This window comes from Leopardus geoffroyi, chromosome X (assembly GCF_018350155.1).
Source record: "Leopardus geoffroyi isolate Oge1 chromosome X, O.geoffroyi_Oge1_pat1.0, whole genome shotgun sequence".
In the NCBI taxonomy this organism is placed as follows: Eukaryota; Metazoa; Chordata; class Mammalia; order Carnivora; family Felidae; genus Leopardus; species Leopardus geoffroyi.
In genome coordinates, this window is record NC_059343.1 from 81916376 (window position 1) to 81988464 (window position 72089).

At 39.7% G+C, this 72089-nt stretch overlaps 1 protein-coding gene across 1 annotated transcript; it reads left to right on the plus strand.

Annotated features, from left to right (window-relative positions):
* Positions 1–30532: 30532 nt before the first annotated feature.
* Positions 30533–40563, plus strand: ARL13A (ADP ribosylation factor like GTPase 13A). Its single transcript, XM_045471171.1, has 7 exons — positions 30533–30661; positions 32354–32459; positions 32677–32749; positions 33131–33201; positions 38600–38849; positions 39726–39831; positions 40369–40563. Exons 3-7 carry the CDS (start codon positions 32691–32693, stop codon positions 40561–40563), a joined length of 681 nt encoding a protein of 226 aa, XP_045327127.1. The 5' UTR covers positions 30533–30661; positions 32354–32459; positions 32677–32690.
* The last annotated feature ends 31526 nt before the right edge of the window (positions 40564–72089 follow it).

Genomic DNA, 72089 nt, shown 5'->3' on the forward strand with positions numbered 1-72089 from the left:
TATATATAATGTAATAATTAGAACAACCACTAAAATAATCTACACAAAAATACATAGATTAACCAAAATGGAATTCTTAAAAAAGGTTCAAGTACCACAAAGCAAGACAGGAAAAATGAAGAGAGGGAACACAAAACAGAGAGAACAAACAGAAAACAAAAAATAAAACAGCAAACTTAAGCTTTAACGTATCAACAATCACATGAAATATAAATGGCCTAAGCAAACCAGTTAAAAAACAAGATTGGCAGAATGCTTTTTTTACATTTATTTCTTTATTTTGAGAGAGACCGACACAGTGTGAGTGGGGGAGGGGCAGAGAGAGGGAGAGAGAGAATACCAAACAGGCTCCATACTGCCAACACAGAGCTCAATGCGGGGTTCAAACTCATGAACCACGAGATCATGACTCAAGCTGAAACCAAGAGTCAGATGCTTAACCGAATGAGCCACCCAGGTGCCCTGACTGGCAGAATGCTTTAAAAAACATGACCCAAATATACTGTCTATGAGATATCCACTTGAAACATAATGATATAGATAGATTGAAAATAAGAGAATGTAAAAAGATGTATCATATAAAAAGAGTGAAAGGATAAGGTAGACTTATCTAAAGAAAATTATCAGAGACAGAGGAAGACATGACATGGTGATTAAAGAGTCAATTCCACAAGAAGACATAGCAAATCTAAATGTGTAGGCACCAAACAACACAGCTGCAAAATACATTAAGCTAAAACTAATAGAAATGAAAAGACAAACAAATCCACAATTATACTTAGAAACTTCAACATCCCTTTCTCAACAATTGCTAGAACTATTAGAAAATCATCAAGGATAGGGGTCAAGAGTTGGATGCTTGAGCCAACCAGGCACCTTGGTTACAGAACAGTTCTAAGTCTTTATTATGATGGTAGTTGTGTGAATCTATGCATATGTTAAAACTGCACAGAATTTTGGGACAACTGCATATCCACCTGCAAACAAATACAGTTGGAACCCTATCTCATACCATAATATAAAAATTAATTTAGGGGTGTCTGGCTGGCCCAGTTGGTAGAGCATGCAACTCTTGATCTTGGGGTCATAAGTTCAAGCCCCATGTTGGGTATAGAGTTTACTTAAATAAAAACAAAACAAAAAATAATTTAAAATGGATGAAAGACCTAAGTATAAGGGAAAAAGTTTAAAATTCTTAGAAGAAAACAGGCATAAATCTTTATGAACTTAGATTAGGCAGTGGTTTCTTAGATGTGATACCAAAAGCCCAAGCAACAAAAGGAAAAACAGATAAATTGGACTTCATTACATTTTTTTTCATTTTTTATTAAATATAATTTATTGTCAAATTAGTTTCCATACAACACCCAGTGCTCATCCCAACAGGTGCCCTCCTCAATGCCCATCACCCACTTTCCCCTCTCCTCCACCCCCCATCCACCCTCAGTTTGTTCTCAGTATTTAAGAGTCTCTTATGGTTTGCCTCCCTCCCTCTCTGTAACTTTTTTTTTCCCCTTCCCCTCCCTCATGGTCTTCTGCTAAGTTTCTCAGGATCCGTGTGACTTCATCACATTTAAAATTTGTGCTATAAAGAACATCATTAAGAAAGTGAAGAGGTAATTACTCAGCCATAATAAAGAATGAAATCTTGCCATTTGCAAGGACATGGATGGAACTAGAGAGTATTCTGCTAAGCGAAATAAATCAGGCAGAGAAAGACAGATACCATATGACTTCACTCATATGTGGAATTTAAGAAACAAAACAAATGAATAGTGGAAAAAGAGAGAGACAGAGAAACAAGCCAAGAAACTGACCCTTAGCTATAGAATAATAAACTGATGGTTACCAGAGGCAAGGTGGGTGGAAAAATAGGTTCAAAATGTGATGGGGATTAAGGAGTGCACTTGCTGTGATGAGCACTGGGTGATATATGGAAGTTTTGGGTTGCTGTGTTGTACACCTGAAACTAATATTACATGCATGTTAACTAACCGGGATTTAAATAAAGACTTAAAAAAAGTGAAAATGCAACCCATATGACAGGAGAAATTTTTTGTAAATCATATATCTAATAAAAGACTTGAATCCAGAATATATAAGTAACTCTTACAACCAAATAATAAAAAGACCAATAACCAATTTTCTTTAATGGACAAAAGATGTGAATAGATACTCTCCAAAGAAGATACACAAATGGCAAAAAAGCACATGAAAAGATCCCCAACATCATTAGACATCAGGGAAATGCAAATCAAAATCACAATGAGATACCTTTTCACACCTACTAGAATGGCTATAATCAGAAGGACATAAAAAACGGTTGGCAAGGATGTGGCAAAATTGGAACCTCCCTCCACTGATGGTAGGATGGTAGGGTTGGAAACTGTGGCTGCTTAAAAAACAATCTGGAAGTTCCTCAAAAAGTTGAGCATGGGGTTGCCATATGACTCAGTTACCATAGGAGTTACCATATGATCCAAACCTAGGTACATAATCAAGAGAAATAAAAAGATATGCCCCCACACAAATTTGTACATAATGTCCATCACAGCATTATTCTTAATATCCAAAAAATAAAAACCATCCGAATGTCCATCAACTGGTGAAAGGATAAACAAACTGTGGTGTATCCAATAAATTGAAATACTATTTAGCACTAAAAAATAAAGTACGGAAAGGGGAAAGTGGGTGGTGGGCATTGAGGAGGGCACCTGTTGGGATGAGCACTGGATGTTGCATGGAAACCAATTTGACAATAAATTACATACAAAAAATATAATAAAGTACTGATACATGTTACAACATGAATGAATCTTCAAAATATTATGCTAAGTTAAAGAAGCCTAACACAGGAAACATTAGGAAGATGGCGGCTTAGGAGGATGCTGGGATCACCGCGCATCCTGCTGATCACTTGGATTCCACCTACACCTGCCTAAATAACCCAGAAAACCACCAGAAGACTAGCAGAACGGAGTCTCCAGAGCCAAGCACAGACGAGAGGCCCACGGAAGAGGGTAGGAAGGGCGGAGAGGTGGTGCTCGCTGCACGGACTAGCGGGAGGGAACCGGGGCGGAGGGGCGGCCCGCCGGCCAGGCAGAGCCCCAGTCTGGCTTGCAAAAGTGGAGGGGCCGGAGTGTGTTCCCACAGCAAGCGCGACCAAGCATCTGGGAGGTCATAAGTTAACAGCTCTGCTCAGAGAGCTGGAAGGCTGGAGGACAAAGGGAGGGAGAGCTGCTGAGCCCTGGGACGACAGAGCTGTTTGTCAGGGAACAAAGGCGCTCACCAGCGCCATCTCCCTCGCCCATCCCCCAGCCAAAATCCCAAAGGGAACCAGTCCCTGCCAGGGAACTTGCTTGCTCCGCACAAGCACCCAACGCTGTTCTTCTGCGGAGCCATCCCTCCGGCAGCGGGGCTGACTCCCTCCCACTGCCACAGGGCCCCTCCTGAAGTGGATCACCTAAGGAGAAGCGAGCTAAGCCTGCCCCTCCTGCCCCCCGTGCACCTTGCCTACCCACCCCAGCTAATATGCCACATCCCCAGCACCACAAGCCTGGCAGTGTGCAAGTAGCCCAGACGGGCCACAACACCCCACAGTGAATCCCGCCCCTAGGAGAGGGGAAGAGAAGGCACACACCAGTCTGACTGTGACCCCAGCGGTGGGCTGGGGGCAGACATCAGGTCTGGCTGCGACTCCGCCCACCAACTCCAGTTATACACCACAGCACAGGGGAAGTGCCCTGCAGTTTCACACCACTCCAGGGACTATCCAAAATGACCAAACGGAAGAATTCCCCTCAAAAGAATCTCCAGGAAATAACAACAGCCAATGAACTGACCAAAAAGGATTTAAATAATATAACAGAAAGTGAATTTAGAATAATAGTCATAAAATTAATCGCTGGGCTTGAAAACAGTATAGAGGACAGCAGAGAATCTCTTGCTACAGAGATCAAGGGACTAAGGAACAGTCACCAGGAGCTGAAAAATGCTTTAAATGAAATGCAAAACAAAATGGAAACCACCATGGCTCGGATTGAAGAGGCAGAGGAGAGAATAGGTGAACTAGAAGATAAAGTTATGGAAAAAGAGGAAGCTGAGAGAAAGAGAGATAAAAAAATCCAGGAGTATGAGGGGAAAATTAGAGAACTAAGTGATACACAAAAAAGAAATAATATATGCATAATTGGTATCCCAGAGGAGGAAGAGAGAGGGAAAGGTGCTAAAGGGGTACTTGAAGAAATTATAGCTGAGAACTTCCCTGAACTGGGGAAGGAAAAAGGCATTGAAATCCAAGAGGCACAGAGAACTCCCTTCAGACGTAACTTGAATCGATCTTCTGCACGACATATCATAGTGAAACTGGCAAAATACAAGGATAAAGAGAAAATTCTGAAAGCAGCAAGGGATAAACGTGCCCTAGCTTATAAAGGGAGACCTATTAGACTCGTGACTGATCTCTCTTTGGAAACTTGGCAGGCCAGAAAGAATTGGCACGAGATCTTCAGTGTGCTAAACAGAAAAAATATGCAGCCGAGAATCCTTTATCCAGCAAGTCTGTCATTTAGAATAGAAGGAGAGATAAAGGTCTTCCCAAACAAACAAAAACTGAAAGAATTTGTCACCACTAAACCAGCCCTACAAGAGATCCTAAGGGGGATCCTGTGAGACAAAGTACCAGAGACATCGCTACAAGCATAAAACATACAGACATCACAATGACTCTAAACCCGTATCTTTCTATAATAAAACTGAATGTACATGGATTACATGCGCCAACCAAAAGACATAGGGTATCAGAATGGATAAAAAAACAAGACCCATGTATTTGCTGTCTACAAGAGACTCATTTTAGACCTGAGGACACCTTTAGATTGAGAGTGAGGGGATGGAGAACTATTTATCATGCTACTGGAAGCCAAAAGAAAGCTGGAGTAGCCATACTTATATCAGACAAACTAGACTTTAAATTAAAGGCTGTAACAAGAGAGGAAGAAGGGCATTATATAATAATTACATGGTCTATCCATCAAGAAGAGCTAACAATTATAAATGTCTATGCACCGAATACTGGAGCCCCCAAATATATAAAACAATTACTCACAAACATAAGCAACCTTATTGATAAGAATGTGGTCATTGCAGGGGACTTTAACACTCCACTTACAGAAATGGATAGATCATCTAGACACACAGTCAATAAAGAAACAAGGGCCCTGAATGACACATTGGATCAGATGGACTTGACAGATATATTTAGAACTCTGCATCCCAAAGCAACACAATATACTTTCCTCTCAAGTGCACATGGAACATAGATCCAAGATAGATCATATACTGGGTCACAAAACAGCCCTTCCTAAGTTTACAAGAATTGAAATTATACCATGCATACTTTCAGACCACAATGCTATGAAGCTTGAAATCAACCACAGGAAAAAGTCTGGAAAACCTCCAAAAGCATGGAGGTTAAAGAACACCCTACTAAAGAATGAGTGGGTCACCCAGGCAATTAGAGAAGAAATTAAAAAATATATGGAAACAAACGAAAATGAAAATACAACAATCCAAACGCTTTGGGACGCAGCGAAGGCAGTCCCGAGAGGAAAATACATTGCAATCCAGGCCTATCTCAAGAAACAAGAAAAATCCCAAATACAAAATCTAAGAGCACACCTAAAGGAAATAGAAGAAGAACAGCAAAGGCAGCCTAAACCCAGCAGAAGAAGAGAAATAATAAAGATCAGAGCAGAAATAAACAATATAGAATCTAAAAAAACTGTAGAGCAGATCAACGAAACCAAGAGTTGGTTTTTTGAAAAAATAAACAAAATTGACAAACCTCTAGCCAGGCTTCTCAAAAAGAAAAGGAAGATGACCCAAATAGGTAAAATCATGAATGAAAATGGAATTATTACAACCAATCCCTCAGAAAGACAACCAATTATCAGGGAATACTATGAAAAATTATATGCCAACAAATTGGACAACCTGGAAGAAATGGACAAATTCCTAAACACCCACACTCTTCCAAAACTCAATCAGGAGGAAATAGAAAGCTTGAACAGACCCATAACCAGCGAAGAAATTGAATCGGTTATCAAAAATCTCCCAACAAATAAGAGTCCAGGACCACATGGCTTCCCAAGGGAGTTCTACCAGACGTTTAAAGCAGAGATAATACCTATCCTTCTCAAGCTATTCCAAGAAATAGAAAGGGAAGGAAAACTTCCAGACTCATTCTATGAAGCCAGTATGACTTTGATTCCTAAACCAGACAGAGAGCCATTAAAAAAAGAGAACTACAGGCCAATATCCCTGATGAATATGGATGCAAAAATTCTCAATAAGATACTAGCAAATCGAATTCAACAGCATATAAAAAGAATTATTCACCATGATCAAGTGGGATTCCTTCCTGGGATGCAGGGCTGGTTCAACATTCGCAAATCAATCAACGTGATACATCACATTAATAAAAGAAAAGAGAAGAACCGTAGGATCCTGTCAATCGATGCAGAAAAGGCCTTTGACAAAATCCAGCACCCCTTCTTAATAAAAACCCTTGAGAAAGTCGGGATAGAAGGAACATACTTAAACATCATAAAAGCCATTTATGAAAAGCCCGCAGCTAACATCATCCTCAACGGGGAAAAACTGAAAGCTTTTTCCCTGAGATCAGGAACATGACAGGGATGCCCACTCTCACCGCTGTTGTTTAACAGAGTGTTGGAAGTTCTAGCATCAGCAATCAGACAACAAAAGGAAATCAAAGGCATCAAAATGGGCAAAGATGAAGTCAAGCTTTCCCTTTTTGCAGATGACATGATACTATACATGGAAAATCCGATAGTCTCCACCAAAAGTCTGCTAGAACTGATACATGAATTGAGCAAAGTTGCAGGATACAAAATCAATGTACAGACATCAGTTGCATTCTTATACACTAATAATGAAGAAACAGAAAGAGAAAGAAACTGATCCCATTCACAATTGCACCAAGAAGCATAAAATACCTAGGAATAAATCTAACCAAAGATGTAAATGATCTGTATGCTGAAAACTATAGAAAGCTTATGAAGGAAATTGAAGAAGATATAAAAAAATGGAAAGACATTCCCTGCTCATGGATTGGAAGAATAAATATTGTCAAAATGTCAATACTACCAAAAGCTGTCTACACATTCAATGCAATCCCAATCAAAATTGTACCAGCATTCTTCTCGAAACTAGAACAAGCAATCCTAAAATTCATATGGAACCACAAAAGGCCCCAAATAGCCGAAGTCATTTTGAAGAAGAAGACCAAAGCAGGAGGCATCACAATCCCAGACTTTAGCCTCGACTACAAAGCTGTCATCATCAAGACAGCATGGTATTGGCACAAAAACAGACACATAGACCAATGGAATAGAATAGAAACCCCAGAACTAGACCCACAAACGTATGGCCAACTCATTTTTGACAAAGCAGGAAAGAACATCCAATGGAAAAAAGACAGTCTCTTTAACAAATGGTGCTGGGAGAACAGGACAGCAACATGCAGAAGGTTGAAACTAGACCACTTTCTCACACCATTCACAAAAATAAACTCAAAATGGAGAAAGGACCTGAATGTGAGACAGAAAACCATCAATACCCTAGAGGAGAAAGCAGCAAAAGACCTCTCTGACCTCAGCCGTAGCAATCTCTTACTCGACACATCCCCAAAGGCAAGGGAATTAAAAGCAAAAATGAATTACTGAGACCTTATGAAGATAAAAAGCTTCTGCACAACACAGGAAACAACCAACAAAACTAAAAGGCTACCAACGGAATGGTAAAAGATATTTGCAAATGACATATTGGACAAAGGGCTAGTATCCAAAATCTATAAAGAGCTCACCAAACTCCACACCCGAAAAACAAATAACCCAGTGAAGAAATGGGCAGAAAACATGAATAGACACTTCTCTAAAGAAGACATCTGGATGGCCAACAGGCACATGAAAAGATGCTCAATGTCGCTCCTTATCAGGGAAATACAAATCAAAACCACACTCAGATATCACCTCACGCCAGTCAGAGTGGCCAAAATGAACAAGTCAGGAGACTCTAGATGCTGGAGAGGATGTGGAGAAACGGGAACCCTCTTGCACTGTTGGTGGGAATGCAAACTGGTACAGCCACTCTGGAAAACAGTGTGGAGGTTCCTCAGAAAATTAAAAGTAGACCTACCCTATGACCCAGCAATAGCACTGCTAGGAATTTACCCAACGGATACAGGAGTACTGATGCATAGGGGCACTTGTACCCCAATGTTTATAGCAGCACTTCAACAATAGCCAAATTGTGGAAAGAGCCTAAATGCCCATCAACTGATGAATGGATAAAGAAATTGTGTTTATATACACAATGGAGTACTACATGGCAATGAGAAAGAACGAAATATGGCCCTTTGTAGCAACGTGGATGGAACTGGAGAGTGTGATGCGAAGTGAAATAAGCCATACAGAGAAAGACAGATACCATATGTTTTCACTCTTATGTGGATCCTGAGAAACTTAACAGAAACCCATGGGGGAGGGGAAGGAAAAAGAAAAAAGAGGTTAGAGCGGGAGAGAGCCAAAGCATAAGAGACTCTTAAAAACTGAGAACAAACTGAGGGTTGATGGGGGGTGGGAAGGAGGGGAAGGTGGGTGATGGGTATTGAAGAGGCACCTTTTGGGATGAGCACTGGGTGTTGTATGGAAACCAATTTGACAATAAATTTCATATATTAAAAAAAAACAAAAAACAAAAAGGAGCCTAACACAAAAGATTGTGTATTATATGATTCCACTTATATGAAATGTCTAGATTAGGAAATTACTAGAGTAAACTAGTGGTTACCTAAGGCTGGGGGTGGGAAGAAAAGGCAAGTGACTCTCATCCAAGAATACCCTACCCAGCAAAGTTATTATTCAGAATTAAAGGAGAGATTTCCAGTGAAACAAGAGCTAAAGGAGTTCATCACCACTAGATGAGTCTCACAAGAAATATTAAAGGGATTTCTTTAAGCTGAAACAAAAACATATGAAAGTACAAATCTTGGGGTACCTGGGTGGCTCAGTTGGTTAAGCATCCCATTTTGGCTCAGGTTATGACCTCATGGTTTGTGAGTTTGGGCCCCACACTGGGCTCTCTGCTCTCAGCACAGAGCCCACATCAGTTTCTCTGTCCCCCTTTCTCTCTGCCCCTCTCTTGCTCTCTCTCTCAAAAATAAATATTTTTTTTTAAAAAAGGAAGTACAAATCTCACTGGTAATGGTAAATACATAGTGAAATTTAGAGTAATCTAATGTAAAATTGGTGGGTTAATCACTTATAAAGCTAATATGAAGATTAAAAGAAGTATAAAAATAACTAAGTAGTAAAAATAATTTGTTAATGGATACACAAGATAAAAATATGTAAATTGTGATATCAAAAACATATTGAAGGGGAGTAAAAATGTAGGGCTTTAAAATGTGTTCAAACTTAAGTTGTTATCAACTTAAAACAGACTGTTATGATAATATGTTGTTTTATGTAAGATTCATGATAACCACAAAGTAAAAACCTATAGAAGATACACAAAAGATAAAGTGAAGGAAATCTAAGCATACCACTACAGAGAGCCATCTAAATCATAAAGGAAGAGAGCAAGAGAAGAAAGGAACAGAGGAACTACAAATGAACCAGAAAACAGTGAACACAATGGCGATAAGTACATATCTATCAATAATTTCTTTAAATGTAAAAAGACAAAATGCTCAAAAGACAGAGAGGCTGAATGGGGAAAAAAAGTCTATATGCTGGCAAAAGAGACTCACTTTAGATGTGAGGACATGCAGAGACTGAAAGTAAAGGGATTGAAAAAGATGTTCCATACAAATGGCAACCAAAAGAAAGCTGGGGTAGATATACTTAGACAATATAGACTTTAAGACAAACACTGTAATAAGAGACAAAGAAGGTCATTACATAATGATAAAGGCATCAGTCCAACAAGAGGGTATAATATTTGTAAATTACTTATGCAACCAACATAAGAACATCTAAATATATAAAGCAAATATTAACAGACCTGAAGTGAGAAACAGACAGCAACACAATAATAGTAGGGGACTTTAGTATCTCAGTTTCACTAATGGATAGATCATCCATACAGAAACTCAGGAAGGAAACACTGGCTTTAAAGGACATGTTAAACCGGATGGACTCAACAGACATAGAGAACATTCCATCCAAAAGCAACAGAATACACATTCTTCTCAAGTGCACATGGAACATTCTCCAGGATGTATCATATGTTAGGCTACAAAACAAGTCTTAATAAATTTAAGAAAACTGAAATCATATCAACCATCTTTTCCAAACACAACGGTATAAAACTAGAAATCAACTACCAGAAAAAAAAAAAAACTGGAAAATTCACAAATAGGTGGAGATTAAACATCATACTACTGAACAACAAATGGGTCAAAGAAGAAATCAAAAGATACCTTGAGACAAATGAAAATGGAAATACAACATGCCAAAACTTACAGGCTGAAGCAAAAATGTTCTAAAATTGATTGCAGTAATGGATGCACAACTCTTTGAACATAATAACCACTGAATTGCAGATTTTAAGTGGGATAATTGTCTGGTTTGTGCATCATGTCTCAATAAAGCTGTTATTTGAAAAAAATTCATAGACCTGTACACATACAAATGAGTGCATGTAAAACTGGTGAAACCTGAGTACAGTTTGTACATTTTATTAATGTTGGTTTCATGGTTCTAATATTGTACGATAGCTATATAAGGTATTACCATTAATAGGGAACACCAGGTGAAAAGGACACAGAACTTCCTTGTACTATTTTTACAACTTTCTGTAAATCTATAATTATTTCAAAATAAAAAGTAGAAAAGGCAAAAACAGAAAATCCTGAATATGGATGCTTATTCTAGCTCCATTCATAACTGTCAAAAATTGGAAAGAATCCAAATGTCCTTCCAAGGACCAAAGAAATACACTGTAGTACATCCATACAATGGAATATTACTCAGCAGTAAAAAGAAACCAACTATTTATACACACAACAACTTGGATGAATTTCAAAGCCATTAGACTGAGGCTAAAAAGCCAGTTTCAAAAGGTTATATACTGGGGCACCTGGTGACTCAGTTGGTTGGGTGTCCAACTTTTGATTTTGGCCCACACCATGATCTTAGGGTCGTGGTATCAAGCCATGTATTGGGCTCAGCACTGAATGTAGAGCCTCCTTGGGATATTCTCTCCCTCCCTCCCTCCCTCCCTCTCTCTCCCTCTCTCTCTCTCTCACTCTCTCTCTCTCCTCCTGTCCCTCTCCCAAATTCATGTTCTCTTACTCCCTAAAAAACAAAACAAACAACCACAACTTTACAAAAGGTTATATACTGTATGATTCAATTTATATAACATTCTGAAGATGATGAAATTATAATGATAAGCTGCCAGAAGTTAAAAGTGTATGGGGGGAGGGTTGAGGAGAGGTGTTAACTATAAAGAAATAGCAAGAGGCAGTTTTTGGGGGGATGATGCAACTGTTTTATATATAGATTATGGTGGTGGATACATGAATCTATTTGTGTCAAAATTGTATGGATAGATGTGTTTTTAAAAGCCTATTTTAGGGGTGCCTGGGTGGCTCAGTCAGTTAAGTGTCCAACTTCAGCTCAGGTCATGATCTCATGGTCTGTGAGTTCGAGCCCCGCGTCGGGCTCTGTGCTGACAGCTCAGAGCCTGGAGCCTGCTTCGGATTCTGTGTCTCTCTCTCTCTCTGTCTCTCCACCACTCATGCTCTGTCTCTCCTTCAAAAATTAAATAAACATTAAAAATTTTTTTAAATAAAAAATAAAAAGTCTATTTTAAAATATAAAAATTTTTAAAAAGAAAACAAATGACAAAAGAAAGGAATGAAGGGTCAACTTGTAAATTAAATGAGATACTAAAATATCAAGTTTTCTCAGATGGGCAATACTACAGTATGTAAGGGAATGACATCAGCTAATGGCAGAATAGGGAGCTCCAAACTCCCATCCAACCACAGAAACACTGAAAAACAAGCATTAACTGTCAGAATCAATTTTGTCAAAATACTGGAAAAAAAAAATCAAAGGTTTACAAGTAACAAAGTTAACACTGACTTCAAAAAAAAAAAAAAAGGAAATTTAAAAATGGCAATAAAGCTTTGTGGTATATTTACCCACCCTTGCCTCACCCCTTTCCCAGCTCAGTGGTGGTCTTGAAGATGGCAGCCTGCATTCCCAGTGTGGGACTCTGGTCCCTGATTCCAGAGATGGCAGAGCAGACCTTACAAATGATTGTGTGTATCTGTTCTAACCCATCTGGGGGCTACCTGAAGCACTGATACAGGTTCTAGTCTTTGTTTCCCCTAAATCAGAATTCCTTCAGGGCAGAAAAGTGATGGGCATTTCTCAAGAATATTGTAAGGTAAACAAAATCCTGCAGCTGCCTGAGGCGAAGATTATCACTGAGCCATACCACCAATATACCTCCTAAAGCCTGCGAGAAAAAGCCAGGAAGAAAGTTCCTTTGGGAAATTCAAGCATTCAAAAGTCTCTGTGTATTCTGGGGGATTTAGAAAGCTACATGCATATCCAGGGTAAAATGTATGCTCAGAAAAGACCTGAGAAGACCCCAGGCTTGGTCGTCTGGCTCATCTCTAGGTTCAGTACAAGCAGGAAGGGAAGGCTAAGGCAGAGGTGTAAACAGCCCAGATAAGAATTGAAGTAGTCCCCCAATACAGAGCCAGTGTGTAAAGACTGGAAGAAGCGAGTTATTTTTCTTTTGTTTCTTTTAGTTCCTTGTGTTCAAAGAAATCTCTTCAAAACTAGTTGAATACAAGCTAAAAACCAGGACTTCAGTGACAACATATAACACTGAATATAGTTTTTGTAAAAATAGTTTGAAAACATCACTAAACAAAGAGATGACCACAGCCCTCAACAATAAAACAACAGAGAACTCTGCGAAAGAGGGAATATGATTTCCAGAGTTACCACATTACCACATTATATTTAAATATCTAGTTGTCAGTGAAAAAAAAACACGAGGCATACAAAGAAACAGGAAGGTATAGTTAATTCACAGGAAAAAAAAATAAACTGATAGAAACCATCCCTGAGAAAGCCCAGACATGAGACTCATTAGACAAATATTTTAAATTAACTATCTTAAATATGCTCAAAGACAGAAAGGAAACTATGGACAAATAACTAAAGAAAACCTGGAAAACAATGTATGAAAAAGATGAGAATATTAATAAAGATACAGAAATAATAAATAGAATCAAGTAGAAATTCTAGAGCTGAAAAGTACAATAGCTGAAATAAAAAAATTACTTGAGGGGTTCAATAGCAAATTTGAGGAGGCAGAAGAATTAATTAACTTGAAAATAGGACCATCAAAGTTATCAAGTGTGAGGATAGAAAGAAAAAAGAATGAAGAATGGTGAACAGAGCCTAGGAGATCCATGGGACACCATCAAATGGACTAATATGAGCATTACAGAAGTCCCAGAAGGAGAAGAGAGAGAGGTAGGTACAGAGATAATATTTGCAGAAATAATTGCTAAAAATTTCCAACATTTGATGAAAAGACATGAACCTACACACTCAAGAAGCCCAGTGAGCTCCAAATATGATACTCAAAGAGATCCACACTGAGACATAATGAGTCCCATGATGTGTCAAACTATTGAAAGTCAAAGGCAAAGAGACTCTTAAAAGCAGCAAGAAAGAAGTGACACAACACATACAAGGGATTCCCCAGTAAGGTTATTAGCTAATTTCTCATTGGAAACCTTGCAGGCTGGAAGTCAGTGAAATGATGTATTTAAAGTGCTAAAACAAAAATCTGTTAACCAAGAATCTTGTAACTGGCATAACTGTCCTTCAAAAATGGAGTAATTAAGACATTCCCAGATAAACAAAGTTGAGGAAGTTCATTACCAGTACACCTGCCCTACAGGAGGTGCTAAAGGGCATCCTTCAAATTGAAACAAAAGGATGCTAGATAGTAACTCAAAACCATACACAGAAATAAAGATCATCAACAACAACAAAAAGAAATAAAGATCTCCAGGTAAATAACATAAAAATAATACATAAACAAACATAAAAGCTAGTATTATTGCATATTTGGCTTGTAACTTCACTTTTATTTCCTATATGATTCAAAAGATAAATGCATAGGGGCACCTGGGTGGCTCAGTCAGTTAAGCATCCGACTTTGGCTCAGGTCATGATCTCACAGTGTGTGAGTTGGAGCCCTGCTTTGGGCTCCGCGCTGACAAGTGTGGAGCCTGTGTGGGATTCTCTCTCTCTCTGCCCCTCGCTCACTTGCACCCCCCCCCCAAAAATAAATTAAAAAAAAGAAATGCATAGAATACTTTTAAATTATTATTATTATTGGGCACATGATATACAAACTAAGTTCTGACAACAAAGTTAGGGTTGAGTTATAAAGAAGCAGAATTTTTGCATGCTATTGAAGCTAAGTTGGTTATCAATTTAAACTAGATTGTCACGGGGCGCCTGGGTGGCTCAGCTGATTAAGAGTCCGACTTCAGCTCAGGTCATGACTTCGGCTCAGGTCATGATCTCACAGTTCATGGGTTCAGGCCTTGTAGGGCTCTCTACTGACAGCTCAGAGCCTGGAGCCTGCTTCAGATTCTGCGTCTCCCTCTCTCTCTGCCTCTACCCCGCTTGTGTTCTCTCTCTCTCTCTCCCTCAAAAATAAATAAACATTAGGGGTACCTGGGTGGCTCAGTCGATAAAGCAACTGACTTCGGCTCAGGTCATGATCTCGCAGTTCTGAGTTGGAGCCCTGAGTCAGGCTCTGTGCTGACAGCTCAGAGCCTGGAGCCTGCTTCAGATTCTGGGTCTCCGTCTCTCTCTGCCCCTCCCCCACTTATGCTCTTTCTCAAAAATAAGTAAACATTAAAATTTTTTTTAAATAATAAACATTATAAATTCTTTTAAAAAAGAAAATTTGTATCTATTACAGGCAAGGCTTTAAAAATAAATAAAATTGGGGCGCCTGGGTGGCGCAGTCGGTTAAGCGTCCGACTTCAGCCAGGTCACGATCTTGCGGTCCGTGAGTTCGAGCCCTGCGTCAGGCTCTGGGCTGATGGCTCGGAGCCTGGAGCCTGTTTCCGATTCTGTGTCTCCCTCTCTCTCTGCTCCTCCCCCGTTCATACTCTGTCTCTCTCTGTCCCAAAAATAAATAAACGTTGAAAAAAAAAATTTAAAAAAAAAATAAATAAATAAATAAATAAATAAATAAATAAAATAGATTGCCATAAATTTAGGGTATTCATGGCAATCACTAAAAAAATCTCAATGCTGTCAAGTAGAAAGAATCTCTTACTTCGGGGAGGGTCAGACTTTTTGTTCTTTTTTTTTTTTCAGTATATGAAATTTATTGTCAAATTGGTTTCCATACAACACCCAGTGCTCATAACAAAAGATGCCCTCTTCAATACCCATCACCCACCCTCCCCTCCCTCCCACCCCTCATCAACTCTCAGTTTGTTCTCAGTTTTTAAGAGTCTCTCATGCTTTGGCTCTCTCCCACTCTAACCTTTTTTTTTTTTCCTTCCCCTCCCCCATGGGTTTCTGTTAAGGTTCTCAGGATCCACATAAGAGTGAAAACATATGGTATCTGTCTTTCTCTGTATGGCTTATTTCACTTCGCATCACACTCTCCAGTTCCATCCACGTTGCTACAAAGGGCCATATTTCATTCTTTCTCATCGCCACGTAGTACTCCATTGTGTATATAAACCACAATTTCTTTATCCATTCATCAGTTGATGGGCATTTAGGCTCTTTCCATAATTTGGCTATTGTTAAGAGGATGCTATAAACATTGGGTTACAAGTGCCCCTATGCATCAGTACTCCTGTATCCGTTGGATAAATTCCTAGCAGTGCTATTGCTGGGTCATAGGGTAGTTCTATTTTTAACTTTTTGAGGAAACTTCACACGGTTTTCCGGAGTGGCTGTACCAGTTTGCATTCCCACCAACAGTGCAAGAGGGTTCCCGTTTCTCCACATCCTCTCCAGCATCTATAGTCTCCTGATTTGTTAATTTTGGCCACTCTGACTGGCGTGAGGTAATATCTGAGTGTGCTTTTGATTTGTATTTCCCTGATGAGGAGCGACGTTGAGCATCCTTTCGTGTGCCTGTTGGCCATTCAGATATCTTCTTTAGAGAAGTGTCTACTCATGTTTTCTGCCCATTTCTTCACTGGGTTATTTGTTTTCCAGGTGAGGAGTTTGGTGAGCTCTTCATAGATTTTGGATACTAGCCCTTTGTCTGATATGTCATTTGCAAATATCTTTTACCATTCCGTTGGTTGCCTTTTAGTTTTGTTGGTTATTTCCTTTGCTGTGCAGAAGCTTTTTATCTTCATGAGGTCCCAATAGTTCATTTTTGCTTTTAATTCCCTTTGCCTTTGGGGATGTGTCAAGTAAGAATTTGCTACAGCTGAGGTCAGAGAGGTCTTTTGCTGCTTTATCCTCTAGGGTTTTGATGGTTTCTTGTCTCACATTCAGGACCTTTATCCATTTTGAGTTTATTTTTGTGAATGGTGTGAGAAAGTGGTCTAGTTTCAACCTTCTGCATGTTGCTGTCCTGTTCTCCCAGCACCATTTGTTAAAGAGACTGTCTTTTTCCATTGGATATTCTTTCCTGCTTTGTCAAAGATTAGCTGGCCATACTTTTGTGGGTCTAGTTCTGGGGTTTCTATTCTATTCCATTGGTCTATGTGTCTGTTTTTGTGCGAATACCATGCTGTCTTGATGATGACAGCTTTGAAGTAGAGGCTAAAGTCTGGGATTGTGATGCCTCCTGCTTTGGTCTTCTTCAAATTACTTTGGCTATTCGGGGCCTTTTGTGGTTCCATATGAATTTTAGAATTGCTTGTTCTAGCTTCGAGAAGAATGCTGGTGCAATTTTGACTGGGATTGCATTGAATGTGTAGATAGCTTTGGGTAGTATTGACATTTTGACAATATTTATTCTTCCAACCCATGAGCACAGAATGTTTTTCGATTTCTTTATATCTTCTTCAATTTCCTTCATAAGCTTTCTATAGTTTTCAGCATACAGATCCTTTACATCTTTGATTAGATTTATTCCTAGGTATTTTATGCTTCTTGGTGCAATTGTGAATGGGATCAGTTTCTTTATTTGTCTTTCTGTTGCTTCATTATTAGTAAGAATGCAACTGATTTCTGTACATTGATTTTGTATCCTGCAACTTTGCTGAATTCATGTATCAGTTCTAGCAGACTTTTGGTGGAGTCTATCGGATTTTCCATGTATAATATCATGTCATCTGCAAAAAGTGAAAGCTTGACTCCATATTTGCAAATTGCAATGCCTTTGATTTCCTTTTGTTGTCCGATTGCTGATGCTAGCACTTCCAACACTATGTTAAACAACAGCGGTGAGAGTGGACATCCCTGTCCTGTTCCTGATCTTAGGGAAAAAGCTATCAGTTTTTCCCCATTGAGGATGATGATAGCTGTGGGCTTTTCATAAATGGCTTTTATGATCTTTAAGTATGTTCCTTCTATCCCGACTTTCTCAAGGGTTTTTATTAAGAAAGGGTGCTGGATTTTGTCAAAGGCCTTTTCTGCATCGATTGACAGGATCCTATGGTTCTTCTCTTTTCTTTTATTAATGTGATGTATCACGTTGATTGATTTGCGAATGTTGAACCAGCCCTGCATCCCAGGAAGGAATCCCACTTGATCATGGTGAATCATTCTTTTTATATGCTGTTGAATTCGATTTGCTAGTATCTTATTGAGAATTTTTGCATCCATATTCATCAGGGATATTGGCCTGTAGTTCTCTTTTTTTAATGGGTTTCTGTCTGGTTTAGGAATCAAAGTAATGCTGGCTTGATAGAATGAGTCTGGAAGTTTTCCTTCCATTTCTATTTTTTGGAATAGCTTGAGAAGGATAGGTATTATCTCTGCTTTAAACATCTGGTAGAAATCCCCTGGGAAGCCATCTGGTCCTGGACTCTTATTTGTTGGGAGATTTTTGATAACTGATTCAATTTCTTCACTGATTATGGGTCTGTTCTAGCTTTCTATTTCCTCCTGATTGAGTTTTGGAAGTGTGTGTGTGTTTAGGAATTTGTCCATTTCTTCCAGGTTGTCCAGTTTGTTGGCATGTAATTTTTCATAGTATTCCCTGATAATTGGTTGTCTTTCTGAGGGATTGGTTGTAATAATTCCATTTTCATTCATGATTTTACCTATTTGGGTCATCTTCCTTTTCTTTTTGAGAAGCCTGGCTAGAGGTTTGTCAATTTTGTTTATTTTTTCAAAAAACCAACTCTTGGTTTCGTTGATCTGCTCTACAGTTTTTTTAGATTCTATATTGTTTATTTCTGCTCTGATCTTTATTATTTCTCTTCTTCTGCTGGGTTTAGGCTGTTTTTGCTGTTCTGCTTCTATTTCCTTTAGGTGTGCTGTTAGATTTTGTATTTGGGATTTTTCTTGTTTCTTGAGATAAGCCTGGATTGCAATGTATTTTCCTCTCAGGACTGCCTTTGCTGCATCCCAAGGCGTTTGGATTGTTGTATTTTCATTTTCGTTTGTTTCCATATATTTTTAAATTTCTTCTCTAATTGCCTGGTTGACCCATTCATTCTTCAGTAGGGTGTTCTTTAACCTCCACGCTTTTAGAGGTTTTCCAGACTTTTTCCTGTGGTTGATTTCAAGCTTCATAGCATTGTGGTCTGAAAGTATGCATGGTAGGATCTCAATTCTTGTATACTTATGAAGGGCTGTTTTGTGACCCAGTAGGTGATCTATCTTGGAGAATGTTCCATGTGTACTCGAGAAGAAAGTATATTCTGTTGCTTTGGGATGCAGAGTTCTAAATATATCTGTCAAGTCCATCTGATCCAATGTGTCATTCAGAGCCCTTGTTTCTTTATTGACCGTGTGTCTAGATGATCTATCTGTTGCTGTAAGTGGGGTATTAAAGTCCCCTGCAATGACCACATTCTTATCAATAAAGTTGATTATGTTTGTGATTAAATTGTTTTATATATTTGGGGGCTACCGTATTTGGCACATAGACATTTATAATTGTTAGCTCTTCCTGATGGATAGACCCTGTAATTATTATATAATGCCCTTCTTCGTCTCTTGTTACAGCCTTTAATTTAAAGTCTAGTTTGTCTGATATAAGTATGGCTACTCCAGCTTTCTTTTGACTTACAGTGGCATGATAAAGAGTTAACCATCCCCTCACTTTCGATGTGAAGGTGTCCTCAGGTCTAAAATGAGTCTCTTGTAGAGAGCAAACAGATGGGTCTTGTTTTTTTATCCATTCTGATACCCTATGTCTTTTGGTTGGCGCATTTAGTCCATTTATGTTCAGTGTTTTTATAAAAAGGTGTGGGTTTAGAGTCATTGTGATGTCTGTAGTTTTCATGCTTGTAGTGATGATACTTTGTCTCTGATACTTTGTCTCACAGGATCCCCCTTAGGATCTCTTGTATGGCTGGTTTAGTGGTGATGAATTCCTTCAGTTTTTGTTTATTTGGGAAGACCTTTATCTCTCCTTCTATTCTAAATGACAGACTTGCTGGATAAAGGATTCTCGGCTGCATATTTTTTCTGTTCAGCACATTGAAGATTTCCTGCCATTCCTTTCTGGCCTGCCAAGTTTCAGTAGAGAGATCCGTCACGAGTCTTATAGGTCTCCCTTTATATGTTAGAACACGTTCATCTCTAGCTGCTTTCAGAATTTTCTCTTTACCCTTGTATTTTGCCAGTTTCACTATGATATGTCGTGCAGAAGATCGATTCAGGTTACGTCTGAAGGGAGTTCTCTGTGCCTCTTGGATTTCAATGCCTTTTTCCTTCCCCAGATCAGGGAAGTTCTCAGCTATGATTTCTTCAAGTACCCCTTCAGCACCTTTCCCTCTCTGTTCCTCCTCTGGAATACCAATTATGCGTAGATTATTTCTCTTTAGTGCATCACTTAGTTCTCTAATTTTCCCCTCATACTCCTGGATTTTTTTATCTCTCTTTTTCTCAGCTTCTTCTTTTTCCATAATTTATCTTCTTTTTCACCTATTCTCTCCTCTGCCTCTTCAATCTGAGCCATGGTTGTCTCCATTTTATTTTGCAGTTCATTAATAGCATTTTTTAGCTCCTCCTGGCTGTTCCTTAGTCCCTTGATCTCTGTAGCAATAGATTCTCTGCTGTCCTTTATACTGTTTTCAAGCCCAGCAATTAATTTTATGACTATTATTCTAAATTCACTTTCTGTTATATTGTTTAAATCGTTTTTGATCAGTTCGTTAGCTGTTGCTATTTCCTGGAGATTCTTTTGAGGGGAATTCTTCCATTTCATCATTTTGGATAGTCCCTGGAGTGGTGCGGAACTGCAGGGCACTTTCCCTGTGCTGTCTTGAATAACTTGCGTTGGTGGGTGGGGCCGCAGTCAGACCTGATGTCTGCCCCCAGCCCACCGCTGAGGCCACAGTCAGACTGGTGTGTACCTTCTCTTCCCCTCTCCTAGGGGTGGGATTCACTGTGGGGTGGCATGGCCCGTCTGGGCTACTTGCACACTGCCAGGCTTGTGGTGCTGGGGATCTGGCATATTAGCTGGGGTGGGTAGGCAAGGTGCACAGTGGCGGGAGGGGCAGGCTCAGCTCGCTTTTCCTTCAGTGATCTGCTTTGGGAGGGGCCCTGCGGTACTGGGAGGGAGTCAGACCGGCCACGGCGGGGGGGGGGGGGGGAATGGATCCGCAGGAGCACAGCATTGTGTGTTTGCGTGGTGTAAGCAAGTTCCCTGGCAGGAACTGGTTCTCTTTGGGATTTTGGCTAGGGGATGGGCGGGGGAGATGGCGCTGGCGAGTGCCTTTGTTCCCTGCCAAGCTGAGCTCTGTCATCCGGGGCTCAACAACTCTCCCTCCCGTTGTCCTCCAGCCCTCCCGGTCTCTGAGCAGAGCTGTTAACTTATAACGTTCCAGATGTTAAGTCCCACTTGCTGTCAGAACATACTCTGTCCAGTCCCTCTGCTTTTGCAAGCCAGACTTGGGGCCTCTGCTTGGCCGGCAGGCTGCCCCTCTGCCCTGGCTCCCTCCCACCAGTCCGTGGAGCATGCACCGCCTCTCCGCCCTTCCTACCCTCTTCCATGTGCCTCTCGTCTGTGCTTGGCTCCAGAGAATCTGCTCTGCTAGTCTTCTGGCAGTTTTCTGGGTTATTTAGGCAGGTGTAGGTGGAATCTAAGTGATCAGCAGGACGCGGTGAGCCCAGCGTCCTCCTATGCCACCATCTTCCTATAAGAGTCCCCAGCGTTTTTGTTCTATACAGGCCTTCAATTGATTGGATGAGGCCTACATATTAGGGAGCACAATTTACCTTACTCAGTTAAATGTTAATCTCATCCAAAAACACTCTCACAGAAACACTGAAAATAATGTCTGACCAAATATCTGGGCACCCCGTGGCTCACTCAAGTTGACACTAAAATTAACTTATCATGGTATGTGTATTACAAACATATGAAACAACTTCACTAAAGTAGGATAAGTACTGACCCAAGTAACTTTTGAAATAAGTGGAACCCGTAACAGCAAAGGCAAAAGGAAAGTGCACACAACACTACATTCTAGCTAATCAAGTTCTAACAATTCTAATTTTAATACTGCTATATATTTATATGGGATTTGAAAAATCAAGTAAATAGACCATAGATGGTGGAAGCTGGGTTTCTCCTTGTTGGAGTGGGAGGTTACAGATGAGCAAAGGAAGAAGGCTGGAATGATCCACCTGGTGATGGGTTAGAGTTGAAGACATCAGTATGATCTCATGTTTAGTTCAATATACATAAACATTGTCACATAAATATTTATAGATATATACACAAGTTAGTATACACACATATATTTCCTTGCTCTGTCATCTGAGAGGGCCTAGAAGCAATGGCACTTAAATAGCAATGAGCACATCTACTACCTAGATCTTAGTTTCTAAGACCATTCTCTAATGAAATATCCAGGGCTCTTTGAAGAAATGGCTAATTCTATAATGAGGGCAGGGTATACAGAAGATGAGCCAGAAGCATCTTATAGTGCCAGAAAGTAAGAAAGTTCTCAAAACAAACAAACAAACAAAAAACAATGATGGAGATATTTCAAAGGGATAGAGGAATCTATTGAAAGAAATCCCAGTGCCAAAGTTGGAACAATATGAGCAAGAAAATAAAGTAGTATTGGATCATAACTCAAAGTGTAAAATGAATACCCATGAGTCCATATTGTATTAATAAATGATTTAATAAATGGGTGAAAATAGACAAACCTCCTATACAGAAGAATCCCAAATAATTTATGTAATTTATGTAGATACTCCACTTTCAAGGAGGTGGAGCATAACTCCTCATTCCTTAAGTGTGGCCTACACATAGTGACTTTCTTCCAAAGAGTCATGTACGGAAAGGGGAGAATAGAGTAACTTTACAGTGGAGAGACCTGACAACCACCACCTCAAAGTCAACATCATCATTAATAAGTCATGTTGATAGCATGTAGTCATGATACTATGATAAGAAAGGCCTTTGACTGTGTGGTTTTCCTGTCAAGAACACATAACTCCATCTACTCATGAGAAAAATATCAAACACCAAATGAAGAACATTCTACAAAATAACCTGCCCTAGATCTTGTCTAGGTCATCAAAAGCAAAATATGAGCAACTGTCACAGCCAAGAGGAGCTTAAGGAGAATTGACAACTAAATGTACTGTGGTATTCTAGATGAGATCTTGAAACAGAAAAAGAACAATAAAGAATACTGGTTCATTAACTGCAAAAAATGCACCATACTAAGGTAAGATGCTAAAAATAGGGGAAACTGGGTGCAGGGTATATGGGAAACAGGTGTAGTAACTTTGCGATTTTTCTGTTTATCTAAAATCATCCTAAAAATGAAGCTTATTTTTTATTTTATGTTTTTTAGGACTGTATTTATTTTATTATTTTTAAACTTTATTTTCTAGTTAACATACAGTGTTATCTTGGCTTCTGGAGTAGAACCCAGAGATTCATCTCTTACAAATGACACCCAGTGCTCATCCCAAAAAGTGCCTTCCTTAATGCCCATCACCCATTTAACCCAACCCCCCAACTTACCCCACCTCCAGCAACCCTCAGTTTGTTCTCTGTATTTAAAAGTCTCTTATGGTTTGCATCCCTCTCCATTTTTATCTTATTTTTCCATCCCTTCCCCCATGATCATCTACTGAGTTTCTCAAATTCCACATATGAGTGAAACTATATGATATCTGTCATTCTCTGACTTATTTTGCTTAGCATAATACCCTCCAGTTCCATCCACTTTGTTGAAAATGGCAAGATTTAATTCTTTTCTTGTTACCAAGTAGGATTCCATTATATATATACACCACTTCTTTATCCATTCATCCATCGATGGACATTTGGGCACTTTCCATAATTTGGCTATTGTTGATAATGCTGCTATAAACATAGGGGTGCGTGTGCCCCTTCATATCAGCATTTTTGTATCCTTTGGATAAATTCTTAGTAGTGGAAATGCTGGGCTATAAGGTAGTGCTATTTTTAATTTTTTTAGGAACCTCCATACCATTTTCCAGAGTGGCTGCACCAGTCTGCATTCCCACCAGCAGTGAAAAAGTGTTCTCCTTTCTCCACATCCTCACCAACATCTGTTGTTGCTTGAGTTGTTAATGTTAGCCATTCTGACAAGTATGAGGTGGTATCTCATTGTGGTTTTGATTTGTATTTCCCTGATGAGGAGCGACGTTGAGCATCTTTTCATGTGCCTGTTGGCCATCCGGATGTCTTCTTTAGATTAGTGTCTATTCATGTCTTCTGCCGATTTCTTCACTGGATTATTTGTTTTTTGAGTGTTGAGTTTGGCAAGTTCTTTACAGATTTTGGATACTAACCCTTTATCCGATATGTCATTTGCAAATATCTTCTCCCACTCCTAGGTTGCCTTTTGGTTTTGTTGATTGTTTCCTTTGCTGTGCAGAAGCTTTTTATCTTGATGGGATCTCAATAGTTCATTTTGCTTTTATTTCCCTTGCCACTAGAAACATGTCAAGTGAGAAATTGCTTTAGCAGAGGTCAAAGAGGTTTCTGCCTATTTCCTCTTATAGGATTTTGATGTTTTTCTGTCTCACATTTAGGCCTTTCATCCATTTTGAATTTATTTTTTGGTATGGTGTAAGAAAGTGGTCCAGTTTCATTATTCAGCATGTTGCTGTCCAGTTCTCCCAGCACCATTTGCCAAAGAGACTGTCTTTTTTCCATTGGATACTCTTTCCTGCTTTGTTGAAGATTAGTTAGCCATATATTTGTGGGTCCATTTCTGGGTTCTCTATTCTCTTCCATTGATCTATGTGTCTGCTTTTGTGCCAATACCATACTCTTTGATTACAGCTTTGTAATATGGGTTAAAGGCCAGGATTGTGATGCCTCCAGTTTTGGTTTTCTTTTTCAACATTACTTACTTTGGCTATTCAAGGTCTTTTTGGTTCCATACAAATTTTAGGACTGTTCTATCTCTGTGAACAATGCTGGTGTTATTTTGATAGGGATTGCATTCAATGTGTAGATTGCTTTGGGTAGTATCTACATTGTAACATTTGTTCTTCCAATCCTTGAGATTTCTTTGTGTCTTCTTCAATTTCTTTCATAAGAATTCTGTAGTTATCAGTGTACAGATTTTTACCTCTTTGGTTAGGTTTATTCCTAGGTATTTTATGGGGTTTGGTGCAAATATAAATGGGATATATTCCTTGATATCTCTTTCTGTTGCTTCATCACTGGTGTAAAGAAATGCAACCAACTTCTGTACATTGATTTCATATCCTGCAACTTTGCTAAAGTCATGTATCAGCTATAGAAGTTTTTGGTGGAGTCTTTCAGGTTTTCCATGTAGAGTATCATGTCATCTGCAAAGAGTGAAATTTTGACTTCTTCTTTCCCAATTTAGATGCCTTTTATTTCATTTTGTTGTCTGATTCCTGAGGATAGGATTCTAACACTATGTTGAACAACAGTGATGAGAGTGGACATCTCTGTCGTGTTCCTGACCTCAGGGGGAAAGCTCTCAGTTTTTCTGCATTGAGGATGATATTAGCTGTGGGCATTTCATTTATTGCTTTTATATTGTTAAGGTATGTTCATTCTATCCTAGCTTTCTTGAGGGTTTTTATAAAGAAAGGATGCTGTATTTTATCAAGTGCTTTTTCTGCATCTATTGACAGGATCATATGGTTCTTATCCTTTCTTCTGTTAATGTGATGTACCACATTGATTGATTTGTGAATATTGAACCAGTCCTGCAGTCCAGGAATGAATCTCACTTGATCATGGTGAATATTCTTTTAATGTACTGTTGAATTTTATTTGATAGTATCTTTTTGAGAATTTTTGCATCCATGTTCATCAGGGATATTAGCCTACAATTCTCCTTTTTAGTGGGGTCTTTGGTTTGGAAATCAAGGTAATGATGGCTTCATAAAGTGAGTTTTGAAGCTTTCCTTCCATTTCTATTTTTTGGAACAGTTTGAGAAGAATAGGTATTAACTCTGTTGTAAATGCTTGGTAGAATTCCCCTGGGAAGCCATCTGGCCCAGGACTCTTATTTTTGGGGAGAATTTTGATAACTGATTCAATTTCTTTGCTGGTTATGTGTCTGTTCAAATTTTCTGTTTCTTCCCATTTGAGTTTTGGTACTGTGTGAGTGTCTAGAAATTTTTCCACTTCTTCCAGATTGCCCAGTTTGTTGGCATATAATTTTTCATTATTATAAGAGATTATAATTGTTTTTATTTCTGTGGTGTTGGTTTTGATCTCTCCTCTTTCATTCATGCTTTTATCTATGTGGGTCCTCTCTCTTTTCTTTCTTTTTTTTTAAGAAGGAATTTTTTTAGGTTTATTTTTATTTATTTTGAGAGAGAGCTAGACAGCAAGTGGGGGAGAGGCAGAAAGAAAGGGAGAGATAATCCGAAGCAGGCTCCACACTGTCGGCACAGAGACCAATGTGGGGCTCAAATTCAGGAACCACAAGATCATGACCTGGGCTGACGTCAAGAGTTGGCCACTTAACCAATTGAGCCACCCAGGCACCTCCCTCTCTCTTTTCTTTTTGAGAAGTCTAAGTAGGGATTTATCAATTTTGTTCATACTTCAAAAAAAAAAACAGCTCTTGATTTTATTGATATGTTCTATTGTTTTTCTGGATTCTATATCATTTATTTCTGCTCTGTATTATTTCCCTTCTTCTGCTGGCTTTGGGCTTTATTTGCTGCTCCTTTTCTAGCTCCTTTAGGTGTAAGGTTGGGTTGTGTATTTGGGACCTTTCTTGCTTCTTGAGATGGGCCTGATGAATTGCAGTGTATTTTCCCCTTAGAACTGCCTTTGCTGCATTCATTTTCATTTGCTTCCATGTATTTTTTATTTCTTCTTCTTTAATTTCATGCTTAACTCATTCATTCCTTAGTAGGATGTACTTTAACCTCCATGTATTTAGGGACTTTCAAAATTTTTTCTTGTGGTTGATTTCAAGTTTCATAGCATTGTGATCTGAAAATATACATGGTGTGATCTCAATCTTTTTATACCTGTTGAGGGCTGTTTTGTGACCCAACATGTTATCTATTTTGGAGAATGTTCCATGTACACTTGAGAAGAATGTGTATTCTGCTGCTTTAGGAGGAAATGTTCTGAATGTATCTGTTAGTTCCATTTGGTCCAATGTGTCATTCAGAACTGTTATTTCCTTATTGATTTTCTGCCCAGATTATCTGTCCATTGTTGTAAGTGGAGTATTAAAGTCTCCTACAATTATGGTATTATTATCCCAAAGCTTGCTTATGTTTGCAACTGATTTATATATTTGGGTTCTTTCATGTTGGGGGCATAAATATTTATAATTATTAGCTCTTCTTGATGGAGAGACCCCTTAATTATGATATAATGCCCTTCTTCATCTCTTGTTACAGTCTTTGGTTTCAAATCTAGTTTGTCTGATATAAGTATGACTACTCTGGTTTTCTTTTGATGTCCAGTAGCATCAAAGATGGTTGTCTATCTCCTCACTTTCAATCTACAGGTGTCTTCCGGTCTAAAATGAGTCTCTTGTAGGCAGCATATAGATGGATAATGTTTTTTTATCCATTCTGATACCCTATGTGTTTTGATTGGGGCATTTAGTCCATTTACATTCAGAGTGATTATTGAAAGATAAGAATTTAGTGCCATTGTGTTATCTATAGATTTCATGCTTGTAATGATATTCTCTCATCCTTTGTAGTCTTTGCAGCTTTCCACTCACAGAGCTCTCCTTAGGATCTCTTTCAGGGCTGGTTTAGTGATCACGAACTCCCTTAGCTTTTGTTTGTCTGGGGAAGCCTTTATCTCTCCTTCTATTCTGAATGACAGCCTTGCTGGGTAAAGGATTCTTGGCTGCATATTTGTCCTGTTCAGCACATGGAATATTTCCTGCCACCCCCTTCTGGCCTTCCAACTTTCAGTGGACAGGTCTGCTACTACCCTTATGTGTCTGCCCTTGTAGGCTAAGGCCCATTTGTCCCTAGCTGCTTTCAGAATTATCTCTTTATCTTTGTATTTTGCCAGTTTCACTATGATATGTTGTGGTGTTGACCTGTTTTTATTGATTTTGAATGGAGTTCTCTGTCTCTCTTGGACTTGGATGCCTGTTTCTTTTCCCAGATTAGGGAAGTTCTCAGCTATAATTTGGTCAAATATACCTTCTGCCCCTTTCTCTCCCTCTTCTTCTTCTGGGACTCCTATGATACAGATATTGTTTCATTTCATGGAATCACTTAGTTCTCTAATTCTCCCCTCATGATCTAGTAATTTCCCTCTTTTTTTCAGCTTCATTATTTTCCATAATTTTATCTTCTATTTCACCTATTCTCTTCTCTCCTTCTTCCATCCTCACTGTCACTATATTTAGTTTATTTTGTATCTCAGTTATAGCATTTTTTTAATTCATTATGACTAGTTCTTAGGTCTTTAATCTCTGCAGCAAGTGTTTCTTTGGTGTCTTGGCTTTTTCAAGCCTAGCTATTAGTCTTATGACTGTTATTCTAAATTCTTGTTCAGATATGTTGTTTATATCTGTTTTGAGCAATTCTCTGGCTGTGATTTCTTCTTTGAACTTTCTTTTGGGGAGAATTCCTCCATTTTGTCATTTTGGCTCAATTTCTGTCTTTTGTGTGTTTTAAAATCTTGTTATGTATCCTGCATCTAAGAATACTACTATATTTAAAAGGGGTCATACACTATCCAGGGCCTGGAACTTCAGGAAGTGTTTTTGGTGTATGTTGTGCACACTCTGTTGTTGTAATTTGGCTATGTTATCCTACTGGTCAGTCCTGTGCAGAGCTTCTCCTTGATTATAGTGGTGGATTTTTTAGACCCTCCACCAGGTGTGCTTTGATTTGTTTATTGAAGTAACCCTGGGGAAAAAAGGAAAAGCGTAGGGGGAAGCCTGATCCCATAATAAGAGAAAACTGAAAGGGGAGAAAAGAAGACCAAACAGAATTAAAAAAAAAAACTATACAGCTAAATCCACAGAAAGGTAGTGGAAAATAAAGAATATGAAGAAAGAGAGAGGTTGGAAAAGAATAGAATAAAAATGCCTGATCAAACAAACAAAATTTATATATATAATAAGAATTGACCAAAACCAAATCAGAAACTATGAGCCTGATTTCAAATGTAAAAAAAGAAGAGGGTAGAAAGAATAAGGAAAGAAAAGAAAAGAAAAGAAAAGAAAAGAAAAGAAAAGAAGAGAAAAGAAAAGAAAAGAAAAAAAGACAAAAAAACAGTTGTCTGTTGGTACCTGGGACCCATGGCTGTGCTGATCTGGAGGAAAGGCAGGCTGTGTTGGGTCAGTCTTGCTCTAGTAGATAAGCTGTTGCCAGGCATGGAGGGGAGGAGTTTGGTGTAAGTGGGTCCAGCCTCCACTTGGGGCCACTGTGCTGCTCTCTGAAGTCCCACTATGTTGTTGTTGCTGAGAAAAATAGCGACACCCCAATCTCTCCTCCCTGGACTGGAGGAGAGTACAGCGTCTCAAACCACACTGTTCAGGCAGGCCTCACAGAGCAGCAAGAGCGGTCAGTTTACCCCACTCCACAGTGCCTTCTAGGCACTCAGCTGGGATTCAAAACCCAAAGTCTTAAAGGACCCAGCTCAGTGGGGCTCCTTTCCCCTTTTCCAGAGTAGAGCCACTGTTTCCTGCTGATAAAAAGCCTTTGGCTGGCACCTGCAGGATCTTTTGTCCTTGGGGAGGCAATTAACACTTTCCTAAGCATACTTCAGGAAGGAGGCTGTTCTCTCCCTGTGCACCCCTGAGATCGCTACACATCATGCTATGCACTCCAGGCTAGCTCCCTACTCCCCAGAAGCATGAGCCAAGGCTCCCAGCTTTGCTCAGGAGAAAGTCACGTACTTCCAAACCTCTGAGTTTCAGCTCCTAAGGCTGTTTGCAAAAAAGAAACTGGCACTCTCTATATTTCTTGCTTCCCAGTCCATGGTCCAGAGAGGTTTTCCTCTTGTGCTAACTCAATGCCGCCCTTTCACAACCCCTCTTTCTCTCCCTTTTGTCTCTCCACAGAAAGTGTTCCCTTTCCTCCATTCCTATGCCGTTTTATCTCTCCCAATTCACATACACGCACCTCAATCCTGACAAGCTGCCTCCCCCCACCTGTGGAGCTCCTTCTGCCACTCATCAGATCAATTTACTGAGTGTTTCAAGTGATCTGACCTCAATACAGCTGTGTTTGGGGGAGGAGGAAAATCCCGGTCCCCCTACTTTTCCACCATCTTAATTCCCTCTCCTGAAGTTTATTTTTAAAAACTTCACTAAAAAAATGAATAAGATATAGTTTGACCAGAAGAGATAGGCCCAGAGCAGAGGCGGTTTCTCTGGTACCTGAGATCATCTCACTCACACAGCCTGTGGAGACCTTTAACCTAAGATACAGACCCTGAAGCCAGAACATCTGGGTGTGAATTCTGGCTTTAACACTTACTATCTGGGTAACCTTGGGAAAATAAATTCTTTGTGAACCTCATCTCCAAAAAGTAAGAACAATAGCCCCTACTTTTTGTCAATGGTGTAATGAGGATTAAATGAGTTAATATGTATAATGTGCTTAAATGAGTGCTGGCACATACTAAGTTCTATATAAATAAATATATACTTTGTATACTATATATAAATACTTTGTAAACTAAAAAAAAAAAAAAAACCCATGATGACCAAAAGTTAATTTAGTAATAAGCTGTAATCATACAAGATAGGAAGATGTGGGTTTGGTTGCTATGAACCAGGCAGTGGTTGCCATAGATATGTCAGAACCTTGACAGCCATTGTTAGGCCATTGCCTTACCCCTCATAAGCAGGCAACTGAGCTGTATTAATCTGGCAAGAAAGCTATGAAGCTAAATACACCTTCCTATTACTCTACACATCTTATGTCCTTCATACAAAAAGAACCAACTTGTAATCAGATAAATAATTAACCACCTCAAGGTAAGCAAAATATATCATTATCTCCATTCTACAGATAAGAGATCTGAACATTTAATTTAGGTGATTTCATCCCAGGATACATAGGAGAGATACTGGAAATGAAAGAAAGGACTGGGAACCCTTAGTCTAATTGTTTTCTTCCTCAGTTATCCTATTTATTTATCTTTCTTTAGAATGAGTCCTTGAGGAAAAACTTGTGTTTTACCTTTCTTGGTGGCACTAACAAATACACAGAGCCTGAGATCAAGCAAGGAAGCTCTGCCAATTATCAGGAACTAGACATGAAGCTGCTACTGGCCTCATCTCAAAGGGAGATAGCTATCATGGAACCCAGGCAATCAGGCTCTAGTGTTTCAGGCTCTAGGTCTTATCAGCTTCATAAGCAAAGCAGGAGTAAGGCTGGATTTAATCATAGGCCATATATAAGGTTTCCCTTTCATTTGGCATAAGCCATAGCCGTTCTCCAGGGGGTCCTTATGGGGAGGCAAGTGATTTTCCTAGGAAATAAATTGTACTCTCAGTAATGCCATGAAGTGTGAGTCTCTATTTGGGGATAGCAATTCTCCAAAATAGTGAATGATTCTGCAGAACCCTGCTGAGTTATCCATTGATAAGTTGGACATTCACTGTGCTCATTAGATAGCTAAGCAAATCCCATCTGAAGTATTTGCTAACCCAAGCAGCACTTCCCCCAGCTCCAGGCTCCAATGTAATTAGTGATTATGAAAATGTAAATCAAAACCACAATTAGATACCACTTCACACCCTCTAGGATAGCTATAAACAAAAAGACAACAAGTGTTGGTGAAGATGTGGAGAAATTGGAACCCTCCCGTAGTGCTGGTGGGAGTGTAAAATACTGCAGCCACTTTGGAAAACAGTCTGGCACTGCCTCAAAAGGTTAAACATAAAGTTATCATATGATTCAGTAATTACACTCCTAGGTATATACCCAAGAAAGCTGAAAACATATGCCCATACAGAAGCTTGTACACAAATGTTTACAGCAGCATTATTCCTATGAGCCAAAAAGTAGAAGCAATATCAACTGATGAATGGATAAACAAAATGTAGTATATCCACACAATGGAATATTATTCAACCACAAAAAGGAACAAAATACTAATATATGCTACAACATGGATAAACCTTGAAGTGATTGTCTAAATTGCCCTTTTTACTTAGGCAATGACTTCCAAATATGGATGCACTTTGAAATCACCTGGGGAACTTATGCAGCTCTCTGGAATCTTTGAGAGTGAGGCACATGGACTGATGTTTGAAATCTATTAGACTAGGTAATCTCTAAAGTCTCTTTTTTTTTCAGCTTATTCATTTATTTTGAGAGAGAGAGCAAGAGCAGGGGAGGGGCAATGAGAGGGGGAAAGAGGGAATCCCAAGCAGGCTCTACCCTCAGTACAGAGCCTGATGTGGGGCTTGACCCTACGACTATGAGATCATGTCCTGAGCCGAATCAAGAGTTGGTCACTTAACCGACTGAGCCATCCAGGTGTCCTGATTTCCAAGGTCTCTTAAAGCACTAGAAATTGTATGAAATCTATGAGACTGGGTCACCAACACCCACATTTTTGAAGCAGAAACAATAAGAGAACCAAGCCTAATGTACTGTTGTTACTTAGACTAGGTCTCCCAATAGGTCCTACTTGAAATCTAATGTGATTCTTTTCCAAGGCATCAGCGCATACCCTGTCCCCATCCAGGATTGAATGAAGATATTCCTAACAGACATGAACTATGACTGAAGAAATAGGCCACACCTGATGTTATCATGCCCATGGTGGGTTGCTTTAATAAGAAATCCCTCACTTTGCAGGTACCTATCAGTGGAGTTGAGAATAACTAGTTTCTCCCTCTATGACATTTATAGACAAGATTGGATAGAATGAAGTTACGGACTTCTGTTGTTTATCGGCACCTGTGTACTCATAAGCTGACAGGTTCAGTGCTAATAATGGGGCTTATTTTTCATTTACTTGTTTCACTTAATATTAAAGAACCAAGCTGAATCATGTTCCAGCTATTGACATCCTGCTGGTCTCAGCTAAAGACAGCTGAAGAGACACAAAGGTAATTTTGCAGTTATTTCTCTAGACCTATTCCACCATTTCTTCCAACATATCTTTCCACAGTCCCTCAGGGGACAAATCTTCATGATATATATTATGAAGGAAAGTGATTAAGCAACATCTGCAAGACTGGAGACAAGTTTGGGGGAGGATGGCCAATTCTACAAGGCAAGTAAATCAGGGAAGAAAAGTATCCTTAGAGGTTTTGGGAAGGGGTTCCCATACCACTTTATACCGCCTTGGGTGTGCTTTTTATGGTACATGCATTGGGACTACGACAGGCAGAGCCTCAGTCAATCAAGGAAAAGTAGAATTCTTTGTTTCTCCTGAGAACGAACAGTGCTTTTTAAGGCCTTGGCTCATTTTTCTTTTCCATTTCCAGGAATGTGACCATCATTATCATTGGATTAGACAACTCAGGCAAAACCGTTCTTGTGGAGGCTTTCCAAAGACGTAAGGAATTAAGAGCATTAGATACTAGTTTAGGTCTCCCATGGGCCCCAGAGACCAATGAAATAACCATTCCTTCCCAGCTGTATTTCATGGCCCTCAGGTTCCTTCTTTTGCTCTTTTGAAGATAAACACTTCCCACACACACACTCCTCTCGTTGGGTATTATCAGCCTGTTTATGTAATGTCTGTCACCTCTCCCTTTATAAGATATCCTAATTGAAGGTCCTCTCATAGTGTAGTGTGAATGAGCTCAAACTATGTTAAGTACTGCAGTCAATTATAAAGGATAGCATGTTTGAAACAGTGTCTAGTTTCAGAACTCAGTTAAAGTGGAATTTGGTCTAGATAAGAGAGACAAGTGTGGGATGATGAAGAAGTTTAATAACATGAAACTCTTTGTGACAGTTAATATAGAGGGTTGGAGCTTGAGAAATGTTGTCAGTTCAGAGACATGCAACTTTAATACCAGATCTCCAGTTTAATACCCTGACACTTCAAGAAGAAGTTACACAGAATTTCAGGAAGCTACTATTCTAGTTGTGAAGACCCATCTAACTGCTAACCAGTCAATCAGGGATCCCAGCATAGGATGCCCTCCATTAATGTTTATTAAATAAAAGAAGGGGCATGATGATGTGGCTGAACTTTATATAACCTGGGCTCTCAGCAAGATACAGGAAAGGGCTAACTTGACTCCTCTACTACTTGTCTACTTGAAGTCTGCATCAATTTCCTTGAACCACAGTAACTGCCTGCTGGCTGATTTTGCCATCTCTAGTTGTCCTCCACCCCCAGTATTCAATCCACATGGTTGCCTGAAAGACCTAATGCAAAACCCTGATCATGGAGCTTCCTTATTCAAAACCATTCAATTCCTCTCCAATGTTATCAAAACAAAACTTAAATTCGTTAGCAGTACACAAGGTCCTCCACGATTTGGCCCCTGACTTCTCCTCCAATTTCATTTCCCATGCTCTCTGCATATGCTCCCTGATAGAGCCAAAACAAATTATTTGCCATTCTTCTGTGATCATACCATTCTAGTTCACATGCACACACTCTTTACATGCTATTTCATTACCTAGCATTTCATTCGCTCCAATACCTAACTGCTTAATCAAATGCCCTGAGTCACAAGCTTAAACTTGACCCCAGTGTGACCTGGGCTACCCCTAATGCTCAGCACCTCTTTCCTAGATCCCACTCTATTCTGTGCCTCCCTCTATCATGCACTTAAGACACATCACTGTACAACAGTAAATCCATCCCCTAGACTGTGAGCCCCTTGAGAAGTAATGGATCTTTTCAGCTCTGTATCTTTAGTCTGTACTTTTAGTACCATCAGGCAGGCACTCAAAAAGTATTTGTGGAATGAATGTTCTCCCCCATTCCACCATTCTCCTCAGGCAACATATTGCCTCTTTACAACTTCTCCATTCCCCTCCTTTCCCCTAATAGGCAGCAAAATGGATTCCCTGTCTCTCCCAACTTTCTGATAGGCAGAAAAATGAAAAAAAAAAAAAGGTAAACAGTAGCAGGAAAATCAAGGAGCCAAGATAAATCACAAGATTACTGATAAAAGTGGGGATAATTTTCAGAGCCCCAACTCAGCCCCACCCCTAGATTCCCATCCACTCTGGGTGAGGCCTGGGAATCTATTTTTTAAAAACTCCCCAGGTGTTTCTGATGGCCAGCCAGCTTTGGGAAGCATTCATCTGCAATTAGCCATGTACTATTTTGTCTGTGAGAATAGTACCTGCTTTTCATTCTAATTCCTAGAGGAAAAAGCCTGTAGTCTATTTAATGCGTTACTGTATAACTTGCCTTGTGGCTGGTGACTAACTTGGGGGCTGATTCATAAACCAATAGGCTTATGGTTGTAACTTCATTCAAAGAATAATTTTTAATGGTCAAGAAGCAAAGTGCTACTGATTTCACATTGTGAAGAATGTCTCAGGCCATCTCTGTCCATGCAGGACAACCAGAGTCAATCTAGTAGGTTGCTCTGTACCCAAATACAATAGATCACCTCACCTGCTCCTGCAAATGTTTATGATTGTTAAGAACAGACAACAGCCTAGGAAAGAAATTCCATTCTACAAGTCATAACTTGTGTGAACATTTGATGATTCCAGCTATAAAATATTTTGGGACATAAGCCATTATTATCAAGGATACCATTCACTATAACTTTTTGTCTGGCATAGTCACGTGGGGCAAGAAACCCCCAACATGAGCACAAGCAGATGCCCTAGATGAGAGCATTTAGAGCAGTGCCTCTCAAATCGGCTATACATTCAGTTACCTGGGGAGCTTAAAAAAAAAAAAAAAAAAAAGGATGCTTAAGCCCAAATCTATGGCATCAAACCTTCAAAGAATGAGGCCTAGCGTCTTAGGTTTTAAAAGCTCCACAGGTGATCATGGAGCATAGTGAGTACTGAGAGCCAAAATTCAGAAGTACCTGGAGAGATTTCATACCTACTGATCCAGGTGCCTGGAGGTTCAGTTACTTTGGTCTGGGTGGACCCACAGATTCAAAATCTTAACAAGTGCACCAGATGATGCTGAGACACAACAGGCATGAGTTTCACCGCTTTCTACGGCAGTGGGTCTCAAGCTTTCAAGTGCAGAAAAATCACCTGGGGATTTTCTTAACTAAAGGAGTTTGTTAAACATACAAATGCCAGTGTCCCAAACACAGAGGTTCTGATTCATTTGGTATAAAGTAGAACTTAACAATCACCCCCATGTAACTCTGAAGCAGACAGTCCCAAGACTATCCTTTATGAAATACTCTTCTAGGGATACAGAGATGAATTACACTCAGTACTTGTATTCAGGGAGTTTATAAATTAATAGAGAAAATAAGAGAAATGTAAATTATCAGGGAACAACTTCTCATGGCTTCTAAGGTTCACCAACAATACATTGCATTACTGAAGGAATTGGTAAGTTTTCAAGTAAAAGGAAAAAAAATCTAGGGGAAATGATTTGCTCTGACAGGGAAAAAATAATATAAAGCTTGCTTGGATGCAGGAAACAAGATTTGAAAATTACCTTTAGTTTCACTCATTATTTTTAAGTAGTCTAATACAGACATAGCAAATATCACACCAAAGTTATAACTGAAAACTATGTTATCTGAAAACTATAATTAAAAAGGTGAGGGGCACTTGGGTGGCTCAGTTGGTTGAGCATCCGACTTTGGCTCAGGTCATGATCTTGCGGTCCATGAGTTTGAGCCCCACGTTGGGCTCTGTGCTGACAGCTCGGAGCCTGGAGCCTGCTTCAGATTCTGTGTCTCCCTCTCTCTGCTCCTCCCCCACTCGTTCTCTCTCTCTCTCTCTCTCTCTCTCTCTGTCAAAAATAAATAAACTTTAAAAAAAAAGATGATTGACATGAAAACAGGAATTATAAGATCACATTAAAATGTAATGATAATAATACACACACACACACACACACACACACACACATACATGTAAATGTGTGTGTAATCATACATTTCCAAAGATCTGAAAGCATCTTACTAACTTCTCAGCTAAATGACTCATTCTTGCAATGCCATGGAAAAATGTCACAGGTAGGTCTAAGACTATATATAAATAAGCTACCAATGTTGGTGTGAGAACTTCCAGGTATGAGTGTATAGAATCTATAAAATCACTTTAGTACTAATGTGGGGAGAGAGCTAGGCCAGGACTGTCAGTTCAAAAGACTGAAATGTGTATAAAGATTGTCATTTTGAACTGCATTTCTATGAGAGCTGTAAGAGGTATGGAATGCCCTATGGTATACTATGCTCTGGCAATAGCCTTGAAATGGTAAATGTATCTGAGTTAGGATGGTTTCTTGGAGGAGATATGAGGAAGAGAACTTCATACTTGTATCCACAGTAACAGGCACCATAAACATTTGTTGAACACCTACTGTATGTAAGGTAATGCAGAGCCCCGCCATGACAGAGCTCATATTTTAGTTGGGAACATAGGACGTGCACAGAATGAGGTTAACAACAAGTTTAATATACCACGTGCTCAACAAGAGAGAAGTGAGAGCTGGATAGGTCAGAGAAGCTTCCTAAAGAAAGTGCTACTTGAGCTGGGCCTTGAAGAATGGGTGGGAGAGAAGCGCCGCTTGTTCATTCACTCACTCACTCATTCATTCATTCATTCATCAAAATCCATTGAACAAATATTCATTTGTGCTAGCTGTATGCCACCTTCTGTGCTCAGCATCATGAGTATAATAGTGAATGAAACTGAAAGGGTTCCTGTCCTGTTGTAGTTTATAACTCACATAACAAAATCATAAAATTTCTAACACGAATATGTGCTGTGAGAGTGGTTAAGCCCAGAAGAAAGACACCTGTCTAGACTAGAGGATGGTGGTGTGAGTTAGGGAAAACTTTCTAGAGAAAACAAGATCTAAATTGATATAAAAGGAAAAAAAACTAGGTTTATTTATTTATTTTGAGAGAGACAGAGTGCAAGCAGGGCAGGGGCAGAGAGAGAGAGGGAGACAGGGGACCCAAAGCAGGATCCCTGCTGACAGCAGAGAGCTCAATGCGGGGCTTGAACTCATAAACTGTCAGATGATGACCTGAGCTCAAGTCAGATGCATAACCAACTGAACCACCTAGGTGTCCCTAAACTGATATTTTATTATTTATTTATTTATTTATTTATTTATTTATTTATAAAAAGTTATTTAATGTTTATTTTTTGACAGAGAGACACAGCATGAGTGGGGGAAGGGCAGAGAGAGAGGGAGACACAGAATATGAAGCAGGCTCCAGGCTCTGAGCTGTCAGCACAGAGCCTGATGCAAGGCTCGAACCCATGAACTGTGAGATCATGACCTGAGCCAATGTCGGAGGCTTAATTAACTGAGCCACCCAGGTGCCCCTAAATTGATATATTTTTTAAAAGGCATTAACCAAATAAAGAGTAATGGAAGAGTGTTCTAAGCAGTGGGAATAGCATCTTCTGAAGGCCCAGAACAAGACAAAGCATGACATTCTTGTGGAATGGCCGGGGCGGGGGCGGGGGGGGCGGGTAGAACATGAGCCAAGGAGCAGAAAGAGGAAGAAACTGGGTGTGTACCAGGAGCACTGTGGACACAAGTCAGGTCTGGGAGGTTAGGTGGCAAAGGAGTGTGTATTCTATCCTGGGGGCAGTGGGCACTCACCAAAGGTTACTGAGCCAGGAAAGGGTAGCATGACCAAGTGCTGGTTTAGGAAGATGAATCCGTGAGTGTGAGAAGGATGGCAGGATGCCTCAGTGGGATTCCTCAGGGAAGGCTCTGGTCAAGCTTCAAATCACTGCTTAACAAATTCTCACATCTAACTCTATTCCCCTGCTTTGTGGTTGCTTCTCCTCTCTTCCCCTATGCATAGTACTTCCAAGTAGGATGAACAATTGTATGAAATCTGAATTGACTACACTCCTACTGCATGAGTATGAAGTTTCCATCTATGACTTGAGTGGAGACATGAAGGGCCAAGAAACCTGGCCGAACTACTATGCACAGGCACACGGACTTGTTTTTGTCCTGGATTCCAGTGACTTGGGACGCATGCAGGAAGTGAAGATCATCTTAACGCGTCTGCTGTCTGATAAAAGAGTGGCAGGGAAACCTATCCTACTGTAAGACTCTGCTTTTGTGACCAATTTCCCCTTCCCATTTTGTACCTTCAGAAGAGTAGATGGAGGAAGGGTGGTTCCTTTGTCATACCCAGCTTGACCTTCTCTTCCCTTGGGCTCAGTGAAGGGAAGTGGGCCAGTCCTCTGGGGGCTGTTTTTAAGAGCCACTTTCTATCACATATTGCCATGGGGGAACATGTTACCTACCTATAGAAAGGTAATTCTGAAGGCAAGCATCAAAGGGAAATGGAGAGTAATATCTGGATCTTCCACCCCCTTCCCTCAACTCTTCTGGAAGACTGCCTTCCTGAATTTTTTTCTTTTCTGGCTTCAGTTTCTAGCCCTGAGAAGATAGCAGAAAACAATCCTTATTTTGTATAATTGATGCCAATGGACTCCTCCTTTGGCTAACTACCCAAGAGTTATGTAACTAGCACTCATTCCAAGGTGATAATTCCGGTGGCCCATCAATCCTCACTCCTCCCCCACTCTATTTTTGCCTTTTTTATTCCTCATTAGCACCCCCAACTCAAGCATGAACAAAGGTTGGGAGAGTGTGTAAAAACTCCAAATCTGTTCATATCCTGGTTAGCAATTCTAATTAAAGTTTTGTGGCATAGTGTAGAGGAAGTGAGAGATGAAGCCTGGGAATTATCTTGAATTAAAATTATTTGTGCTCTTCTTTCCTCCACTGAGAGTTGGCTGGAAAAATCTCTGACTCATCTCATTGGTTATGTCTTTGAAGCTAGTTCCTGGATATGTAGTAGTTGTACTAGAATTGGTTCTCCTCCTCTTTCCCTTCTTTGCTTGCCCTTGGACTCTATTTCTGTTACACTCTTCCTCTTCTGTTTCCTCCTTCTCTCCTATGCCCTGCTCTAGCATGGCAAACAAACAGGACAAGAAGGATACCCTCCTACCCTGTGATATTATTGAATATCTATTCCTAGAAAGGCTAGTGAATGATAACAAGTCCCTGTGCCGAGTGGTAAGTATCTACCCACCCCCTTCATCCCCTCCCTTACCCTCTTGAGCCCAGTTGATGCATCCCTGGGCCCATTCCATAATCAGCCACATATGCCAGGTCTCAGGCAAAGCCTCCCCCGCAGGCAACATCTACAGTGATGATTTTTGACTCGACACTGACAGTAAATAACACATTCTTATAACACCTTCACATCTGTTTTCTCATTAGGACTTCAAAATAGCTCTTTACAGTTAGAAGTTTCAGTATTGGATACTTCATTTTATGGATAAAGAGGCTAAGGCTCAGAGATTATGAGTGACTTGCCCAAGGTCAGACATCCAGGACATTACACCACAACTTATTAAAAGACCTTAAAATTTGTCTTTCATTTACTTTCTCAGGAGTGAGTGCTAAGTCTCTCCTAGGAAGTCTTAGAGCCTCTCTAGACAGAGCAGAGCTTAAGTGTACCTCTGTTCTTGGCTGATAATAATTAGGACTTTAGGCCTCCGGGGTCCCAGACTCCTGGGTTACAGCCTTCTCTTCTCTTTTTTATCATAGGAACCCTGTTCAGTCACCAAAAATCTCCAAAGAGGGAACCATCAGCCCATAATTGAAGGGCTGCACTGGCTATTAGCTGCCATTGGGGATAAATATGAAGAGCTGTGTACTCGCCAACAGCCACTCCCCTCAAGCATCCCAACCTCCAAGGGCACCAGAAGCTCTGGGGAAAGACCCTCATCAGACAGGTACTGAGCTGCCTCTATTAGGTGTACTGATAAGAACAGATGCAGGAGTCCATATTCAACATATGCAGGAACTTCTGGGTAGTGTTTGGATTCTGTGCAGTGCTGAGCAATGTCTCAAGATCCACTGGCCCAAATGGGGCTAGAGTAATGACCACAAACATTCCAACACTGTGAAATTTCTTAAGTGGTTCCTGCTCCTTTTCTCCTCTGTGTGGCCCAACGAAACAACAGAAACCCTGTTTGGGAGAAGCTCTAATCCTAATAGGCTGGCTTTACCTTTATACAACTCATCCCACTAACATGACCACTCAAGTTGTGCTGAAAGGTATTTCCCTGATGAGGAGTGACATTGAGCATCTTTTCATGTGTATGTTAGGCCCATTGTTGTTAATGGCCACTCCTTCTCAATGTTCCTTGGGACCCCATTTTCAATGATGGTCAACTGTCAATATTATGTCGCCTCTGCTCTCCAAAGTATCTAGCTCTTCAAGCCACCCCAGAGCCTTGGGTTGTTATACCTATATGGAGGGGCCTAGACTTGGCCAGACCCATTGAGGAGGAGAGAGGCACTGCTCTGGGGATGAGGGGTGAGGATGAGAGTTGAGTGGGAGAAATCTTGTAGAAGAGCAGAGGAAGTGTTTTTTGAGATGTCAGAAACTACCCCTAAATCTCGGTCTAAAATTGAAATCCATTTTTCATTTCTATAACCTCAGAACCCAGGGGAAAAAAAACACTGGATACCTGGGACACAGAGGAGATGTTACTGGAAAATCCCTGTGAAGCTTCCTCTGGATCCTGTGGTTAGTATTCCTTATATGAAGGGGAGAGGGGAGACAGCAAGACTGAGAGAAAGTATGGGGCCAGGGGCAGAGGGCAGGTGCCTGGAGGGGAGCAGTCTTACACCCTCTTGTGCATAAGGGCCAACACCCTCCCAACCAGGAGTGATCTGGGAATGACAGGAAATCTGGTGTTTAGCTTCACTTGCACTGACTGGCTGTTTTCTTTCTCTTATTAGACTTTTAGCAGGGTATTAAAGAGAAAACTGGAGGGAAATCCAAAAAAAAAAACATCTCATATCCCTCCCTCAGCAAATGGGCTCATCTCTAGAATCGTTAGTATTGCTCAGTTTTTTCACTTCTACTTACTAATACCTCTAAAGTCCCCCTACAAGTCCACCTATCTAACATCATATCCCTGAGGATTCCCATTGTTCCTGTACATCTATGTTCTAGCCGTCAAATGAAGCTTATACCTGTGGAGAGGCTTAAGAAAAGTTAGGTGGCATCCGTTTGAGAATGAAGATGACCTTGGCAAAGAAGAACAGAGGCTTTAGGTCTTTGCACCCAAATGTTCCTCATGAAGCCTATGAACAACATGTTATGGGTGACCAACTGAAATCGAGTCTTAGAAGTGGAGGGTCATTTTGTGATTACATTTTTTCCCCTAAGGTTCTTGGGTGTAAGAGGACTGTCAGAAATAAATAGAACTTTTCTGCTGAGAATTATGCCCTGCTGAATCATTTTCAGTCATGCACCTGAAAACAAGTCGGTTTTAAGCTCCCTGCCATGGTCTGTGAAGCCTGGCAGCAATTCCCTTGCTATCCCGCCAGGAAGAACAATTACTGCCTCTCCCAACACTTTGGTTAGGTATGCAAAAACTGTAAACTTGAACACAATCAGTCTTCCATCCCATGGAGGGTAGTGGTAGTATTTACTATTATTACAACTATTACTTTCACCATCAGTATCACAGCCAACATTTATTGAGAGCCTTCTGGATGTCAGGCCTTAGGCACAGGCCTAAGTTCTTCACATTCATGATCTTATTCACAACAACCCTTAGGGGTAGGCAGTACACCTGCCTGCATTTTACATATTAGGGAACTAAGGAGCAGAAAAGTTAAACAATTTGCCCAAGGTCCCACACTCTGTAAGAAGCAGAGCAGGGATTTGAATCCAGGTCTGACTCTAGAGTTGGCATTAGGCCAGAAAGATCTACTTATGCTTTTCTCAAATTCCATGCAGAAAGAGAAAGCTATATCCAGAAAAGTGCAGAAATGTAGCCATGCCCAAGTCAAGAGAATTACATTGATAGAAATAAGCATGACAATAGTTGTAGCAGACATGGATGACTGAGTACTTCTATTTTGCCAGGTGCTGGGATAAATGCTTTACATACTATTGCCTTTCATCTTCACAAGCCTATGAGGCTGGTACTATTTATTACATCATCTTACAGAAGGAGAAACTGATGTTCAGGGAGGTGAAATCATTTGTCCCAGGGCACCCATTAGGAAGTGGCATAACTGGTTTTCAAACTATGGTCCAACTCCATAACTCATGCTCTTAACTTCTAAGCCTACTAGTCCATACTTGTTTCTGAAGGATAGAAACCTTGCACAGGATGATCGGTCTTACAACCCCATCTAGAGGGTATGACACTAAGATTGCATCATTTGCTATTATGCATTACACATGACCTTATTTCCAAAAGAACTACCCCAGGCACCTTGTGGGTTTTTGACAGGGTTCTGAGACAGAGCCTCTAATCCAACCTCAGTTGTTAAACAGATGAAGGAGTTTGGGGTACAGAGAGGTTAAGTGCAAAGATTGTACAGCTGATTACTGACAGAGATACACTTAAAATCCAAATATCCTGTGTGCCCAAGCCAGTACTCTATCTTTCCTGTCCAAAAGTACTGCTTCCTCCTTGGGTCTTCTCTGGCCACTCCTGACCCACCTACTTTCCTCCAATTTGCCTAATAAATGTCACTGAAGAATTATGTTGACAATCATTCTCACTCAGGGATTCTTCAACTATTTCTACTGAAGAAGGGTTTTATCAGACAGAAAATGTAATTCAACAAACCAGTGTTCTTAAGAAAAGTGAATCATCTACATTTGCCTTTCTGGCATGTATATTTATGAGACAGGCAAAATTTCTCAGCCAAAAGGGAAGTGTGGTTAAAAGGGGGTGGGAGTGCTACCTATAAATGTGGGCAAGTTGGATAATTTAGGTTGAAACAACCTGATAAATCTCAGTTTCAGTATATTGGCACACTTCCCCTTGTATAACGTATGTGTTCCTGGGTGTCAACTAAATTTTCCTATACACAGCCTATCAATCACAAAGTTATTTAAAGAATATCCCCTCAATACAGTCAGCATACCTCTATTTACTTGTCAAGTGAACCTTAATTTTGTTGCAGCAGGCTGTTACTGTACTTCCCAAATCCCGTATCAGGCTGGGTAACCCTGGCAATTTCCCCCAGTGAAGACAGGAATAAGGACAGCTACCTCACAGGGTTGTTGTCAGGATCAAAGGGGAAAGTCCATATAAAAATGCTTACCATAGTGCCTGACATATAATAAGTAGCTCATTAAATCCAAGCTACTATTATTATGATTAGGGGAGGGGCTTAGATCATTAGACAGCTATGCCCTCCTTCTGGGAGAGGTATCCTCTTTTCTGTAAAGAACAACCCAAAAAGAGAGGTCTTGGATTCTAATGTAAAAAGAGCATGGAGAATTTAAGGTAACTCTAACCACTGCCAACCACTGCCTCCCATATTCTTGTCTTTGAAAATCCTAAATCTGCCAAAAAGGTCTTACAAATCCATACCTCAGCATAGCAGCCCGGATATCTAGATTAAGGATACTTTCTTGACCCTAGGTGGGGCAAATTTACTTTCAGGCAAATGGTTGCCTTGGAGTTTCTCTTCTTTCATTGTCAAGGTCTTAGCCTCCCTCCTCCAGGACTTTTAAAGCTTAGCTCCTGCCATATCACTTTGTGAGCAAAAAGACCCTGGTCCATCATTCAACAAGCCCCATGTGGCTCTGAGTACTTCTTCATTTTGTCTTGCAAGACAGGCCTTGGTTTTCTGACTAGAGAATTCAATATGCAGAGGTGGAGGGGGCGTCCCTTTGCTTGGAATGGATTTCAACTCCTGACATCTAGTCACCACTCTTCATTTATATGTTGTTTCTACCTGCCAAAAGTACCCTGCCAGCAGTACTGGTATCCAGTGTGATCTGCAGAACACAGGTCATAAAGTGAGGACACAAAAAGAGTCAAGAAAGAACAGCGATCATTTAGGGTTAGAGCATGCAAAACAGTAGTAGCTAACATAGCAATAAATCCCCTGAATATTTGAGTGTTTGGTGTTTGGGCCATACCTGTTGTGTTTTGAATATCATTCTTCCCTCCCAGTAACCAATTAGAATCACTCATTTTCAAGGCAGTTTCTACTAGTGAGATTTAACCAAGTTCAATGAATACAACACCACTCTTCTCAGGAGAATCCTGACAACTAGCATTCTTAACCATAAAATGCCATTGGCCATGAGTGGAGCAGGGGTCACCTGGACTCACTACTTTGTCACTAACCCCTGTAAACCCTTTACTGGGTTGACCCAGTAACTGGGTCAATGACCAAAACTGGGATTTCTGACAGGAAGAGGTGTGGAGTATGAGAGTTATTGCCAGCTTTCCAGGAATGGAAATCATCTCTGCATCCTACTTTATTTTCACAGGTATTGCTAAAACAACTGTAGCCATGGCACCCTTGGCCTATGCCTTATTTCTTTAGCTATAACAATCCATCCTACTACTCTCCTTGCCTTTTCTCTCATATCAATCTCTGTGCAAAACACAGGTGGTGTTATCCCAGGTGAGTGAAAAATCAGCAAGAACTTCCTGCTGTTGGCACAGAAATAGTATCAGCTGGGGGTTGTGGGAGTCAGGGGGCTTGTACTTCCATCCCTATGCCTATGAAATGCCTGGCTCAGGTCCAGGGAGCCCAGGAGGTTCTGCTGTCAGGTGGTGGGCAGAGTGATGTTAACAAAGCACTCAAACCGTGCTGTGTGATGATGACTCAAGAATCCCACGCAATCCCACGCTCATGCTAGTCGCCACTTCCAGGAACTAAAATAGAACTCTGGTGCTAAGAGACAGCAAGCCTTTTATATCTGCTTGGAAAAATGAGCCCAGTCCTAAGAATTACCATGCTATTCAATACATGGAATGTGTTTCCATTTGTTTGTGTCATCTTCAATTTCTTTCATCGGTGTTTTATATTTCACAGAGTATAGGTCTTTTGCTTCTTTGGCTAGGTATCTTATTGTATTTGTTGCAACTATAAATGGGATTGATTCCTTAATTTTTCTTTTTGCTGCTTCATTATTGGTGTTTAGAAAGGCAACAAATTTCTGTACATTGATTTTGTATCCTGTGACTGCTGAATTTGTTGATCAGTTCTAGCCAAATTTTTTGTGGGGTTTCTTTAGGGTTTTCTATACAGAATATCATGTCATCTGCAAATAATGGAAGTTTTGCTACTTCCTTGGTGATTTGGATGCCTTTTCTTTTTGTTGTCTGATTGCTGTGGCTAGGACCTCCAGTACTATGTTAAATAACAGTAGTGAGGGTGGACATCTCTGTCTTCTTCTTGACTTTAGAGGAAAAGCTCTCAGTTTTTCCCCATTAAGAAGGATATTAGCTGTGGGTTTTTCACATATGGCCTTTATTATGCTGAGGTATGTTCCCTCTAAACCTACTTTTTTCATGGTTTTCATCATGAATGGAAACTGTACTTTGTCAAATGTTTTTTCTGCAGCTATTGAAATGATCATATAGTTCTTATCCTTTATTAATGTGGTGTATCACGTGAATTGATTTGTGAATACTGAACCACCTTGCAACCGAGGAATAAATCCCACTTGATAATGGTGAATGACTTTTTAAATGTATTGTTGGATTTGGTTTGCTGGTATGTTATTGAGAATTTCTGCATCCATGTTCATCAGGGATATTGGCCTGTAGTTCTCTTTTTTAGGGGAGTCTCTATCTGGTTTTGGTATCAGGGTAATACTGATCTCAGAATGAGTTGGGAAGCTTTCCTTCCATCTCTACCTTTTGGAATAGTTTGAGAGGAACAGGTAATAACTCTTCTTTAAAATGTTTGATAGAATTCACCTGTGAAGCCATTGGCCCTGGAATTTTGTTTGTTGGGAGTTTTTTAAATAACTGATTCAATTTCTCTGCAGGTCATCAATCTGTTCAAATTTTCTATTTCCTCCTGTTTCAGTTTTGGTAGTTCATGTTTCTAGGAATTTATCCATTTCTTCCAGGCTGTCTAATTTGTTGACGTACACTTTTTCATAATATTCTCTTATGTTTTTGTGGTGTTGGTTGTTATTTCTCCTCTCTCATTTGTGATTCCGTTTGGGTCCTTTCACTTTCCTCTTTGGTAAGTCTGGCTAGGGGGTTATCAATTTTTTCAAAGAACCAGCTCCTGGTTTCTTGATCTGTTTTACTGGATTTTTTTTTTTTTTTTAGTTTTATGTCATTTATTTCTACTCTAATTTTTATTACTTCCTTCCTTCTGCTAGCTTTAGGCTTCATCTGTTGTTCTTTTTCTAGCCCCTTTAGGTATAATGTTAGGTTGTTTGAGATTTTTCTTGATTTTTTTTTAATTTTTTTGTTTAACATTTATTTATTTTTGAGACAGGGAGAGACAGAGCATGAACTGGGGAGGGTCAGAGAGAGGGAGACACAGAATCTTAAACAGGCTCCAGGCTCTGAGCTGTCAGCACAGAGCCCGACGCGGGGCTCGAACTCACAGACCACGAGATCATGACCTGGGCAGAAGTTGGCCACTTAACCGACTGAGCCACTCAGGCACCCCAATTTTTCTTGATTTTTGAGTAGGCCTGTATTGCTATATACTTCCTCTTAGGACCATTTTTGCTGTATCCCAAAGGTTTTGAACCATTGTGTTTTCATCTTCATTTGGTTCCATGTATTTTTTAAATTCCTTCTTTGATTTCTTGGTTGACCCATTCATTGTTTAGTAGCATGTTATTTAACGTCCATGTTTGTGGTCTTTCAAAATGTTTTCTTGTAGCTGACTTCTAGTTTCACAGTGTTGTGGTCAGAAAAGTTGTGTGGTATGACTTCAATCTTTTTTTATTTGCTGAGGCCTGATTTGTGACCTAATATTTAATGTATTCTGGAGAATGTCCCATGTGCACCTGAAAAGGATATGTATTCTGCTCTTTTAAGATGCAATGTTCTGAATATATCTGCTAAGTCCATCTGGGCCAGTGTGTCATTCAAATCCCTTGTTTCCTTGTTGATTTTCTGTTAAGATGATCTGTGCATTGATGTAAGTGGGGTGTTAAAGTCCCCTACTGTTGTTGTATTATAATCAATTAGTTCTTTTATGTCCATCAATGACAGTTTTACATATCTGGGTGCTTTCATGTTGGATGCATAAATATTTACAACTGTTATGTCTTCTTATTGGATTGTCCCCTTTATTGCAATATAGTGCCCTTCTTTATCTTGTTACAGTCTTTGTTTTAAAGTCTAGATTTTCCAATATAAGTATCGCTACTCTTTGGCACCCATTTCACCCATCTCACTTTCAATCTGCAGGTGCCTTTAGGTCTAAAATGAGTCTCATGTAGGCAGCATGTAGACGGATCTGTTTTGTATCCATTATGACACCCTATGTCTTTTGATTGCAGCATTTATATTTGGACCTCTTTTAGGCCAGGCTGCTGTGTTTTGAACTAGGCTAGCTTATATTGAAAGAAAGGAACTGCTTTTTGATAGGCTGCCAAAAATTCCTTATTATAAAAGAATTGCTACATGCTACTCATGCCCTTTGTCACCTTATCACAGGTAGTGCTTGAGCACATATCTGGGTATCTAGGTGAGCACTATTCTATCCCTGGAGTCCTGGCCTCAACACCTGCCCAGACCTGGTTTTTCTAGAATTAGTTTTCAATCAGTATGTCTTGTTTTTAAAAGACTACATTTAGAGTTTTTAAAAAATTGTTTTGAAGTAATTTTAGATGTGTGGAAGTGTTGTAAACAGAGTTCCCATATACACTTTATCCAGGCTCCTCTAACATTAACACCTCACATAACTCTAATTCATTGATCAAAACTATGACACTAGCAATGGTACAATTTACTAAACTACAAACTTTATTCAGATTCTGCCAGGTTTTCCACTAATGTCCTTTTTCTGTTCAGGATCCAATTTAGGATACTATGCAGCATTTATAGTACATTTAGTTTAAGAAAAAAAATATATTCCTAGAAACAAGTTTCCTTTTAGGAGGTGGAAAGGGTGGGCCAGTAGAGGTTCTGGGCAATTTATGATCCTGAGCTATTCTACCCATAAATGAACTTTATCAGTTCTGCACCAAAGCCCTTAATTCATGACACCTCATCACAGTTATTTTCAGAAAACATGTCTTAACGTTAGCACTTCTCACAGAAGTACAAAGGGATTTGACAAGTGGGTTATTTTAGCAAACAATATTTTGAGGGTGACAAAATGAAAGGGATGGCCTTATCTGTTTTCTTTGCTTCATTTTTTTCTCCAAACTGTAAATTTTTTACTAGAAGTTGCAATATTTGACTATAATATAAATGCTGAGAAACACCAACACCAACAGGGAAGACACTCTTTCCAATGTGTGCTTGGTTTTATTTGCCTGAAATTAAGTATTGAAATCCTACAGAAACCAAACTGATTAGGTTATTTTTGCCTGTTAATCTCAAGAGAGGGAAGGGAAAGCAGGCTATGCCATCCATTTATTCCTTCAAAAAATAATGGGATTATTAAGAATACTCTCACTGGTATTACTAAGAATAACTCCCACCTTAATGCACACAAACTATGTGCCATTCAATGTGCAAGGTGCTATACAAATACTGTTTTGCTGAATGGGTCACAACAATCCCATGAAGTAAGTTATTATGCTATTATTACCCTTATTTTACAGGGAGAGGGGCAGGAAACAGAGAGTTGGAGAGGATAAGCAACTCACCCAAGGTCACACAGCATGGAAGTGATGGGAGTCAGGATTCAAGGCCAGGTCAGACTGATTCCAAAGCTGTCCTCTTGGCTAGTATACTATATTGCCTCTCTGAGCACCTGTAAATTTCAGACACTGGACTGGGTGCTAAACAGAGATACAACAGTGAACACACTATAGCTCTTATGCCCTCAAGGCTCACAGTCTAGGTGGAGGAGAAAACTATTAAACAGCTGAGTATAGATATACAACCCTCTCTTTGCAGGTATTCCTTGTATTGGTTACAAATAAAGGTGCTCAGTAAAATACAAGTAGTAAATGCCAACACTTTTAAATATAAATTCCTTTTATATTTTAAAAATAATTTTTTATTTTAAAAATAAAATAAATACACTTATTTAAAAATAAATTCCTTTTTTAGGTCCTCAGAGCAAACACCTCTCACCCTCCATGTCCTCTGAGGATCCCAAACAATTAGGAATGGACTTGATATTGACATGCTCCTCTACTGTATGGATCTGGGCTAGATGTCAGCATCACCACCCCACTTAGTCTCCTTTGAGAAGAAACAATGGGAAACATAATGTGGAAATACATACAATGACAGAATCAAATCAGCTGATGGAAAATTTTTAAGTCTGGGACATAATTATATTCCATTTCAATTGTCCTTTTGGACTTGAATTAATTGGTAAGTTCTAAGGGAGCTTTAATTGGTTCATGACTGCATTTTATGGCCATGCCACTTTGAAATACATCTCTCAGAAAAATGACAATGATGATCCTGTAAATTATAAATTGGCAATGTGATTTTGAAGGTGAAGGGTTGGAAGACTTACATCTCAGCAAATGACAATCATTCTTTTCTCCCTTCCAACCCCCAAACCATCAAATACCCTAACCCTGTGGTTCTCAAAACTGGCTGCACATTGGAATTACTGGGGGAAACTTCAAAATTACCAATGTGTGCGTCCCATCCCAGAGGCTGTGATGATTTAATTAGTCTGGGGTGTGGCATGGATTTTGGAACCTTTAAAAGATCCCTGGGGAATTTTCTTATGCAGACAAATTTGGGAACCACAGCCCTAATTGGAGGATCATAACCCTGACTGCACATTAGAATCACCTTGAAGGATCTTTTTTAAAAAAATTTTTTTTTCAACGTTTATTTATTTTTGGGACAGAGAGAGACAGAGCATGAACGGGGGAGGGGCAGAGAGAGAGGGAGACACAGAATCGGAAACAGGCTCCAGACCCTGAGCCATCAGCCCAGAGCCCGACGCGGGGCTCGAACTCACGGACCGCGAGATCGTGACCTGGCTGAAGTCGGACGCTCAACCGACTGCGCCACCCAGACGCCCCTTGAAGGATCTTTTAAAACTCCAGATGCTTGAGCCACACCCCGGATCAAGAAAATTAGAATATCTGGGGGTAGGGCCCAAGCCCCAGGAACCGGGAGGTCCATCGTGCAGCTAAGACTGGGAACCACTGCAGTAGATAAAACTCCACACCTGCAATAAGGGCAATGTCAAAATTTCATTCATAGGTTCAGCAACCCTAAGACAAGCCTAACAAGAAGAAGCCAGTTCTGGGGGAACCTGGGTGGCTCAGTCAGTTAAACATCAAAACTGGGCTCAGGGCATGATCTCATGGTTTGTGAGTTTGACCCCACATCAGGCTCTGTGCTGACAGCTCAGAGCCTACAGCCTGCCTTGGATTCTGTGTCTCCCTCTCTCTCTGCCCCTCCCCTGCTTGCACTTTCTCTCTCTCTCTTTCCCTCTCTCTCAAAAATAAATAAACACATTAAAAACAGAAGCCAGTTCTGGAAGACAGGTAAGAGGCAGGCTGAGAAAAAAACCCTTAAAACAACTGTCATACATTAATAATAAAATGAGCTCACTTTTTTCTTGCCTTATATGAAGGTTAATTTTACGGCTTGGCTAGGGTTACTAGCAACTGATGGTATCTCAGCCCCACTCTCTACCACACCCACCAGAATAACTGTTGAAACCATGGGAAGGAGAATGCTTTCAAGGGATGAAAATCTTTTCAAAGGACTGCAAATCAGTGCTTAGAGACCCTGGGTGGGTCTAGACAAGGAGGAAGCAAAAAAGCAAGCTATTTGGCCTATGTATTACACAGCTAGTTTTTTATATGCAATTTAATGTGCATGTTCACTCATCAAGCCAAACACTGGGCTTGGAGACAAAAACCCCAGACCGGGTTTTCATCCTTACTTGCACATTAGAGCCCTCTAGGGAGTTTTTAAAATAATGATGTTAGGGCCACACCCAAAATGAATTAAATCGGAATCTCTGAGGGAGTGACACACAGGAACCTTTGTTTTAAAAGGTCCCCAGGTGGGCGCCTGGGTGGCTCAGGTCATATCTTGTAGGTCACAAGTTTGAGCCCCTTATCAGGCTCTGTGCTGACAGCTCAGAGCCTGGAGCCTGCCTTGGATTCTGTGTCTCCCTCTCTATCTGCCCCTCCCCTGCTCGTATTCTTGTCTGTCTGTCTCTCCCTCTCTCTCCAAATTTGATAAACACATTAAATAAATAAATAAATAAATAAATAAATAAATAAATGGTCCCCAGGTGATTCCAATGCGCAACCAAGGCTGAGGAACAGTGGCTCGAAACCACTGGCTCACAAACTTGAGTGAGCATCAGAATCACCTGGGGAACATGTTAAAACATGTTGCTGGTCCCCACACCCAGAGTTTCTCAACATCTTCCAGCCCCCAATTAAATCACCAAGTCAGAGAATACATTTTAAAAATTAGAAAAATGAATTACTGAGTCAGGAAACAGTAATCAATAGATCTTAAAATTTTTGGTTGAGATGTTACTGGGGAACAGGACAATCATATGGTACCAAAGAAACACCCCACAGATTTCTAGTTAATTATAAAGAGAAAATTACATGGAGCATTCTGAGGGCCACGACCTAACTGATCACCTTTACTAAGAGTGGACAACTGACACTGCATGCCTCCAAATAACATATGACATACAGTACATGACATTACTTATGAAGCATTCTTGTCAAAAATGGTTTAATTTCAATCTAACCAAGACTTTCGACCCAAGAACTTCTCATTTACAGGAAATTCAGAGCTGGAAGGAGGACCCAAACACCACCATAAGGAAACAGAGATCATCCTATCCCAGGATACAGGATCACTGCTAAAACCAGGAGAGTCTCAGGCAATCCAGGATGGTTGGTGACACTACAACCAGCCAGATTCCTAATGTGGGTCTCTAAAAGGTAGGGCCATTAAAAAAAAATGGAGAGACTGTTCTAGATTCAAAGAAACACCACATCCAAATGCAACATATGAACTGGCCATAAAAGACACTTAGGAGACAGCTGGGGAAATGTGAATACAGAACACTGCTACTCAGCCATCCAATAGATGTAAATGAACTAAGTCACTAAGCACATTGTTTTATTCAGCTGACATTGTTCTGTGACAAAACTTTCTCAGTGAAGTATGTTGTGCACTGATCCACTGTGGTGCAAGTTCCTTATCTCCCTGTAAACCATCAAGCAGTCTGCAAACCATACTTCAGGAAGCACTGGATTAGATATTAAAAAATATTAGTGAAGATCAGTGAGGAGCTGTTAATTGCTTTTAGCAGTACTTATGGTATTATGTATCATATACTTATGTGGAAAAACATCTTTATGCTTAGAAGATGTATGTTGAGGTATTTAAAGTGAAGTGCCATGATGTCTACAACTTACTTTCAAATAGTTTATCAAAGAACAAATATACACAGAGATAAAGCAAATATGGCAAAATGTTAACTTTGTTGAATCTTGGTAAATATACTGGTGTTCGTTGTACTATTCTTTCAAATTTCTTGTATATTTGAAAGTTTTCATAATAAAAATGACAGAAGCATGATTCTAAGATCACCTCACAAGATAATAACACCAACAAAATTATCAGGAAGCTGATTATCCCTGGCCAATTCTGTATTTATTCATTAGATATTCACTAGATATTCCTTGTGGAATATCTAAGAAACAGGAAGAGAAGTAGAATTAGCCAGGAGAGGTAATAAAAAGCACCTTACAAACTGAGGAAACAGTATAAAAGGACCAGAATGGAAGACATTTTTCTTTTTCAGGGGAAGGAATTGAATATGTATAGACAAATGCGCTGCCCAGATTATGAAGGGGCTTTGAAGCTACATCAAGAATTTTAAACTTTAGGGGCGCCTGGGTGGCGCAGTCGGTTAAGCGTCCGACTTCAGCCAGGTCACGATCTCGCGGTCCGTGAGTTCGAGCCCTGCGTCGGGCTCTGGGCTGATGGCTCAGAGCCTGGAGCCTGTTTCCGATTCTGTGTCTCCCTCTCTCTCTGCCCCTCCCCCGTTCATGCTCTGTCTCTCTCTGTCCCGAAAATAAATAAACGTTGAAAAAAAAAAATTAAAGAATTTTAAACTTTAAAAAAAAATTAATGTTTATTTAAAAAAATTTTTTTAACGTTTATTTATTTTTGAGACAGAGAGAGACAGAGCATGAACGGGGGAGGGTCAGAGAGGGGGAGACACAGAATCTGAAGCAGGCTCCAGGCTCTGAGCTGTCAGCACAGAGCCCAACTCGGGGCTTGAACTCACGGACTGTGAGAGCATGACCTGAGCCGAAGTCGGCCGCTTAACCGGCTGAGCCACCCAGGCGCCCCTTAATGTTTATTTTAGAGAAAGAGAGAGAGAGACAGAGCATGAGCAGGGGGAGGGGCAGAAAGAGAGAGAGGGAGACACAGAATCTGAAGTAGGCTTCAGGCTCTGAGCTGTCAGCACAGAGCCTAATGCAGGGCTTGAACTCACAGACAGTGAGATCATGACCTGAGCCAAAGTCAGATGCTTAACCACCTGAGCCACCACCCAGGTGCCCCAAGAATTTTGGATTTTTTAAAAGCAATAAGAAGTTAATTACAGACTTTAAGCACTGGGAAACCACAATGAGATTGACATTTTGGAAAATTCACTATGGCCGTAGAGAATGGAATGGATGGGGTCAAGAGTGGATACAGCAGCATCAGTTAAGAAGATGGCCTTTTGAGCAATAATGTGGTGACCTACAGAGATGGAGACTTGGTGCTATGTTAGATGGGAGCAGGAGGTACAGGAGAAGAAGGACTCAGAATTCTAAAGCTTTTGGATCAAGTGAGTAGATTGGTATATTCATCAAAATTGGGAATATAGGAGCAAGAACAAGTTTGGGGGAAAGATGTGAAGCATGCAGAATTAGATATGTTGAGTTTGGTGTATCAAGAAGATATCCAGGTGGAATCCCCCTTGCAGGCAGTTGGGTATGAGAATGAGAAAGATAACTCTGGTTTCTGGCTTAGGTAACTAATAGATAGTATTGCCATTTACATTATGGGGAACAAAAGAGGAGAAATAAAAGTCATTTTCCCATTACATAAAATGAAAAATAGGGAAATGAAAATAAAACTTATCTAACTGCCGTAAGTCAACACTGTTTTCAATCACTTTACATTATTTCCTTCTAGTATTTTTTAAAATGGATATGTATATAGTAACTTTAATAGCCACACTTTTCTGAGGAGGCTTCTCTAGAAGTTACTTAGGATTGAGAATTAAAAATAGTAGTTGACCCAATATCATTTTGTAAATCAGATTTTTGTACACATACTTAGGCTGTTAAAAAGATTCAAAACACAATCTAAATCGTTGGACAAGTAACCAAGAACAACTCCAGAGTTGAATAAATCATGGACTAGAGAAGCCAGTTTCAATATCCAATTTATTATAGTATGTACTGGATCATTAGGGGATTCTAGAACTTTCTGTGTCCATACTACATAGCACAATTACAGGTATTTGGTCTCTTCTTTGAAGATCTTCTTTCCCATAAGGTGTCTACTATAACCAATTCTCTCTCCATAGATGAGAGATCATTGGTGCTATTGCTCCCAGGGGTAACCACATTTTTAAAGGGTATTCTAGAACTTCACAGCCTAGAAAACCCAAAGGAATAAAGCCCTGAGATCATGAAGTTACCCTGCAATGACATTATAGCTTCCTCTGCTTTTTAAAAAAGCTAGATTTGTTTCTAGTTCTAATCCTTGACTAGTTCATAAATGCAGAACATTATCTAACAAAATCTCTGCAAAAATAGAGACCCAAGTCAATTTGATATTATTACCAGCTGTAGTGAAAAGCTCAGTTATCACCACACTACAAACAGAGGAGAGAAGACCAAACGACGACCAAGGGAGCCATGACAGGCTGACTGCAAAAGGAACAATCTAGATTCAGGGCCAAGGAGTGGCTACACCAGGCAAACACACATGAAAGCAAGGGACCATGAAAGCTAAGGTTATAAATCTGCATCAGATATGGTTGACCCCTGATCAACACTGGTTTGAACTACACAGATGGACTTACACACGGGTTTTTTCTTTCAGTAAATACCATACAGTAAATGTATTTTCTCTTCTTAATAACATTTTATTTTCTCTAGCTTACTTTATAGTACAAATACTGTATGTAATACATATAACATATAACATACAACATATGTGTTAATTTACTGGTTCTGTTATCGGTAAGGCTTCCAGTCAAAGGTAGGCTCTTCATAGTTAAGTTTTTGAGGAATCAAAAGTTAGATGCAGATTTTCAACTGTGGGGGAGGGGGGGGTCAGTGGCCCTAACCCGTGTCGTTCAAGAGTCACCTGTCGTTCAAGAGTCACCTCTTCCTGATCATGATCCAAAGACTGGTTTCTCCAATAATGCTCTCAGGGTCTGCAATGTAGCAATATGCCAAACCTGGAAGTTACTGAAACTTCAGCCTTAATAAAGAGCCTGCAGTCTCGTAGGAGGCTGCTTATCAAGTGAAGAGGAGCACCAGCTCACAGTGCAGGGTGTGAGGGAACAGATCCACAGGTACAGCTTTTCTGAGGACAAAAGGCTCACCGAGGAGCTTCTTAGCAGAATCTGGAGGACAACACATCCTGTAGAAACAGATAATTATCAGTTCCTAGAAACCAAGGAGAAACTATAGGAACACCATTTTTTTTAAAAATGTAAGCTCTTCCCAGGGCTCCTGGGTGGCTCAGTCAGTTTAGCATCCTACTTCAGCTCAGGTCATGATCTCACGGTTTGTGAGTTCGGCTCCGCGTTGGGCTCTATGCTGACAGCATGGAGCCTGGAGTCTACTTCAGATTCTGTGTTTCCCTCTCTCTGCCCCACCCCCACTGGTGCTGTGTCTGTTTCTCTCAAAAATAAACATTAAAACAAATATAAGCCCTTCCCTGTGTTCCAACAGCTCCCTGTGTTTCTCTCTACAATAACATTTATTATATTTAATGTAATTACCTGGGATTTTTTTTAACCATCTTCCTCAGTGGAGTATAATCATTTCAAGGGTAGAAACGAGGCAAAAAGTGCTTATTGTTTATCTCTGTGTTCCCAGTTTGTGACACAGAGTAGGGGTTCAATAGTGAATAGAGCAAGCAGCCCAAGCAATATACTTTCTGTATGATTCATATGACAGGAAATTAATAAATATTATTGAATTATTCTATTGAAATTTTTCAAAGTAGATTACCTTTTTCCCTTATTTCAAAGGCAGTCAAGCAAAAATAAGCACAAAACTTCACCACTAAAATCACAAAGGATAATCACTGCTGACTTTTCGGGTTATATCTTTCTAAATATGTATATTTAAACTGGTTTCTTAAAATGGAGTCACATTGTACATATTGTACATACTGCTTTACAACCAGTTTCTTCAGTTAATCATGTCCATCTCTCCACTATATGTAAGGCTACCTCACATTTATTGGCTATATGGTATTCCATTAAATATGTGTAACACACTTTATCTAATCCCTTGCTACTGGAAATGTAAGCTGTTTCTAACTTTTTGCTATTTCAAAAAGTCCCTCCATGAATATCCTCAATAGTTATATCTTTGCACACATTTTTAGTTATTTAGTACAATTGCTGAGTTGAAGGGCCTGTATGTTTGTAAGACCCTAAGATATGTATCTCTAAACTGTTCTACAAAAGGTTATACCAATTTACTCTCAAACTGACAAAACAGAAGAGCTCTTGTTTCCCTGGCTGACTCTGAATAGTTCCTCTTTTTTAAAATATGAAATTTATTGTCAAGTTGGTTTCCATACAACACCCAGTGCTCATTCCAACAGGTGCCCTCCTCAATACCCATCACCCACCCTCCCCTCGCTCCCAGCCTCCATCAACCCTCAGTTTGTTCTCAGTTTTTAAGATTCTCTTATGGTTTGGCTCCCTCCCTCTCTAACATTTTTTTTTCCTTCCCCTCCCCCATAGTCTTCTGTTAAGTCTCTCAGGATCCTCGTAAGAGTGAAAACACATGGTATCTGTCTTTCTATGACTTATTTCACTTGGCATAACACTCTCCAGTTCCATCCACGTTGCTACACGAGGCCAGATTTCATTCTTTCTCATTGCCATGTAGTATTCCATTGTGTATATAAACCATAATTTCTTTATCCATTCATCAGTTGATGGACATTTAGGCTCTTTCCATAATTTGGCTATTTTTGAAAGTGCTGCTATAAACATTGGGGTACAAGTGCCCCTATGTATCAGCACTCCTGTATCCCTTGGGTAAATTCCTAGCAGTGCTACTGCTAGGTCATAAGAGGAAACAAAATCAATTTACAGAAATCAGTTGCATTCTTATACACTAATAATGAAGCAACAGAAAGACAAATAAAGCAACTGATCCCATTCACAATTGCACCAAGAAGCATAAAATACCTAGGAATAAACCTAACCAAAGATGTAAAATATCTGTATGCTGAAAACTATAGAAAGCTTAAGAAGGAAATTGAAGAAGATACAAAGAAATAGAAAAACATTCCATGCTCATGGATTGGAAGAATAAATATTGTTAAAATGTCAATACTACCCAAAGCTATCTACACATTCAACGCAATCCCAATAAAAATTGCACCAGCATTCTTCTTGAAGCTAGAACAAGCAATCCTAAAATTTGTATGGAACCACAAAAGACCCCAAATAGCCAAAGTAATTTTGAAGAAGACCAAAGCAGGAGGCATCACAATTCCAGACTTTGACTCTGAATAGTTTAAACAGCACTGTCTCATTGAAATTAGGAACAAGACAAGATATTCACTATTGCTTCTATAATGGAACATTTTCTTATCCAATGTAATAAGAAAGAAAACATATTAGAAGGAGAGAGATAAAACTATTTTGATATGGTGATCATATTGCCAGCTATCAAGAAAATGCAAGAGAATCAACAAGAAAACAAATAAAACTAATAAAAGAATAAGGTAGCTGGACATAGGTTGGCAATAACCAGTTAGAAAAAGTAATGATGGGGCACCTGGGTGGCTCAGTCAGTTAAGCATCTGACTCTTGTTTCAGTTCAGGTCATGATCTCACAGTTCGTGAGTTCGAGCCCTGTGTCAGGCTCTGCACCACTAGTGTAGAGCCTGCTTGGAATTCTCTCTCCCTCTGTCTCTGCCCCTCTCCTGCTCATGCTCTCTCTCTCTCTCAAAATAAAATAAATGAACTTTAGAAAAAGTAATAAAAAAAGGTCCCATACATAATACCAATAAAGGTTTACAATGTCTTATATTAACCTTAAGAAGAAAGACCCATGTCGTAATACACACACACACACACACACACACACACACACACACACACACACCTTTACAAAATTACATAAGACTACAATAATGGAAGAGACATACCACATACTTGGACATAAAAAATACTGTAAGGGCGCCTGGGTGGCTCACTTGGTTGGGCGTCTGACTTCGGCTCAGGTCATGAGCTTGTGGTCAGTGAGTTCGAGCCCCGTGTCAGGCTCTGTGCTGACAGCTCAGCTTTGGATTCTGTCTCCCTGTCTGTCTGCCCCTCCCCAGCTCACACTCTGTTCTGTCTCTCAAAAGTGAATAAATGTTAAAAAAAAATTTTTAAAAACACTGTAAAAATTTCAATTTTTCCCTAAATTAGTAAGTTCAGTGTACTTTCAATCACAGTTCCAAAAAAATATTTTTGATAAGTTGATTTTAGAGCTGTTAGAAAATACCTGAAAACGTTAAAAACATATATCCTTTTTAAAAAGATGTTTATTTTGAGAGAGAGAGAGATACAGCAAGAACAGGGGAGGGGCAGAGAGAGAGGGAATCTGTCAGCACAGAGTCCAACACAGGGGGCTCAACCTCTCAAACCATGAGATCTTTACCTGAGCCGAAATCAAGAGTCAGATGCTTAGCCAACTGAGCCACACTGATGCCCCCAAAGCATATATCCTCTAACCCAGTAACTTGACAACAGGAATTTATCTACTATATATATTATCACCTACACTTATTCATCACATATGCCTATACACTGCACATATGTGCAAAGGTATAGGTACAAGGATATTCACTGCAGCATTGTGGTAACAATAGAGTAGAAGCAACCTTAAAATTCAGGAGCAAGGAACTGGTTAAATGACATTTATGTAAGTTAAAACTATATTACCTATTTAAAAAATTAAGTAGACCTATAAGTATTGATGCACATTATACATTATTGTAGAACAATCTCCAAAATCTACTGTTAAGCGAAAAGCCTGGTGCAGAACAGTGTTTTAGTCTGTTTCTATTTGTTAAAAAAAAGAGGGATAGTATATATACATACATGTATGTGTACACACACACACACACACTTGTACCATCACAGAGTATCTCTGATAGGCTACACAAGAAACTGGTAAGAGTGGTGACATCTGAAGGACTAGGGGTCAGGAGCAAGAAAGAGACTCATTATCCCCTCCATACTCTTTTGTATTATTTGAATTCTCCTACCATACGCACATACTGTCTTTTCAAAATAAATTTTTCTTGACTTTTTGAGGCCATGTTTATTTTACTCAGTAAGAGTGTTTAGCAGAATCCTAGGTTTACTCTTAATCACTGCATTCTTAAATATATTGTCTTACATAATAAATATTTTCATTTTATTCAACAATGAAATAACATAAAAAAGTATTCGGTGAAGTTTTCCTTCCCAACTGTGGACCTATCTCTGCAGTTCTCTCCCACTATAGATAGCTGTCATTATCATTTTCTTATATAATTTACCAGTTTCTTTATGCCTATACAAGCAAATATAAATCTACATTCTCATATTTTGTCCTTTTTTTCCAAAGACAGTTTACTATTACATAAACAATTCTGCATACCTTCCTATTCCCACTTAGTAACATACCTTAGAACCAAAATCACAAGCCACAAAAGAAAAAAGTCTGGACATATTCAAAATTAATACTTTTGTGCTTCCAAGGACACCATCAAGAAAGTGAACAAAGAACCCACAGAATGGGAGACAATTTTGGCAAATCACGTATCTGATAAAGGACTTGTATCTAGAAAATATAAAGACATCTTAAAACTCAATGATAAAAAGACAATCTTATTAAAAATGGGCACAGGATCTGAATAGATATTTCTCCAAAGAAGATATACAAATGGACAATAAGCACATGAAAAACTGCTCAATATCATTAGCCACTGGGAAAATGCAAATCAAAACCACAAGGAGATACCACTTTTCACCCATTAGGATGAAAATAATAAAAAAAGACAGACAGTAACAAGAGTTGGTGAGGATATCAAAAAGTTGGAACCCTCATAGAACCTCTGGTAGAAATATAAAGTAGGGCAGCTTTTTGGAAAAGAGGCTGGCAGTTCCTCAGAAGGTTAACATAGAGTTACACATGACCCACCAATTCCACTCCTAGGTATCTTAGATACCCAAGAGAAATGAAAGCGTATGTCCATACAAAAATGTGCACATGAATGTTCACAGCAGCATTATTCATAAAAGGCAAAAAGCAGAAACAACTCACATGTCCATCAACTGATGCATGAATATATAAAATACGATACATCCATGAGGTAAAATATTATTCAGTCATAAAAAGGAGTGAAATACTGATGCATGCTGCAACATGGATGAACCTTGCAAACATTATGATAAGCAAAAGATGCCACTTTCAACGAACCACATGTGGTATGACTCCATTTGTATGAACTTTGCAGAATAGACAAATCCATAAAGATAGAAAGTAGATTAGTGGTTGCCTAGGGCCAGGGGGTTGGGGAAAAATGGGGAGTAACAGGGAAGAGGTGCAGGGTTTCTTTTTGAAGTGATGACAAAGTTCTGGAAATAGTGGTGATGGCTGTACAAGTCTGAGAACATAGTAAAAACCACAGAATTGTGCACTTTAAATAGACCAATTTTATATGTGAATTATATTTCAACAAAGCTGTTTTTTAAAATAACATGCCTTAGAAATCTTTCCATATCTGCACATGGAGAACATCTGCATTCCTTTTTATGGCAGCACAGTATTCCGTTGTACGGATATAGCATAGATAGTTTAACTAGTTTCCCACTGGTGGACGTTTAAGATATTTCATTGTTTGCTGTTATAATATTGCAATAAATAACTATTTTACATATGTGTCAGTGTATTTGCAGGATAAAGACTCAGGAATGGAATTACTGACTTAAAGCGTATATATACACTTATAATCTATATTGCTAAATTTCCCTCTCCAGGGATAGTACCAATTTATACTCTGACCAGTAATTTTTTAGAGTTCATAGTATTGCTAACAGTGTAGTATCAAACTTTTGAACTTCTGCCAATCTGAGATGTAAAAAGTGGTATCTCAGGGTACATTTAATTTGTATTTCCATTACAACAGAAGAGACTGAGCATCCTTTCATGGTTCATAAACACATTAAATTTTCTTTTCATGTCTTCTGTCCATTTTTCTTCAGTGCTGTTCATTTTTTTTCTTATCAATCTCTAGGAGTTTGTTATAACTTAAGGAAAAAACTCTTTGTCTATGATATGAACTACAAATTTTTTTTCCAGTTTGTATGTCATCTCCCATCTTTGATTTTGGTGCTTTTTATCATGCAAGTTATTTATTTTTAACTATTTTATCAAGATGTAATTCACATACCATAAAGCTTACCCATTTATACAGTTCAGTGATTTTTTATTTCTTTTTTCAGGGGTTTTTAATTTTATTTTTATTTTTAGGAGAGAGAGAGTGCATGTGCAAATAGAGGAGGAAAAGAGGGAGAGGAAGAGAAAGAATCTCAAGCAGGCTCCACACCCTGCACAAAGCCTGACATGGACCTCAATCTCATCAACATGACATCATTAACTGAGCCAAAATCAAGAATAGGATGCTTAACCGACTGGGTGCCCCAGGTTCAGTGGTTTTTAGTATATTCACAAAGTTGTGCATCTATCACAACAATCAATTTTGGAATATTTTCATTAATCCAAGAAGCTACCACGCACTCTTTGGCCCTCAGTCTCTACTTGTCTACAATCCTCCGACCTTCAGCCCTAGGCAACCACAAATCTACTTTCTGTCTCTTGAGATCTGCCTACTCTGGATATTGCCTATAAATGGAATCATACAAGATGTGGCCTTTTATGTCTGGTGTTTGGGTATCAGTCCCTTATCAGATAAATTATTTGCAAATATTTACCCTCATTCTATGCGTTGTCTTTTCATTTTCTTGATGGTATCATTTACAGCACAAAAGATTTTTAACTTTGATGATGTCCAGTTATATACACACACATATTTGATATATATATGTGTGTGTATGTATATGTATATATTTTGTTGTTGTTGCTTGGGTTTTTAATGTCATATCTAAGAAAGTTTTGCCTAACTGAAGGTCACAAAAATTTACTCCTATGTTTTAACTATTATATTTAGTTCTATGACCCATTTTGAATTTATTTCTGTGTATGGTGTAACAAAGGGAGAAGTTACTTTTTATGTAGGCAAACTTAACCTTTTATTATATGGCTTCTAAATTTTTATAGTTAGAAAGGGTTTCTGCATTCCAAGATTATAAAGAAATTTTATGATTTCCTGGAGTACATTTATGGTTTCCCCTTTTTACAGTTAAATCTCTGACTGCTTTGTAATTTATCCTGGTATAAAGCGTGAGATATGGATCCAACTCTGTTTTTCACCCTGGCTACCCAGTTGTCCACCATCATTTACTGAACAGCCCATCTTTTCCCCACTGAGACACCCAAGTGCCCCTCAAAAACATTTTTAAACAGTATAATAAAATTAAAATAAAGGACAATTGGAAGAGGTAAATGTGCAAGAATAGACAAGGAAATAAGATTGTGAAAATATATCGGTCTCATGCTTTTATTTTGGGGAGAAGAAGCTCTTTGACAACTTTCTTGATTCTTTTCCATGGTTACTGGTCTGTTTAGGTTTACTTAAAATTAGTATTATCCATTTGCATTTCCCCAGAAAATTGCCCATCTAGGTTTTCAAATATATTGTGAGTTGTACAAAGTATTTTCTTATAATTTTAAAAAATTTGGGGCACCTGGGTGGCTCAGTCAGTTAAGGGTCTGACTCTTGATTTTGGCTCAGGTCATGATCTCACAGTTTTGTGAGTTTGAGCCCCACATTAGGCTCTATGCACTGATCACATGGAGCCTCTTTGGGATTCTCCCTCTCTCTTTGCCCCTCCCCCACTCGCACTTTGTCTCTCTCAAAATAAATGAATAAACCTAAAAAAATTCTTCATATCTGTAGTTATGCTCTTTTTCTCTTTTAAGACTTTATATTTTCATGTTTTATTCTTTCATATTCTTGATTAGATTTATGTTTTATTTTCTTCTTCCAATAACACTTTCTTGTTTATTTGTCATGTCTATAGGTTCATTAATTTCTGGATTCTAATCAGCATTATTGATTTTTCCCTTCAGTTTCCTTTAGGTTTATTACTCTTTTTCCAGCTCATTGACTTGAAAGCTCTATTCATTTATTTTTAACTCTCACTTGTTCCATCCAGGTGTATCATCTATACTTCATACCCACCTATGTTGTTTGAATATTAGAAATTGTTTTCCTTATGTAAAAAGGAGAGGGAGGGAGAGGGAGAGAGAGAGAAGGAAGAAAACATTTGAAAAATCAAAATAATTGACCAGTACCAGGACTGGAGTAAAGCAAGAGGCATTTACTCTGGGTGAAAAATTTAAGAGGGTGCCAAAAAACTCAGTAATCAAGACAAAAATACGTTAATGCAATATTTTGGAAAATCAAATTGGAAACAACCCTCAGCCTGGATGCCTGCTTTGATAAATAAGGTTTCATTGGAACCAGGACTAGGATTAGAGTAAGGTCACTGAGGCAGGGTTTAGCAAGCACAGGAGTAGATCTTGTTTTTTTTTTTAAAAAAAAACTTAATATGTTTTTCATCATAGATTACTTGGACTAATTTTGATTTCTGAAAATACTGCATTAAAAATGTACCTTAATGACTGAGATTTTGTGCACCATCTTACTAAATTTTGTGTTACTAAACTTGCCCTAAGCGAGTTGCTTTACTTGCCTTACCCAAGACCTGGCCCTATAGCTGACTGTTGATGATAGTATAATGACTTTTTTCTGTTTCTTTATATTATATTATATTACTCTGCATTTTGTAAGTCTGTATAGTATGAATTACTTTATATATTATATTACTTTATATATGTTACATATTATATTACTCTATGTTTTCTAAATCTGTATAGCAAGTATGAATTACTTTTATCATCGGGAGAAAATAAAAAGGGAAGTCAAGACTCACTCAATGATGTTCCTTGTGGTTTCACCATGGGGCTTACAGGAAACAAAAATCAGTATGCAGATAGCCCTGAAGTTTTGAATGCCTTGAACCACATAGTAATCTGAAGGAAGAAACACATTGCTATTAATATGATTAACCTATCATGGTCTGGGTTATCAGAAACTACCAACTGGCCAGCACGTAGGATTTCTTGGGAATAGAGAAATAGGATCAGAGCCAGCCCGCTGGGAGCACCCTTAGCATAGTATGGGAATAAGGGACTAAAAGTGGTGGACATCATGAGAATACCCAACTAGTTCTGTAACAGGAAAGCTATCCATCATTATGCAGTCCCACTTGGGCTGAGTTCACCACAGCAACAATGAACTGCCCATCTTCCTTTGACTTTAGTAACTGTGGCAAAATATTCTCTGCTTGACCAGTGTGGAATTCACAGTTGGTGATGCCTGCAGAAGAGAGGCCCATGTGACAGAATTCAAAACTCAAGCCCAGCATTAAAGGAAGTGGGGGGCTTCAGCTTTACAGAAATGTACAGGAGCCAGGGCTCTGCCATCTTCCCTTTGGATCTGGTATACCTCTGAATAACAGTGAAAGAAATGCTTTTGGACTTGCCTTGTTTTTGCCAAAGCACTTTTCCTTCCTTCCTTTCCTCAGTAGGCCTTTCATCTTGAGTTATTTTAAAACTTAGTGACACATAGCACATAAGTACTTCTACCAAGAAGAAAACCTTGACTTTTACTCAAGTGCTCTTTCTGCTCTATTAAGAGATTTTCACAGAGCCTCAGGAGTCGTTTGCAGGTAGGGTACAGGGAACAAAGGGATCTGTGTTCTATACTGTAGTTTGGCATACGATTTTGTTCAACTAAAAGGTTCTGTTGCCAAAAATTATTTGAAACCTATCACATATTATGATGCCTCATGAGTTTAATGTCAAGAAGGCTCTTCTATATTATCCAAAGTTTTGTCAAGTTCTCTTCCTATCATCGAGGCTTGTTCATCACCTTGATGAAAAAAAAGGCAGGGGGAGATTAGCTATTGGGACCTCTTTCAGAAAAACCATCAGGACCCAATTCCAACCACTCCAGGACACCCTCCTTTCGCTCTGCGCAGGTCACAGATCTAGCAGATGCCCTTTTCCCACATAACCCTTTACACAGCACAGAAACACTGCAGCTCTTAATTTCTCTCCAGACTGTGAGCAGTGTACCACTGAAGGCTGCAGTCCACCTGGCATGCTCTACTGCCTGCTCCACCAACTCCATCCCAAGGACCTGGGAGGTATACTGAGCCAAAGAGAGACCAGTCACACCTGAGGAAGTAAGAGGATAAGTGGAGGGTATTTTAAGATTTTGAACCACTGGCATTATGCCTGCACCACTACCACCACCTCCCCACCTGGGCCCTGGGTGCCAAGCAGATAGGGTTTGGAAACTAAGAAGCATGTAGATTCTGCCCTGGGCTATCACTTGCCAGTTCCACAGCAGATATCAAGGAGGATGGTGTTAGAGTTCACTCCACTCAGCTCCCCCACTATCAGATACAGCACCTCAGCACCAGCAGTGTTAATCTGGAAAAAGGCATCTGGAGAGATGTGGATCTTCAAGCCCAAGAGATCTTCAAAGAGGTGGGGATCCCCAAACAGGAGCTGGTAGGGGGACTGCTGACGGCTGTAACACATCACGGTGCTGGAAAAGAATTTTTGAAAAAAGTATTTTGGGATGGCAGACCATTCTATCTCTGGTGGTTGGCAGGGGACAGCATCTCACTCAGGTGACTCAGCCCCATGGCATGGCCCTGAGGAGTCTGTAGAAGTTCCCTCTCAGGGGAAGGAGGTCTATGCGGACACTCCCTCATCTGAATCTGGCCTGCGTTCTCATGCCAGTACACCTGGCTGGTGTACAAGGGCTAGTATTACTTAGCTCAGTTCCTCCACAATGAGCAGCCCAGCCTCAGCAATCCACAACCCAGACTATGGCAAGCCATCAGCCTCCTGCTTGCTGTTTGGCTATCCCAAGTTTACCTTTCCTGGAAGTAAAGTGATGTCAAGTCACAGACTGCTCCTGGCCTGGTGGTGAAAAACTTCTTTACAGCCTCCTTCTGAACACAGAAGGTCCTTCTGTCCAGACCACAAAATCAGGAATCAAGCAAAGACTCCTCTCTGACAAATTTTCTCTCCAAGCCCTACAGTAATCAGCCCTGCAATAGTCAGACAAGAAGGCACATTTCTCAAATCCTATTATAAATAACACTTAACATGAAGCAATGTTCTATATGACAAAAAATACACTATTTTCACATCTCAGGAGAAGCACTGCTTTACCTATCAGGTTTTGACAAAACCTATATAATAGACAGAGTGCTTACTCTAGTTTGAGCCTTTTTCATAGTTTTCTAAAGAAAGTGTGAGAGTTATTCTTGTTGTAAATAAGGAACTAAATTAAGCCTCTGCCCCATCATGAAGAAGCAATAATGTTTCAATTCTCCTCATACTTCTCCACTGCAAATATCCTAACCACCCACGGAAACACACCTCAAAGATGTGAGTCCTCAAAGAAAAGAAAGAGGTCATGGAAGGGAATGATCATGGTAACTAAGTTCTTCCTTTGAGTTCAGAACATTTTAAAATTCTTACATCACTGAAGAGAGCCTAAACATTAGCATGACACAGGGGTGCCTGGGTGGTTCAGTCAGTTGAGCGTCTGACTTCGGCTCAGGTCATGATCTCGCAGTCTGTGAGTTCGAGCCCCGTGTCAGGCTCTGTGCTGACAGCTCAGAGCCTGGAGCCTGCTTCAGATTCTGTGTCTCCCTCTCTCTCTCTGACCCTCCCCCATTCATGCTCTGTCTCTCTCTCTCTCTCTCTCTCTCTCTCTGCCAAAAATAAATAAGCATTAAAAAATTTTTAAACGTTAGCCCTTCACAAGGATAAATCACAATAAACTATGTTGGAGCTCTACAGTTAAAACGCCAAGAATTATATTTTGGGGGTAAATACCCAGTAGTGTGATTACTAGATCCCAGGGTCGTTCTATTTTTAACTTTTTGAGGTACCTCCATACTGTTTCCCACGGTGGCTGCACCAGTTTGCATTCCCACCAACAGTGCAAAAGGGTTCTGCTTTCTCCGCATCCTTGCCAACATGTGTTGTTTCTTATATTATTTGTTTTAGCCATTCTGATAGGTGTGAGGTGATATCTCATTGTGGTTTTCATTTCCATTTCCCTGATGATGAGTGATGTTGAGCATTTTTTCACGTGTCTGAAGGCCATCTGTATGTCTTTGGAGAAATGTCTGGTTCATGTCTTCTGCCCGTTTTTTATTACAAGAACACTAATTCAGAGGGATACATGCATCCTGATATTTATTGCAGCATCATTTACAAGAGCCAAATTTTGTAAGCAACCCAAGTATCCACTGATAGTTGAATGGATAAAGAAGACATGATATACATATAAAATGGAATACTATTCAGCCATAAAAAGGAATAAAATCTTGCCATTTGCAACAACATGGATGGAGCTGGAGAGTATAACACTAAGTGAAACAGGTCAGTTGGAGAAAGACAAATACCAAATGATTTCACTCATATGTGGCATTTAAGAAACAAATAAGCAAAGGGGGAAAAAAGAGAGAGAGACAAACCAAGAAACACTCTTAACTATCAAGAACAATATGATGATTACCAGAGGCTAGGTGGGGGTGGGGGACTAAATAGGTGATGGGGATTAAGGAGTGCACTTGTGATAAGCACAGGGTGATGTATGGAAGTGTTGACTCACTATATTGTACACCTGAAACTAATCTAACAATGCATGTTAACTATACTGGAATTAAAATTAAAATAAATGAATTAAAGGCTTTTTAAACATAATACAATTATAATATAATATATAATATGTATATTATTATATAGACATAATTTTAAATTGTTTTATTTTCCTTTTACATTGAACCTCCTACCTTTATTAAGTCTTTTTTAACTCCAGTAATACCTGTTTCACAATCTACTTTGATATTAATAAAGTTGTATCTATTTAAATAAATGCATACATACATACATACATAAAAATAAAAGGCTAGGAACTGTGTGACAACTATACTCAAACTTTTTTAATTACAAAAAGGTCAGGAATCAATGACATGGGTTCAAGCCCTAGGTTGGCTATTCACTGGCTCTTTAACCTTGGGTACCTCTATGCCTCCATTTCCTCATCTGAAATGAGGGTTTCAATACCTCTCCTCTTACCTACTTCACGAATTGGTTGAGATGATCACGTTAAGTATAGGAATGTTTTAATGTGGGAACATTTGAAAGCCTTAAGTGCATTACAAGTGTAGAGTATTATTTGAGTTATGAAATTCTGACTATATTCTCATCTCTATTGAATTGGCTTTTAGAGTCAGTAGAGTACCTACCAACTTCCATGGGCAAAGTTCTTGTGAAAATACCTGGGAGTCCTCACATGATAATTAACTTGGTAACCCCACCTCAGTCTCTGTGGTTTGCTTATGCGAGCAGCATGGTTAAAAATATCCTTGCCACCTCCTCATCCTCACCTCCAACCCCTCCTCCCAACCCACACAAATACTCAGTGGATGTGTAGTTTCTGCTATCTGCCCTGAAACTTCCAAAACCAACTGGAGGATAGTGAAAATAAGGGCTGCTACAAAATCTGCCCCTTATTAATTCTGTGAGTCCCACCTGTCTTAATTCCTGAGGATGGAAAGTGATGATGGCCATTGTGTCCTCAGCTACTGGTGTGAACTATGAACTCACACCAGTACCCACCTTCATGAAACAGAAGGCAGGGCTCAATTGGGGACTGTCGAAGGAATACTTCATAGTACTAGGAAGAAAACAGGATTATTATGCAGGCAAATCTAACAAGTTCTGCAGCTGATTATTCATGCTGAGTGATTGCTATGGGTTAAACTGCATCTAGCCCTATTCATATGTTGAAACCTTACCCGTAGTACCTCAGAATGCCACCATATTGGAGATAAGGTCTTTAAAGAGGTGATTAAATTAAAATGAAGCCACCAGATGGGTGGGTCCTAATACAACCTGACTGATGTGTCCTCATAAGAAAGGGAATATTGGGACACACAAAGAAACATCAGGGATGCACAGAGGAAAGATCATGTGAAGACACAGTGAGATGGCCACCTACAAGCCAAGGAGAGAGGCCTTGGAAGAAACCAAACTTGCCAACATCTTGAACTTGGATGTCTAGCCTTCAGAACTGTGGGAAAATATATTTCTGTTGTTTAAGCCACACAGTCTGTGGTATTTTGTTATGGCAGCCCTAGCACACTGATACAGATTTTGGTTACCAAGAAGTGGGATGTTGCTGTAACAGATACATAAAAATATGGAAGTGGCTTTATTTTTTTGTTTATTTTAGAGATATACAGAGAGATTGCTAGCAGGAGAAAGCGGCAGAGGGAGAGAAAGACAGAATGTTAAACAGGGGAGCCCAATTCGGGGCTCAATCCCACAACCCTGGGATCACGAACTGAGCGGAAAACGAGAGTCAGATGCTCAACTGACTGAGCCACGCAGGCGGCCCTAGAAGTGGCTTTAAAACTGGGAATGGGCAGGAATGCCTGGGTGGCTCAATTGGTTAAGCATCCAACTTCGGCTCAGGTCATGATCTCATGGTTCGTGAGTTTGAGTCCTGTATGGGGCTCTGTGCTGACAGCTCAGAGCCTGGGGCCTACTTCAGGTTCTGTGTCTCCCTCTCTCTCTCTGCCCCTCACCTGCTCATGCTCTGTCTCTCTCTCTCTCTCTCTCTCTCTCTCTCTCTCTCTCTCTCTCAAAAATAAATATTAAAGGGGCACCTGGGTGGCTCAGTCGGTTGAGCATCCGACTTCGGCTTGGGTCATGATCTCGCGGTCCATGAGTGCGAGCCCCGCGTCAGGCTCTGTGCTGACAGCTTGGAGCCTGGAGCCTGTTTTGGATTCTGTGTCTCCCTCTCTCTCTGACCCTCCGCCATTCATGCTCTGTCTCTCTCTGTCTCAAAAATAAATAAACGTTAAAAAAAATTTTAAGACAAATAAATAAATAAATATTAAAAATTTAAGGAAAAAACTGGGAATGGGCAAAGACTGGGAGAGTTTTGAGGTGCATGCTACATAAAGCCTAGATTGCCTTACAGAGATTTTTGGTAGGAATACGGATATTAAAGATGATTCTGGTGAGATCTCAGAAAGAAATGAGGAGCATGCTATTGGAAACTGGACAGAATTTGATTGATATAAAGTAAAAAAGAACTTGGATGAATTGTGTCCTAGTGTCAGGTGGAAGGTAAAAATTGTAAGTGCGGAACGTGCATATTTAGCTAAGGAGATTTCTAAGCAATGTTGAAGGTGGGGCCTGGTTTCTGCTTGCTGCTCATAGTAAAATGTGAGAGGAGAAAGATACATTGAAGAAGGAATTGTTAGGCAAAAAGGAACCATAACTTGAAGATCTGGAAAAATTTCAGCCTATCCATATAACAAAATGTGAAAGCATGTTCACGAGGCAACACCAAGGTTATGGCTGGACAGTCTTTTGAATAAGAGGTCACAGGTGTGACTCACGGATCCTAATCAGCCAACTCAGCAGAAGCCAGGAATAGACATGGAGTTCTATCAGCACAAACACTGCCAGCTTAGACTAAAGGGGAAAGAGACAGGACATAATGAAGAAAGGCTTTCACACTTCTGGGATTCCACAGGACAGGACAATAGACCTATGTGACTGCCAAAAGGTGTTATCCTTCAAGAAGAGGGAAGAATTACCTCAAGGCAATTCAGAGTCAGCAGGACTGCTGCCACCACTATAGGCCCAGAGGAAAGAGGCCCTAGGGGGAAAAGGCTGAATTCTCAGTTTCAATGGGCCAGACTGCCAACGTCCAGGGCCTCAAGGGTGAGCCTGCCACACACACCAGTGGGCCAAAGAACAGAGCATCAACCCAAAGAGGATAATTCTTGAGCCTTAAAATCTAATGGAATTTTCCCTGCTA

Bases quoted from the DNA above. Each gene is read 5' to 3' on its own strand.
- ARL13A (XM_045471171.1), top strand. From the start codon at position 32,691: ATGTTCCAGCTATTGACATCCTGCTGGTCTCAGCTAAAGACAGCTGAA. The intron at 32,750-33,130 runs GTAATTTTGCAG...TTCCATTTCCAG, and splicing joins ACAGCTGAAGAGACACAAAG to GAATGTGACCATCATTATCA. The intron at 38,850-39,725 runs GTAAGACTCTGC...GCCCTGCTCTAG, and splicing joins GCAGGGAAACCTATCCTACT to CATGGCAAACAAACAGGACA.